Source organism: Pleurodeles waltl, chromosome 8 (assembly GCF_031143425.1).
Source record: "Pleurodeles waltl isolate 20211129_DDA chromosome 8, aPleWal1.hap1.20221129, whole genome shotgun sequence".
NCBI classification, from domain to species: domain Eukaryota; kingdom Metazoa; phylum Chordata; class Amphibia; order Caudata; family Salamandridae; genus Pleurodeles; species Pleurodeles waltl.
Window position 1 is genome coordinate 78,991,222 of NC_090447.1, and position 72,089 is coordinate 79,063,310.

Consider the following 72,089-nt stretch of genomic DNA (forward strand, 5'->3'; position numbering starts at 1 on the left):
TCCTGTTAGCGGGGTGATACAGCAAGTTGAGTCCAACCAGAAGTGCAAGATTGGCTGCTGCAGCTTGGCGGCAGTCCAGGGTTACCTCTGGTTCTCTTGGCAAAAATCCTTGAAAAAGCCTTAAAGTTGCACCTTTTAGGGTTAGGTAGCAGGAATAAACTCTGACATGTATCTGAGGCCCCTCGACTTTAGGGACACCCCTTGGGGGGGTGGGGGGGTCAGGATTCTCTCCCGGGGAAGCACCAGCAGGGTCCAGGGTAAGTAGAGTCAGAACTGGTCAACTGGGATCTTCAGGAAGGTGGGCTTCTTGAAGCTTTTGTGTCCCTGTAGCTTAATAGGAGGATAGCCAACTATCCCTTTGAGTCCACTCTTCTGCCCTAGGTTCAAGTGGGTGGAGGTCCAACCCTTGGGGATTCCCTCCACAGATTAGAGTAGGTGCAGCCCTCTTTCTGATGTCCCAAGGGGTTCAGAAGGTGCAGTCCTTCTTCTGTCTTCCTCATGGCCAGTAGTGTTCTAAGAGAGTACTGAGAGTGCCACTTTTATACCCAGTGTCTGCCTCTGGATGGCCAAAACTCCTGGCCGCTATCTACCCAATGGTGTAAAAATTCCCAGCGTTGCCATATCCACTTTGGCTGCAGTTCCTGTATATGTTACTGTAGAGTATCCCTAGGGCTCCCTATTTATTTTTTAACATTTCCATTTGTATTTATCCATATTTATTTTTTGGTTATCTTACTGGTATTTATCCATATTTATTTTGTGGTTGAGAATAAATATTCGTAAAATTGTATATTTAGCCATCTATTTAATTGCTAAACACACATTCATACTTTGATACCTTTTGAGTTTTAGCAAATAAGCAGCCCAATATAACAAAGTACTACACCCATAGTCAAATATAAGCATATATCTACACATATATGTTCACAGATGCCTGGATTTAAGGTAATTTCATCTTGTTTTTTAACTCCCTGAGTTGTCTATCTGCACAGCTGTTGACCTGGAATTCACAAAAGACAGTACAGAGAATCGCGCACAAGAAGCACAGTTTTCTGTATTTTCCTGTTTTTAAAAATAAATACAGACACTAGGCACAATGTTGTCTGTCTTTATTTATCTGTAAAAAGCCGTAAAAACGGAAAGCTGGGAGCCTTAACTATTCCACAGTGCCCTTCTCTACCTAAAACCAATTTGGCAGGAACCTTTTCCTTGTACAGAGCTCTGGGCACACCCCTAATGTGTGCCATAGTGAAATTAATTAGCAACTCCCCCTGCAATCCAGTTGGAGAATAGGTTTTCCCCTAACTGGGATTGGTTCCACTCTAGCTACTTGGACAATAGCAGGGGTAGGCCTAGGTGCGGGTTATATCTGCATGTGATGGGGAGGCTCCTTTGAGGCTTGTGCATTTGGTGTGCACATCCCCCAGGCCATCCTTTCAGTAGGAGGTGACACCACCTTCCATCCAAGACCCTTTTTGTTCCCTTTCCTCACAGCAGGCTGGCAGATGATGGTTGGAGATTAACTTTGAAAAAGCAACTAGAGGCTTTATGCAGGAAAACACCAACCTTCTAAAAGTGGCATTTTTAAAATAGTAATATAAAATATGACTTGAACATTAGATTCGATTTTAAATTACACATAATTTGAGTGTTTAAATAATTGGGCTAGCTATTCCCAAACTGATGCTATGTATTACATACAAGGTGTTATAGTGGAAACAAGTTGTTTTCTGTGGGAGTGCTAGACTTGTCGTAGTGAAAAACGACTTCAGAGATTTTTCACTGCAGGGACCAGTAAAACCTAAGTGCACATGTCCTACTTTTTAAATGCCATGCACCATGCCCTATGGGCATTTAGGGCCTACCTCTGGTGTGCCTTATAAGGATTAGCAGGCAGGTTTATGCCTGGAAAAAGGTTCACTTTGCCAAGTTGAATTTGCAATTTTAAAACTACACACTCAGGCTGCAGGGACAAGCCTGAGGACAAGCCTTACAGTGTCATTTTAGTGGTGGCTCAATAGGTGCTGCGGGCCACTAGTGCCTTTTAACATACAGGCCCTGGATACACTGAGTACCATATTCTAGGGACCTATAGGTAAGTTAGAATTTGTAACCAGTTTGACAAGTATTTAGGGATAAGAGCACATGCACTGGGGCTTGGTTAGCATGGTCCCAGTGTACAGACTCCAAACATTAACAGCATCAGTTGAAAACAAAATGGGAGAAATCCTGCAAAAGGAGCGTTTTCTTATACTCACAAGTAGAAGAGTGTTCACTGCCAGTGAGAAGCTGCATCTTTCTCCATTGTCTGTGGTATTTGTGGAATCTTGACACAATTACGAACAGGTCAGACCAGTCTGAAATGGTCATGGTGGATTTGCAACTTGGTCCTAGATGCGGGTGAGCGGAAGACCTCCTTTTTTAGGCAGCAGCTAGCAACCAAGATAGAGGGGGCAGGAGGAGGGTTACTATACCAGGTGAAGCCTACTCTCCTCAGAGGGAAGGGATAGCATTTCCCTCCTCCCACCCAAGCTGTGAGCATCAGTATGTTGTTGTTCTTATGAGCTGTGTGAAGTTTCCGAAAAGCAATTTCCTAGCTCCTAGCCTCAGGGATATAATTGCTGGAACAGGACATGCTGGGTTTAGGTATGCGATGAATGGAATATTTATGAAACATATTTTTCTGTAAAAGGATTTAGGGATCTAGCTACATCATCAGCATATTGTGTGCAGCTGATGAAGTATATTTGCTAAAATTCTGTTTAAAATGTTTACAATAAACAGCCTCGTTAATCGATGTTCTATCCGTTGGAAACCCTGGTGGATGATAGTGCACTTTAGAAATACACATAACATAACAAAACGTCAAGGGATCAGACTGCTTCAATTTCATTCAATATGTCAACTTTCTGTTGGTATACAACATTTCTTGTTGGGTAAAGTCAGTGACAACGAAACACTCATGTGATGGGTCGCATATTCTCAATTTCATGCATTAATCATAGATCTCAATTAGGGACTGCAAGGGGTAGCAGCTGCTTTACCAGTCTTGCTTACAGCCCTTGATGCCCCTTGTTTCAGGGCTCATGAAGATAGCAGAAGGACAAACATTAACCTGTGCGCTTGGAGATTCTTCTCCTTACTCATCAACAGACTGTCAAAGGCAAGCAGGAGACTTTTGAAAGGCAGCAGGTGAGACAAGGAGCAGAATTTCTCAAGTCAGTCCTGTCTCCATCCCCCCACACTTGCTATGTCCTGAGATACACCCTCTTCTTCAAGAAGGTCCATTTAGACTATCTAAGGCTCTTTCATAATCTCCAGCTTGTGCCATGCCATACCATGAACAATCCAAAATGGATCTCACTGGTAACAGCATACTAAACTCTCGCAAATGATATGGGGTTCTGCTTCATAGACCATACGGGTACACACACTTGATATTCATTGAGGGAAGTCTGTGCAGCACCTGCTGATGACAAGCAAGTGGAACGTATTAGAGCAGCCCAGTAGGCATCGCACACATATCAATAAACAGGTAAAAAGATCTGTTAGTCCACATATCACTAAAAACACACTAAGTTGCTACCACCACCCAACGTATATGTCCAGGGACACAGATGGCAATCTGGTGCTCAGACAAGGGTATACATTTGGCTCCCCTCCATGACCTCAGAGCCAGGCCTTGGACCTCAATATCAATTGCAGTGCACACAAGCAATTTTGTGTGAGCTGAGGCCAAATAAAGTCAGGCCACCAGATTCACTTCTGGTTGGGGCAGTCTAGGTAGCGGTACATGTCCCTTCCCATGCAGCGGGATCTTCCTTTCAGAGCAGGTTCATAGTCAGTGATGCACAAGGTGCCTTAGTGTGCCACCTAGACTTGGTCTATTCTACTGTATATAGCTGAACAAATTTTGGGGAGTCCCACAAGAAGTTAAATTCTATATTGTTTGGAGTATTTAAAGTAGCCGTATGGTGACTGGGTCCAATGTTTCCTAATCCTCTGTGCAGAAAAAAAATGCAGTTGATGGGCATCTGTTCCTGAGGGGCATTGACAAGGGCATTGGTACTTCTTATGGTGCTGTAGAATTCCCCCTCAAACCTTTAGGGTCTGGAGCCTTCAAAGCCCTGCTGTCAGAAAATGTGTTGTTAATTTGGATAGGAGTTGCTCACCAACTTAATAAACTCATCCTGGTTAGGTCTCAACAAGCTCTACTCTGCCCCTGGAAGCAGTGACACAAGCAGCAGGCAATTCTCCAGAAACAGTTATGGTAAGTTCATGCAGTACCAACAATTTTGAAAGCCAAGTAATCCACAAAATAATACTAACAAACCAGTTTAGAAAACTAGAGAAATAAATGGTTAAACAAATGCAAAGGGATCTACAAATTGTAAATTGTCAATGCAAAGGTGGGAGTTTAGTTCAATCGTAATAGCACAGATCTTGTTTACAGGAAGCGGGTTGCATCAGTTAAAGTTTTTACTTTGGAACTTTGTTAGGCTTTTGGAGCTCGAAGTCTTCCAGTGGGGCCTGGTCCAAAGCTAAAGCTGGTGAGGGTCTACAAGTGATATAGCTCATCATTGACCTCTCACAGAAACCATTGGTTTTGGTGCCAAAAGTTCAGAGTGGAGCAAAGCTCATTTTTGTAGCCGACGAGGCTGCTTCTATGCTAGGATGTAGTTCTGTCTCACCCTTGTTCAAGGTTTTACCCTAAACTGGAGCCTCTTTTTTCAAATGTCAAAATCCGTCAGTGACACAAGGTTGGACACTGGAGTTGGGTGGAGGTCTAAGAGGCCGGATACCTTTACTAGGAAGTCCCACTCTAAAAGTTTTCAGCCAGGCGGCAAAAACAGGGTGACCAGATTTTCAAAACCAAATCTGGGACGACCACAAATGCAGAGCAGGATTTAATCGAGGCACTGACCTCGGATGCCGAAGGACTACAATGCAGCACCCATTTCAAAAGAAGGTCCACAGTGTTATATCTCACAAACACTACATCTAAGAAAGACTAAACGGACCAGCATTTCATAGGTTCTGCAGTTTGTTCCATTTTATTAAAAATTGGAAAGCCAAGGAAAGAGAACAAGGTCTCACGTTGTATACACTCTGCCCCAGGTGCCCCCCAGTCAGTTAGTTCTCTTTACACTTTGGGATTTGTTGTACTGTATTTATTATCATAAATCAAGCCTACAAGTTCCAGAGGTCAATTTCCAGAAGAAAAACTCAATGTATTTCTGTTAGAGGGAGCAGAAAATTATGAAGAGATGTCCATTTTGCCTCAGGAGGGAATTACACTGTACGGGGAAGCAAAAAGGACACATTTGAGTATTTTGTTTCTAACTTGCATGTAACAAATTGTGCAAATCTCTGTTAGGTGACACCTGTCAGAAGAAAACACTTCTGCCCACAGGCTGCGATGAGTCCCTGGGGCCCAGGCTTTAGATGATGGGCTCCTTTGGCACTGATTCACACCTTGTTAAAGCCTTCGGTGCTGTGTGAATGAGACAATACAGCACAGCAATCAACTCCTTGAAGAAAGAAACTTCTGTCCATGGTGTAATAGGAATCCAGTGCAAACGTTATCTTGAAACAACATTTCATTTTATGTGCATGTTTACCCAAACCTCTCCCAAAAACAGGAACATAATTTTAAATGTATAAGAAGTGCTGGGACACTCTTGGAAAAACCAGCCCTGCAGGGCAAAACTGGGGACATTTGGTCACCATAGGCAAAATGTTATGAGCAAGGCAAATCTGTTTCTTTGCCCGTCCAGTGTGTGCCATCATTGGGGAAGCCTCAGTCCCTTTTCCTGGTCCTTTGGTGCCATAAAAAGTGTCCCACTTTTCTCCCAACTACTGAGAATGTAGCCAGATAAATTGTGATCCCTGTGTAAACACTTGTTTTTGTAAGCACTTGTCATTATCAGGTGCAATAAAGATTGCACCCTTCATTCAATTTCAACAGGTCAAATCTGCCAGAATTTACCAGGACATGTGGATTTTTGTGTGCTAAATTTCTAAATCTGGCATGTAATTCCCCAAAAACTGCGAATAAGCAATAACTATTTCATCTGATAAATTCTGAACACCTCAGTGTTGGATTTGTATCATATTCAATGATTATCTTATTCAACGGGTTAATCAGGCCTTAAGACTTTTGTCATGTTTTGTCACACCGGCTCACACTGGCTTATTCTCTCTCCACTTATACTTCTTCCTATGGACACTTATTTTGCTTACCAGATACTGTGAAACAGGGGTCTCCAGCCTTCTTCAAAAACATGTGCCTCCAACCTTCTTTGAAAAAACAGGGGGTCTCCAACCTTCTTTGACAAAACATGGATCTCCAACCTTTTTGAAAAAACAGGGGTCTCCAACCTTCTTTGAAAAAACAGGGGTCTCCAACCTTCTTTGTGAAAAGTATAAACAAAATGTGAAATATCAGAATTTCCCTAAATCTCAGATCACTATCCATAGTATTTGCTAACTCTCACACCTTGCCCAAACTTTCTCTGGGTTCTCAACTTTGCTAAATTATTAGCTAAACAATTTGACCAATTTCCAGTCTGAGTTTACTATCCAGCAAACGATTGGTTTATAGTCATTTAGTAAAAGCAAAATGTTTAAGCGTTTCTCTTCCGGGCTCTGTTCATTGTCACAAATTGTATGAGTGCCCTTTAAAACTAGGCCTTCTTTTACTAAATCCAAGCGTCATTACCTTTGAAATTCCTCTTTGCGCTATAATCTGATTCTTTGATGAATAATCTCCAATGCTTTCATCAGCCACCATTCATGATGGTTATCACTATACAATGTCAACAAGTCTCTCAGGAGTGCTCTCCTAATCTGTTGAGTGTACCCATTCTTGCCCTGGTTTGCGTGAGTTATAAATATGCAATTTGTACTCACCTGGTTAACATTGTTGTCCTTTTGTTTTTTAGGTTTCCTCTAAATATAGGTTTTCCTTTTGTTTTTTCAGGTTTCCTCTATGCATGGATGTCGATTGCACGAGGCAAATCCTTGGCCACCATCAGTCTGCTGCTTCGATTGCTCTTCAGTTAGGATGGAATGGAAGACGACATCTTCTTCTGTTGAAAGACTATTGGCCACGCAAGGAGTGGTAGGAAGGGTGTGTCTTACAGAACTTTAGTTCACAAAATGAAGGGCAAGATTTTGTAATCTTGCCAATAGAATATCTGAGTATTAGTAACCTACTAGTAGTATTAGTAAACAATTTCTTATTTGAACATGCATCTCACTTATGATGCGTTTCTGGGTGGTACCCCTATATTGCGTTTTCAAAACTAAATATGCGCCTTAAAATTATGAGCCTTTTCCTTTGATACTAATTCCTGGTGGCTAGCTCTTTTCTAAGTTTCACAAATACCTTTCCGGAGCCAAACATTATAAACTTGATACTGCTGATCATTGCACTAAACACTGTTGCTACGCCTTGACCTTATGTGCTCAATCATGAGTTGCACTCCACTACGTTTTTTGGCCATACAACTTCCAATGTATGCATGTGCTATGAGTGGCCATGACACATCTTCCTTGGCTTGCTGGGTCTTCTGGGAGTCAGGAGTCCTTCTTCTTTCTATGTCTCTGTAGAGGACAAGATAAGGCCAAGAACCTGACCCCCTAGAGGGCTGTTCAGATCCCTGTGTTCCAGTAGAAGTCCTTGGGCCTTCCTGCTTCTATCAGGCACAGCTTTCTTTCCTCCATATGTCTTCTTCCCGGGTGCAGGAACATTTACAGTAGGTGGAGAGGTGGTGCCAGCCTTATCCTGTGCACTAGACTGTGATTGGAGAATTATCTACACCCAATCTTGACTGCTTTACCCACCTCCATTTCCAGCACTTCCTCTCTCAGTTTACTGCAAACCTTGAACCAAGATTAGCCTCACCATCCTCTACCTGGAGGAGCTTGGGTCTTTCATGCCACCACTCCACTGTGGGGATCAGGTTTCCTCCACTCTCTCATGGCCAGACTCATTTTTCCTCATGCTAGGCATGGGGCCGGAAAGTCTATGGTCACCCAAAGAATGAATAGTAGCAGTTCCTGACAGTTTTATTTGACACTTCCATGTCACAAGAAGAACTGTAAAATCTGCCATTTTTGTTCTGCTAACTGTTCCTGTCCCCTTCCAGATGGCTCATCCTTGCCAATTGACCAGCCAACACCAGTGCTTTCCTGTGAACAGAGGTCAAGCCTTTTAGGAGCAGGGATGTTAGCAAGCCTGTCAAAGATGTGTATTGTGCCATTTATTAAGTGGTTTTCCCTCAGGCAGTACAAAATACATTTTCTTAAAGTTATACATATCTATTTTGATCACAGAATTTGACTTTTCAAGCTAAACGAAAAATATATTTTAATCATCGCTCTAGCATGTACCCAGACAGAGATATGAAGTACTGATTGTATTCATAATTCAAATTCAGCTTTACCTATATGGTGAAAACAGAGTTTGAGTAATTGATCACTGTGAAAGCATACTATTGCTAATGTGTACCGTACCACATTTTAGATATTAAATTCACATCTTTAGATATCAATCTGTATTGGTGACATGGCTAATGTATACAATAGGTTTTTGTTTTTCTACATGGCAGTCACTTTTCCCTTTTACCTGTCACAAAGGTGCTTTTAAACTACAGCCCAGCCAGAGCACAATGTTGTTCTTTGAAGCCATATATTTCTGTGCTCTATGTGGATAGTGTAAATACATACTGCAGTCCATACATGACATTTCACTCACATGGGACTAGTGCAGATTTCGTGTGAATGTACAATGGCTTTACTGGAAAATTTTACTAGTCCAATTGAGCACAAGAAATATTATAGCACAATCTTAGGCATAGCGTACCAAGGCTGTGGCACTGGACAGCACTGTCACAGAGCACAAAGCCATAATACCAAAAAATAGAGTCCAGAAATAGACAAAATGTCTGGGATGACCAAGTAGAAAGGCAAATTTCCTACACCTTCTTTTCCGTCGGTCTGTGAAATTTATTTGAAATTAGACTAACTTCATTGCCCACAGACATGTCAACTCCTTGTGTTTTTCTATATTTCTGTTTTTACACTTTTCGATTTGTGTACTGATGTGCAGTCCTAGAATTTCTAAAATTAGGTCCAAAAAACACCCAAACACCCATATATTAATGGAGCTTTGTGGCAGAAATCTCTACATATAGACAAATATTTTTCTTCTGGTGGAAACAGCAAAAATGTAACCCTCTCTGCACAACAACGATTTTTCTGCTGTTTGAAATTCTGCAGGTTGAGGGTTAGGCTTTACGACATATTTTTATGATTCTCAAACATTTAGGAGGATTCACCTACATAATTTTGTAAACCCAAATATGAAGTAATTATCTACTACTCATAGCATAAACCAGTCACGTGTAAAACTACTATTTGTTTCGTGAATTGGCTCCGTCATACATAAATGGTCCCACTTCATTAAGAAGGTAATGTCTAAGCCAGTAGGTCTTGCTATTATATAACTGAAAGTGCTTTTTCAATTAGTCACAAGTTTGTGTGTGGTAGAGTGGACAGTTGAGTGAATAGATAAAGGTGAGAGTGTGCTAATTATAAGCTGGTGAGAGAATGGATGTGCTCATGAATGAGTATCAAAGTACTGAGTTAATTAGTGGGTGAGTGGGAATGAGCAAGTGAACTGATAAGTGACTGTGTAATGCATGGGTGCATAAAAAGATGGGTGAATGCAGACATGTTAGGCCAGTCCGGCAGACTGAACCCTCAAACAACATCAGTGATGATATAAGAATGGAAAAATTACAAACATTATGTTAGTTCAAGTATTACACCGGTACTGGTGTAGTGTGTCATATTTCATTATATTTAACTGCATGGCATTGCTATGTTTTGTACTATATTGATTTACATAGTATTGTTGCATTGCATATTATTTTTAACTAAATAGTATTGCAGTGAAAAAATATTGGTCCATTGTGAAGTACTTTGCATTGTATAGTTCTGGGTTGTGAAGTATAGGTGCATAGAATTGTATAGTATTTTGTATTGTCATATAGCATTGCATTGGTTAGTACGGGTATATGGAACTGCATTGTATAATATATTTTCATTGTATAGGGTTGTTGAATTGTTTCATGGTACAGTATTGTTGCATTGTGTAATACGTTTGGTTGCATAGTCACTCTACACTGCATTTTATCACTAAAGTACCAGAGTACATTAGGACCAGGTTGATGAAGGTGTTTTTAAGATTGAATCTTGCAAAATCTGAAACCTTGTCTGTGTCCAGCAAGACTAATCAATAGGATAGTACCCGGTGGCCTAGAACCTTGAGGCCTGCATCAAAGCTGGCAAAGTTAGCTGCGAGCCCGAGTCTTCTCCTAAGTTTTGATCATTTTATGGATCCTGTCACAAATTGCATCTGCGACCAAATCATGTTTTTTCCATTTGTGAATCTTAAGGACTATTTTCCTATGTCTCATTCTCCCATAGAGTTGCCGTGACCATCACTTTCATTCAGTCTCGGATAGACTACGGCAACTTGGTCTACCTAGGCCTCCCAATAAAACCTGCACAGTCTGCAGATATTCAAAATGTTTGCACTGTGGTCAAACTCAAGCTCATGTCTCTAACTAACTCAGGTAACTCCACAGGATTCCATTAGCCTAAAAAATGTGCTTAAAATATGCATGTGTCATCCAAAGGCTATGGAATGGGCTCCACATTTGTTGCTGGCAAGCGTGTCAAGTACAAAATATGTCTCTCCCTGAGATCTTGTATCTTACTTAAATGTGTCTCGCCTTAAGCTGTGACAATGGGGTGGACACTTCTGTGCCCAGGGTGTCTGACCATGGAAGTCTCTACAGGCATTCTTTCAGAATGAACCTAACCTGCTCAGATTTAAACACCAACTAAAAGGTTGCCTAATGATGATCTGTTCTACTCACCTTTATTAAACTGGATTTGAAGATCCTTTAGCTAGGGTTTGTCTATGGTTCCAAGAGATTCTATATACAAGTGTTAGTGCGCTTGATGAAAAAACAATGCAAAATAAATACTTAGATAAATACATAAATAATTAATTAAATAAATAAAAGCTCCAACTAACATTGGCAGCAAGGGATGGAAGCAAGCAAGAAATTTTGGAGACAGCTGGTGGCAGAGGTATCACTGATGTAGCAAAAACCGGGAGCTGGAGAATGGCGGACCCCGGGGGAAGCCAGACACAGTCTCTTCTTCCCCTGGGGGATTTGCGGGGCTCAACGGAAGAAGACAGGATTGGGGGGAAGGGGATGGGGGAGGAAAAGGGCTGGGGGACTAGGCATATAAGGGGTCAGAATGGGAAGTGACTCCCTTTCTGACTCCTCGACGGACTTTGGGCAGCTGCAGAGCTCTGTTGAGCAGCTCTGCAGTCTTTGCGGCTGTGATTTAAATTACTTTGGAATTTGTGTGCATGCCGCGCACAGGACCGCGGGCTGGTTAAGCGTGTGTGTGCAGGACTGGTCGTCTCGCGGCAAGCCATAGGGCACGTGGCTGTAGCCGCGTGCCAAATGTATCAATAAAATGTTTGGGGACTCATAGGATGCGCTGAGTGCGCGCTGGAAAGAAGGGGAGGTCACCCAAAAAGGGGGACATGACACAAGGTGATCCTGGGGAGGTGGTGAGGGAGGCCCTGAGTGTTCTGGGGGAGGTACAGAGAAGGGCAGTGGAGGAGTCAGAAGCCCTCTGGGAGTGTTTGTGCAGGGACATAAAAGGGGGGGATCAGGCAAGGCCAGCAAAGAAAGCAAAAGGGGGTCTGGACTGTGAGGGGCTCAGTGATGAGGCTGACAGTTCTGGGACACGGTACAGTGGGTGTGGGTCCCAAGCACGGGCCCTGAGAAAAGCTACAGCCGGGGTCGGACACACGGCAGGAGGCCGGTACTGCGACAGAGGTGTTTGGCTGGAGCAGCCAAGTGGGCAGAACCACGAAGCCAGCAGGTGAGGCTGGCAGGACACGGAGCTTACCGGCACAGTCTGTAACGGCTCCAGGGCACAGGTCCGAAAAACCCAGTGGGTCCTCGGCTGCCTTCCTTATGTCGAAGGAATGACCGCACAATACTCGGGTCGAACGGCGTCCTATCCTGGACGGGGCACAGTTTGAGTCAAATTCCTTAAAGAGGTCTGTAGACTGTCAAATGGAGGTGGATCGGGGGGATGATGTGTTGGAATTAGACTTTGACGATGTGGAGGATGAATGAGAGTATGGCGAGGTGCGCGAGGAAGTGCAGGCTACTTCGAGAGAAGTGGGTTGAAAAAGGGGTGCCAAATTAACAGGAGATGGAGTTGGTGTATTGCAGGAGTCAGGTGCGGACAATGGCGGCACCACCGGCAAGATTCAGGAGACCCAAGCAGGCAAAGGCGGGCAGCAGAAGAAGGTTGTTGGCAAGCCCAGAGGTAAGAAAGATTGGTGGACGGTGTGGGATCCGCAGCTGGGGAATGTTGTTGACCGGCCATGCAAATCAGTTGGAGTGGGAGAGGATGTGGTGAACAAGACAAGAGCATTAACCAAAGGATGAAAATGACAGCACAGCGGGTGCTGATGCGGGGATTCAGACGGATTCTTCCAAGGTAAGCTAGGTGGACACAGAAGAAGTGAAAGATGGGAGCGGACACAAACTGAGGTTGCCATATATGGGGTTAGCGATGCCATTGGGCTCGCATCTATCGGAGAAGTACAAGTGCAGAATATGGAAACACAAGTATGTAGATGTTTTCAAGCTATTACATAGATACATACAGGCTAAAGAGGGGTCCAAGGAATAGGAATGGTAATTGGTACGGCAGCAGTGTGTCCCCATTACAACGTAGAACTGGACATCAGCATTTTTTATTTATGCCAGTGTGTACTGAAGTAAATAGCCTGACAGGGCAATAGCGCTGTTTAAATATATGGATATTATACAGAAAGCCCAAATGCATTTTGGGAGCTTTGCCTGGTTAAGCTATGGTGAGGAATTCAGGGCCTGGGTTAGCCTGAACCCAGAGAAGCCCTGGGGCGATGTGGATGCAGAGTTATGAATGCAGTGGATGTCTTCTACACAGTCCACGGCATCGACTCACACAGCGAGTGGGCTGTCCGCCTTTTCAGCCTGGTCCCTCCCAACAAGGGGTGGTATGGGGGTCCGGAACATTCCTACAGAAAATAACTCAGGGGCATGCTGGAACTTCAAGAAGGGTTTCTGCAACAGAAGCCTTTGCAGGTTTAAACATGAATGTTCCAAATGTGGGGGTCGACATGCGATCACGCAGTTGTTCACACTGACAAGCCCATCCGAGCAGTGGAGGGTAGGCAGGGCCAGAGGACAGCAGGGCCCTGTTGGTCCAAAAGGCGTATACTCCAGTTAGACTTGATGCATTGTTGCCTTGGTTGAGACGCTACCCAGAGAGGGAGATGTCTTTGAAGTTGGAATGGGGTTTAAAGGAGGGTTTCATTGTAGGCTACCAAGGACAGAGAGGGCAGAGGTGGGCTAACAATTTGCAGTCAGCCAAATATTTGTCCGGGGTAGTTGAAACAAAACTGGAGAAGGAGGTTGGGGAAGGCAGGATCGCTGGCCCATTCTATGATTGGCCCTTAACAGACTTGATAATCTCTCCCTTAGGTGTGGTTCCCAAAAAACAACAGGGGGAGTACAGGTTGATCCACCTTCTATCTTGGCCCGAAGGGGCCTCTGTCAACGATTTCATAGCCACAGAAGATACCAAGGTGGCTTATGCATCAGTGGACAATGCGGTCCGACTGGTGAGGTTGTGCGGGGAGGGTGCAAGGCTGGCAAAATGTGACACCAAGTCAGCTTTTTGCTTGTTACCAATTTACCTAGAGGACTTCCTCTTGCTGGGAATGCAGTTTGAGGTGCCATTTATGTTGACAGGGTCTTGCCAATGGGCTGCACAATCTCTTGCGCTCTCTTCAAAGCATTCAGCTCCTTTCTGCAGTGGGCATTCACCAGAGGCAATGGTCACAAGGAGGTCACACACTATGTGGATGACTTTTTGTTCGATGGGAGAGCGGAGACGGAGGACTGTCTGAGGCCCTGAAGCACTTTAAAGCCATGGCGGAGGAATTCGGCGCACTTTTGGCACCTGAGAAAACGAAGGCCCATATTTATACTTTTTGACACAAACCTGCGCTAACACAGGTTTGCGTCAAACATTTTACTGCCGGCTAGCACGATTCTTGGTCGGTGGCCGGGCGCCATATTTATGGAATCGCGCTAGCCGGCGCAAAGGGTGGGCTAATATCATGGAAAATTACGTTAGCCGGGTAGGGGTGGCGGTATGGGAGATGGGTGTTTAGCACTAAAAAAATGACGTTAGGCAGGTTAGAGTGAGGAAAAAAATGGCTCTAACCAGCCTAGCGTCATTTTCTGATGCAAAACCATCCATACCACATGACTCCTGTCTTAGAAAAGACAGAAGTCATGCCCACCACTCCAGTGGCCAGCACAGGGGACCAGGGGACCAGGGTCCCCGTGGGCATGGCCATTGCACCCAGTGCCATGTAGGTGGGCCCATTTCAGGGTCCCCAATGACACTTTAAAAAAAGAATACTTACCTATACTTACCTGGGATGGGGTCCCCCATCCTCTGCTGTCCCTCTGGTGTGGGTGGGGGTGTCCCTGGGGCCTGGAGAGGGCACCTGTGGGCTTATTCCATGGTGTTCAACCATGGAAATAGGCCCACAGGTCCCCTAACGCCTGCCCAGACCCAGGCGTTAAATAATGGTGCAAAGCAAGCTTTGCACCATTATTTGACCCCTCCTCCCCCGGTGCCTGATTTTAGCACGGGGAATAAATATGGCGCTAAGGCCATAGAGTCATTTTTTGCACAGGAACATCTACCTTGCAACTCATTATCGCAAGGTAGGTGTCAACGTCAAAAAAATTACGTTAACTCCATAAATTTGGCGCTAGACGGGTCTAGCGCCAAAGTATAAATATAGAGTTAGTTTTGCACCGAATTTGCGTAAAAAATTCGGCGCAAAACAAGTATAATTATGCTCCTGAGGGCCCTAGTGAAGTGTCGACATTCTTGGGTATCAAACTGGATATGGTCAATATGATAGTGCGGTTACCGGAGAGGAAAGCAAAAAAGCCTTTTCTGCAGGATGCAAGAGGTAGTGGGGGAGACACGCTTGGAACTCAGAACAGTACAGAAATTGTTGGGCCTGCTGAATTTTGCCTGCAGAGTGGTGAGGGGGGCGGACCTTTTGTAGATGTCTGGGCATTGCAATGTCTGGAGCTACCCTACCGATCATAGAGTCAGGCGGTCAGGGCTGATTTGATTATGTGGCACTCTTTCTTTGATGACTTCAACGGTGTGTCTATGTGGTTCCAGGAGGCCAGAATGGTTTGGCAAGTGCAAATGTTTTTGGATGTTGCGGGTGTGTATGGATTTGGATTTTTTTGGGGTGGGAGGTGGTGTGCGGAGGGTTGTCTCCTGCACTGGATTCAACAGGGGGGAAGCATAGCCCTTTTGGAGTTTTTTCCCTTGCTGGTGGCCCTGGCTGTTTGGAGTGGCGAGTAGGCGAACAGAACAGTGCAGTTTCACATGGATAACAGGGCTGTGGTGGAGCTGGTGAATCGGCAGAGGGCGAGAGAAGTGAGGGTGTTGAGGTTGTTGTGCCGTTTCATGTTGACTAGCTTGAGACAAAACATTGTTTTTACAGCCAAACACGTGCCAGGAGTGAACAATGCGATTGCTGATTAGTTGTCTTGTTCACAGTGGCACCGATTTTGCTGCCTGGCACCGGGAGCAGAGGCCAAGAAGACCTGATGTAGGAAGAATAGGAATACATCACATACAAACAAACATAAGTTCCCAAATCCCAATACAAACATTTCAAGCTAGATATAGTTGTAAACCAATGTAAGTAGTGAAAGGCTTAATACATGACATGTTAAAAAAGACAGACTGTGGGTTCAATAGAAAAGGCAGGTCATATTTGGGACAAACAAACACTTATTACTTAGGAAACTTATACACATGCTGCATTGTTAAGTTAGCTGTGCTGAAACACACAAGAGGCCCAAGCCACAGTAGAATGAGAGTTTTTCTTTAAAGCTGCACCAACTGTTACTTTCAAAATGTTCACTTAGCACGGACAGGGTGGAACAAAAGGGTATCTTGCCTTAGTGCAAGGATCCTAAAAACCACAAGTCATTCATATCGTGGTAAGGGGAACTGTGTAAGGGTCAGATAAGTATTTGCAAGGTAGGGCTACCATGAGCAGCACGCAACATATAGGGGGTCATTACAACATTGGCGGTATAAGGCGCTTACCGCCGTGCAGAAGACCGCCAATACACTGCCGCGTCCGCGGTAGACCGCCACAGCTATTATGACACACATCACGGAATCCGCCGAAATTCAGACACCCACACAACACCGCCACACCAAAGGTCAGCGATAAACTGGCGAAAACAAATCCTCCACCTCCACGCCAACAGAAACACGCCCATGCTATTACGACCCACGAATCCACGCGGTGGTCTTTCAACGGCGGTATTCCATTGGCGGTACACACCGCCGCGCTCAAAATACACACACATATACAAAACACCGCCACATTGGACAATTCAAAATACACACACCTGATACACATACACACACCACTCCCACACACCCAACACAATATAAAATACACACCCACATCACACACAAACCCCTACAACCAGAAATTCTGAGTGAAGGCCAGAGAGACAGCACAGCTATTGACAACCCCATCACACAGAGGCACACAACACCATCACCCACACAACATCCACGCACAAAACACCACATACCACTACACTCACCACACTCATCAACACATACACCACCCCACACATCACACATAACACCCCATGTCACGCCAAAGACACCCCCGCTTCTCCGAGGAGGAGCTCAGGGTCATGGTGGAGGAAATCGTATGGGTAGAGCCACAGCTATTTGGCTCACAGGTACAGCACACATCAATAGCCAGGAAGATGGAGTTATGGTGCAGAATAGTGGACAGGGTCAATGGCGTGGGACAGCACCCAAGAAATAGGGAGGACATCAGGAAGAGGTGGAACGACCCACGGGGGAAGGTGCGTTCAACGGTCTCCAGGCACAACATCGCGGTGCAGCGGACTGGCGGCGGACCCCCACCTCCTCCCCCACAACTAACAACATGGGAGGAGCAAGTCCTGACTATCTTGCATCCTGAGGGCCTCGGAGGAGTCGGTGGAGGATGGGACACTGGTAAGTCAAATCTTAACTATCACATCCCCCACCCTACCTGCATGCTATCACACACCCCCACCCTCACACCCTCCCCTATCACCCCAAATCCTCACTAATCTACCCATGACACCAAGCACCCATCCCAACACCAAGCCCTGCATGACACAACTAAGCATGGGCACCCCTCACTAAAGCATGCCCTCTGCGCATACCCAGAACACCCCCCCCAACCATCACCACGCAAGCCCCCACACAGGAATGCCTGCACTGGGGATCACGCACACCCAACCATTGCACACCATTACACACACAGATGCAATAATCATGTTCTTATACCCCTGCAGGAACCCGAAGGAACGTCACCACACCAGAGAATCCAGACAACACCACTCCACCCCCAGAAGAGGCCCACAGTGACGACAGCAGCTCTGCCCCACTGGATCCTGATGACCAGCCCGGACCATCGTGGGCCTCAGGACAGTTGGTTCCCCTTGCCCAGCCACAGCCCAACACCGAGCTGCCACCCTCTGGTAACACCAGCACAGCACCCACCCAGCGGGCCCAAACCTCCCTACCCAGGACAGGTCAATCAGCGGTGTGTCCACCGCTACAGGGCACCCAGGCTAACCCACCACCCCAACAACAACAGGGACCTGGGGGCAGTGGTAGTGGGCACACAGTCCAGGGGACGGAGGCACAGGAACACCGGGGAACTGGGAGGGCTGCTGTGCGACAGAGGGAGGACAGGCCAAGGGAACCAACTCTCCACGAGGCCCTATCCTCCATCTTGGGAGCATACCACCACTCCCAGGAGTCGATGGCGACGGTCCTGGACAAGTTGCAGGAGACACTGCGCCTGCAGGACGAACTGTATTTGGGGTTCAGGGAGGAGCTCAGGACCATCAGCCCCGCCCTGGGCACCATCGTAGGGGTGCTGACGGACATTCAAAAGACCTTGAGGGACACCGTGGCACTCCAAGGGGCCCCTGACACTAGCCAGGACGACGAACTGCCCACCACCTCCGCCGGCGCTAGTGGACAGGACGCCCCGCCACAGGACCACCACACCAGCACCCCATCCCCTGCAGACGGACAACTACCACGCAAGCGGTCCCTGAGATCCAGGAACAGGACAGAGCAAGATGGCAAGACCCCCGCCAGGAAATAAGACCACCCTGATTGTCCCCCCACTGTCCCACTTTGTCACCCTGTCCAGATTGGAACTGCCCCAGCTCCACTTCCAATGCCCAGATGGGCAGTGCACCTGTGAGACGAATAGACTGGACTCTGCCATGGACATTCCTCCACCATCACCCATCCCCATTTTACAACCTTCCTTGATTTTCTTAGCACTTAAATAAACACCCTTGAAAGCCAAAAAAATCTTGAGTCAGTCTATGATTTGGAACTTTGTATTATCAATTACAGTGTCATAATGGGTTACTAATATGGCCATGTAACATGTCTATGATCATGGAATTGCCCCCTCTATGCCATCCTGGCATTGTTGGTACAATTCCATGATCCCAGTGGTCTGTAGCACAGACCCTGGTACTGCCAGACTGCCCTTCCTGGGGTTTCTCTGCAGCTGCTGCTGCTGCCAACCCCTCAGACAGGCAGCTGCCCTCCTGGGGTCCAGCCAGGCCTGGCCCAGGATGGCAGAACAAAGAACTTCCTCTGAGAGAGGGTGTGACACCCTCTCCCTTTGGAAAATGGTGTGAAGGCAGGGGAGGAGTAGCCTCCCCCAGCCTCTGGAAATGCTTTGTTGGGCACAGATGTGCCCAATTCTGCATAAGCCAGTCTACACCGGTTCAGGGACCCCTTAGCCCCTGCTCTGGCGCGAAACTGGACAAAGGAAAGGGGAGTGACCACTCCCCTGACCTGCACCTCCCCTGGGAGGTGTCCAGAGCTCCTCCAGTGTGCTCCAGACCTCTGCCATCTTGGAAACAGAGGTGCTGCTGGCACACTGGACTGCTCTGAGTGGCCAGTGCCACCAGGTGACGTCAGAGACTCCTTGTGATAGGCTCCTTCAGGTGTTAGTAGCCTTTCCTCTCTCCTAGGTAGCCAAACCCTCTTTTCTGGCTATTTAGGGTCTCTGTCTCTGGGGAAACTTTAGATAACGAATGCATGAGCTCAGCCGAGTTCCTCTGCATCTCCCTCTTCACCTTCTGATAAGGAATCGACCGCTGACCGCGCTGGAAGCCTGCAAACCTGCAACATAGTAGCAAAGACGACTACTGCAACTCTGTAACGCTGATCCTGCCGCCTTCTCGACTGTTTTCCTGCTTGTGCATGCTGTGGGGGTAGTCTGCCTCCTCTCTGCACCAGAAGCTCCGAAGAAATCTCCCGTGGGTCGACGGAATCTTCCCCCTGCAACCGCAGGCACCAAAAAGCTGCATCTCCGGTCCCTTGGGTCTCCTCTCAGCACGACGAGCGAGGTCCCTCGAATCCAGCAACACCGTCCAAGTGACCCCCACAGTCCAGTGACTCTTCAGCCCAAGTTTGGTGGAGGTAAGTCCTTGCCTCACCTCGCTGGGCTGCATTGCTGGGAACCGCGACTTTGCAAGCTTCTCCGGCCCCTGTGCACTTCCGGCGGAAATCCTGTGTGCACAGCCAAGCCTGGGTCCACGGCACTCTAACCTGCATTGCACGACTTTCTAAGTTGGTCTCCGGCGACGTGGGACTCCTTTGTGCAACTTCGGCGAGCACCGTTTCACGCATCCTCGTAGTGCCTGTTTCTGGCACTTCTCCGGGTGCTACCTGCTTCAGTGAGGGCTCTTTGTCTTGCTCGACGTCCCCTCTCTCTGCAGGTCCAATTTGCGACCTTCTGGTCCCTCCTGGGCCCCAGCAGCGTCCAAAAACGCCAAACGCACGATTTGCGTGTAGCAAGGCTTGTTGGCGTCCATCCGGCGGGAAAACACTTCTGCACGACTCTCCAAGGCGTGGGGGATCCATCCTCCAAAGGGGAAGTCTCTAGCCCTTGTCGTTCCTGCAGTATTCACAGTTCTTCAGCCTAGTAAGAGCTTCTTTGCACCAACCGCTGGCATTTCTTGGGCATCTGCCCATCTCCGAGCTGCTTGTGACTTTTGGACTTGGTCCCCTTGTTCCACAGGTACCTTCAGACAGGAATCCATCGTTGTTGCATTGCTGATTTGTGTTTTCCTTGCATTCTCCCTCTAACACGACTATTTTGTCCTTAGGGGAACTTTGGTGCACTTTGCACTCACTTTTCAGGGTCTTGGGGAGGGTTATTTTTCTAACTCTCACTATTTTCTAATAGTCCCAGCGACCCTCTACAAGGTCACATAGGTTTGGGGTCCATTCGTGGTTCGCATTCCACTTCTAGAGTATATGGTTTGTGTTGCCCCTATCCCTATGTTTCCCCATTGCATCCTATTGTAACTATACATTGTTTGCACTGTTTTCTAAGACTATACTGCATATTTTTGCTATTGTGTATATATATCTTGTGTATATTTCCTATCCTCTCACTGAGGGTACACTCTAAGATACTTTGGCATATTGTCATAAAAATCAAGTACCTTTATTTTTAGTATAACTGTGTATTGTGTTTTCTTATGATATTGTGCATATGACACTAAGTGGTACTGTAGTAGCTTCACACGTCTCCTAGTTCAGCCTGAGCTGCTTTGCTAAGCTACCATTATCTATCAGCCTAAGCTGCTAGACACCCTATACACTAATAAGGGATAACTGGGCCTGGTGCAAGGTGCAAGTACCCCTTGGTACTCACTACAAGCCAGTCCAGCCTCCTACAGTTACCCATTGTAAGGCTAACATACCAATGTCACACATCACAAGCCCTTGAAGGATGCAAGCAGTTGACAAGTAGGTTACCACACTTGTGAAACTGAAATGGAAGGGTACACCTCAATTAACAAATAGTGAGTGAAATGTAGGTACAGGATAGAGGTAGACGTGTGAAAGTTAATGTAATGTTAAACCAGAAAATGTTTTCACCTGTGTGTCACTGGAAATATTGCTGTATGACTGACTCCCTGTTGTCGTTTTCTTCATCCTCACCTTCATCCTCATCACTGTCCACTGGCTCCACAGGCTCCACAGCTGCCACAACACCGTCATCTGGATCATTCTCCTGCAGAAAAGGCACCTGGCGTCGCAATGCCAAATTATAGAGCATGGAGCAGGCGATGATGATGTCGCACACCTTCTTTGGTGAGTAGAATAGGAATCCACCTGTCATATGGAGGTACCTGAACCTGGCCTTAAGAAGGCCGAAGGTGCGTTCGATTACCCTCCTAGTCCGCCCATGGGCATCATTGTACCGTTCCTCTGCCCTGGTCCTGGGATTCCTCACTGGGGTCAATAGCCAGGAAAGGTTGGGGTAACCAGAGTCCCCCAATAGCCATACACGGTGCCTCTGGAGTTGACCCATCATATCAGGGATGCTGCTATTCCGCAGGATGTAGGCGTCATGCACAGAGCCAGGGAACATTGCATTTACCTGCGAGATGTACTGGTCTGCCAAACAGACCATCTGGACATTCATGGAATGATAACTCTTCCGGTTTCTGTACACCTGTTCACTCCTGCGGGGGGGACCAGAGCTACATGGGTCCCATCAATGGCACCTATGACGTTGGGGATATGTCCAAGGGCATAGAAGTCACCTTTCACTGTAGGCAAATCCTCCACCTCAGGGAAAATGATGTATCTCCTTACGTGTTTCAGCAGGGCAGACAACACTCTGGACAGCACGTTGGAAAACATAGGCTGGGACATCCCTGATGCCATGGCCACTGTTGTCTGAAATGAGCCACTTGCAAGGAAATAGAGCCCTGACAGCACCTGCACGTCAGGGGGGATTCCAGTCGGATGGCGGATTGGTGACATCAGGTCTGGCTCCAACTGGGTACATAGTTCCTGGATTGTGGCACTGTCAAACCGGTAGGTGACGATGATATGTCTTTCTTCCATTATCAACAGGTCCACCAGCGGTCGGTACACCGGAGGATTCCGCCATCTTCTCATATGTCCCAGCTGACGGTGCCTAAGAAGGACAAAAGCGAAGAACCAGTCACTATTCCTCCAGGTATGTACCCACAGTTACACACAAGACTACACCAGACAAAATAGCCTTCCTGTATGTGTGTTGAGTATAGGCCTAGCTATGCGTGACGCAGTAGTAAATGAAGCCATGTGGGCCCCTGAAATGGCGGCTACCTGACCTCTAAACTGGGACAATGGGATTGTGGGGTAACTGCGCTGGCGTTGCACACCGTCGCGGTAGGCGGTCGTAGACCGCGGCGCAATGCTGCATTGGTTAACATTGGACCCTATGGGTCCCAGGAGCCAATGAACAGGTGCGCCGGCGGTGATGATGCGCACCGCCGCGGACGTCACCGCCGCGGACGTCACCGCCATTTTCTATCTGTTCACTCACTAGATACCTGACCTTCGACAGGAGAGTACCTACACTGCTAGTGCTGCTGTGACCTCGGTCTGGAAGCGACGATGGCTGCTGCGTCTGGGGAAAGGGCCCCTGCCTTCACTGCACAGGAGTTGGAGAAACTTGTGGATGGGGTCCTCCCCCAGTACACGCTACTCTACGGTCCTCCAGACCAACAGGTTAGCACACAGGGAGCACGTTGTATGGGCTAGGCCTGGGTGGAGAGGGCTGGGTGGAAGAGGGAAGGGGGCAGAGTACATAGAACAGTTATGCCGTAAGAGATGGGAGGACATTCGCCGCTGCAGCAATAAGACGGCGGAGGTTCAGCTGGGGATGGCCTCCCAACGTGGAAGGGGTGCCCGTCGCACCATGACCCCCCTGATGTTCCGGATCCTGGTGGTGGCCTACCCAGAGTTGGATGGGCGCTTGAGGACATCACAGCAGACACAAGGGGGTGAGTACAACCTCATTCAGCGGACTTTGCGTGCAGTGGAGGGGTCTGGATGGGGGAGGTGGGCTGTGGGTGTCCCTAGGCCAGGGCGAGTTAGGTAGGTAAGGCCCCTCCGTAATGTAGGCCATGTGGCACTCAACCCCACCTCAGCGGAGTGCCAAGTTGAGGTATAGTTGTCCCTGTGGCATCCATGTGCGCAGATTCCCACCATTGCCATGTAGGCCATGTCCCAGAAATTGCATGTGCAGAGGTCAGGAGCACGGCGTAATGCAGGGGTATGCTGCGTCTGTTTTGTCCGCCAACGGTAGCGGCATGCCATGCACTAAAACTCTCTTTGTTCTGTCTCCCCCCCTTTTCCTGCTCTCCCTGTCCTTTTGTACATCAGCATCATCAGGCGGAGGTACAGTGGCACCGGAGCACCAGGGAGCTGCATCCCACATGGCCATGGAGGGCCACACCACAGACTCTGAATGCACCAGTGGGACGGAGGGCGAGGGGAGCTTTACGTCGGCCACCGGATCACCAACCAGCGACACAGACTCGTCCGCCAATGGGAGCTCCCCTGTGGTGGCGGCACCACCTGTGCGCCCCACTTCTACAGGTACAGCCGCCACCCCCCCACCAGTACCGCCCTCCCAGCAGCCCCTCAGCGTTCGCCCCGTGCCCGCTCACCCAGGAGGGTGGGCATCACCTTCGCCCCAGGCACCTCAGGCCCTGCCCCAGTCACCCCTGCTGCCCTCAGTGAGGAGGCCATTGACCTCCTCAGGTCAATCACTGTTGGGCAGTCTACCATTGTGAATGCCATCCACGGTGTAGAAAGGGAGTTGCAACACGGTAATGCATTCCTGGAGGGCATTCATTCTGGTCAGGCTGTCCTTCAGCGAACCCTGCAATCTCTGGCCTCAGCACTGATGGCAGCCATTGTCCCTGTGTCTAGCCTCCCCCCTCCAACTTCCTCCACCCAGACCCAATCTCCTGTACCCCAGCCCATCCCAAGCACACCTACAGACCAGCATGCACACAAGTCAACACACACAAGTAGCTCAAGCAAACATAGGCACCACACACACCACAGGCACTCACGCAAGCCTCACCCACATACAGACACAGCAACATCCACTGTCTCCACTGTGTCCCCCTCCTCCTCTTCTCCCTCCTCCCTACCAGTCTCGTCTACACACACACCTGCATGCACCACATCTACAGGCACTAGGACTCGCACCAGGACACCCAGCACCACAAGCCGCTCACCTGCACTCACCACCTCCACTGCCATTTACACGTCCCCTGTGTCCTCTCCCAATGTGTCTGTGACGCCCCCTCCCAAAGTACACAAACGCCGGCAACATCCATCCACCTCACAACAGCCTCCAGTACCTGCACCCAAAACACCTAAAGTGACACCTCCTACAACCACCTCCTTTTCCTCCACTCCCATACCCCCTCCAGCTACCCATCCCAGTGTTCGTCAGAAACTGTCCCTCTGTCAAATTGACCTTTTTGCCCCCACCCCGCCCCCTCCAATTCATCAGTCCCGTCGTAGCGCCTCAGCCAAAAAGCCGCCAGTACCAGTGGTGCGTGCTCCAGGTTTTTGGAGTGCACCGGCCACCAGGGCAGGCAGTAGGACCCGGAGCAAAGGCACTGGCAGACCACCCCCTGTAAAGGCTCTGAAAATGGAGAGTGGACGACGGGACCGTCTTAAGACTCCTGGTGGGACAACAAGTGACGGGATCGAAGGCGATTGGTGAGTCAGCTGTAACTCCAACAAAGGTGGGGAAGGTCCAGAGGAAGTCTGCCCAGCCTGTTGTTAGTGTCACAGCGGAGAAGTGCGCCATCATATCCGGCAGTCCAGACACAACCGAAAGCACTGTTGTCACTGGCCCAGAGACCACCGCCAGAGTCACAGCCCAGGAGGGCCCAAGTATCGTCACTGGTCAGGAGACCACCACCGGAGACACAGCCCAGGAGGGCACAAGTATCGTCACTGGTCCAGGGACCACCGCCAGAGTCACAGCCCAGGAGGGAACAAGTATCGTCACTGGTCAGGAGACCACCGCCGGAGTCATTGCCCAGGAGGGCACAAGTATCGTCACTGGTCCAGAGACCACCGCCAGAGTCACAGCCCAGGAGGGCACAAGTATCGTCACTGGTCCAGAGACCACCGCCAGAGTCACAGCCCAGGAGGGCCCAAGTATCGTCACTTGTCAGGAGACCACCGCCGGAGTCATTGCCCAGGAGGGCACAAGTATCATCACTGGTCAGGAGACCACCGCAGGAGTCATTGCTCAGGAGGGCACAAGTATCGTCACTGGTCAGGAGACCACCGCCGGAGTCACAGCCCATGAGGGGCCAGGATGCCACAGCCCCGCTGGGCAATGATGAAACGTCATGCCACACACCAATGCCCAGTGTAGAGATCATAATGCTACACACCAATGTCCGTATCAGAACCGCCATGTCAAAGCACCGCTGAACAGTCCTGAAACGCCATGTCAAAGCACTGCTGAACAGGGCAAAGACCGCCATGTCAAAGCACCGCTGAACAGTCCTGAAATGCCATGTCAAAGCACCGCTGAACAGGGCAAAGACCGCCATGTCAAAACACCGCTAAACAGTCCTGAAATGCCATGTCAAAGCACCGCTGAACAGGGCAAAGACCGCCATGTCAAGGCACCGCTGAACAGTCTTGAAACGCCATGTCAAAGCACCGCTGAACAGGGCAAAGACCGCCATTGCAAAGCACCGCTGAACAGTCCTGAAACGGCATGTCAAAGCACCGCTGAACAGGGCAAAGACCGCCATGGCAAAGCACCGCTGAACATTCCTGAAACGCCATGGCAAAGCACCGCTGAACAGGGCAAAGACCGCCATGTCAAAACACCGCTGAACAGTCCTGAAACGCCATGTCAAAGCACCGCTGAACAGGGCAAAGACCGCCATGTCAAAGCACCACTGAACAGTCCTGAAACGCCATGTCAAAGCACCGCTGAACAGGGCAAAGACCGCCATGTCAAAGCACCGCTGAACATTCCTGAAACGCCATGTCAAAGCATTGCTGAACAGTCCTGAAACGCCATGTCAAAGCACCGCTGAACAGTCCTGAAACGCCATGTCAAAGCACCGCTGAACAGGGCAAAGACCGCCATGGCAAAGCACCGCTGAACAGTCCTGAAACGCCATGGCAAAGCACCGCTGAACAGGGCAAAGACCGGCATGTCAAAGCACCGCTGAACAGTCCTGAAACGGCATGTCAAAGCACCGCTGAACAGTCCTGAAACGCCATGGCAAAGCACCGCTAAAAAAACAGGGCAAAGACCGCCATGGCAAAGCACAGCTGAACAGTCCTGAAACGCCATGGCAAAGCACCGCTGAACAGGGCAAAGATCGCCATGGCAAAGCACCGCTGAACAGGGCAAAGACCGCCATGGCAAAGCACCGCTGAACAGGGCAAAGGCCGCCATGGCAAAGCACCGCTGAACAGGGCAAAGACCGCCATGTCAAAGCACCGCTGAACAGGGCAAAAACCGCCATGGCAAAGCACCGCTGAACAGGGCATGCACCGTGTAGGAATGAATGGACCGCCACATCAGGCATCCTTATCCCATGTGCAGCTGGGACAGTGACAGGACAGGTACTTTCACGTGGAGACTCATCCAGTCTGGGCACCAGTCCCCCTCCAGAACCAGTGGAGACCTGCATCTACTTGAGAGACTGTGGCTTTGCACTCCCCAGGATGGCACAGTGGGCAAACCACCCACTGTAGTGACTTGAGAGACTGTGGCTTTGCACTCCCCAGGATGACACAGTGGGCAAACCACCCACTGTAGTGACTTGAGAGACTGTGGCTTTGCACTCCCCAGGATGGCACAGTGGGCAAACCACCCACTGTATAGACTTGAGAGACTGTGGCTTTGCACTCCCCAGGATGGCACAGTGGGAAAACCACCCACTGTAGTGACTTGAGAGACTGTGGCTTTGCACTCCCAGGATACATCAATGGGCATGGAGCCCCGTCGTGGATCTGGCTTTGCATTCATCTGGCTGAGGTGCCCCCCTTCCCTTCCCCCTGAGGTGCCTGTAGTGTTTCTATCTGATGCCCCGGCAGTGTTCTCTCCGATTTTGGTCAGGTATCTATTGTGGGCCTCGCCCATGCTTTTTTGGACTGTTGGTGCACGGACATTGTTGTGTACATATCTGCACTACTTCTCGGATTGTATGTGTAAATAAGAGTGATTTTGAGATATGTATATCTGTATATTTTTGTATGACATGTATATTGGCACATTACAATGTTTGCCCGAATTTCGCATTGTCTTTGCATTCTTCCGGGGGGATTGTGGGTTGTTACTGTGATTTTTGTGACTGCATTGGTTTGTATGTTGTGATATGCGAGGGTGGGGGTGGGGGTGTTTGGTGGGTGTCCCCCTAACTTTTGCCTCCCCCTCCCCCGTGTCGTAGGTGCAGTACTCACCGGTATCTTCTGCGCCTACGTAGCTGTTGGTCGTAAAGGAGCAGAAAAACAAGGGCAGGTATGATTTGTAATTCGGGCTCCATGGAGTCCTCCTTCCTCGTGGGATGTGTTCAGGTGAGCGTTTTCCCATAGCAAAATCTGTTTCCGCCGTGTTTTTATCCGCAGTGCATCCGCCCTGGAAAAGGTGGCGGATTGGCGGGTTGTAATAGTGTGGGCGGTACATTGTCTCCCGCCTGTCTGTTGGCGGTAACCGCCGCACTGCTTGTCTGTACCGCCGTGGCGGGCGGTGTGTTAAAGTGGCTTTCTTTGTTGGCGGTTTCTGCCAGGGTCATGATTCCCTTTTTTTGTCCGCCAGCCTGTTTGCGGTATTACCGCACCTTTATCACCGTCCGCCAGGGTTGTAATGACCCCCATAATCTCTTGTTGTGCAGAAAGATAGATATGGTGAATGACGTCAGTGTAACTTACCCACCCATGAGGTCAACAAGTGCACGTGCTTCTTTCCAGAGGCACCTCATTATCTTATCTGTACTGCTTGTAGTTGCTTACGTCAATGGTGAACTCTTGACCACAGTTTTGTGTGGTTTTTACAGTGTAAATGCTACTGGTGTTTGACCCAGAACTTTGAACTTCAGTCATGGCCTCTATGTGAGACTGCCTGTTGTTCCCAGCTGAAAATCGATTAAACTTACATTATTTTGTCAAAATGATTTGTTTTATTTTATTAACAGATTTCCCTCTAACATATTGGCGAGCCAGCCAGGAGCTCTACTTTGATCTCACCAACTGCTGGACTGGGGGCCCTGCCTGTCTCCACAAGGTGATTTGTGCACATTTTAAAGAGGTAAGGGAGATGCCTACATTTAAGTAAAAATCTCTGATTTCGTGGGGACAGATGGGACTCAGGTGATGGTAGTGAGGTGGACAAAGTACGAGGTCTGTTCCTTTTATTTTATAAAGACATTTACAATTTTGACAGTGTAATGTATGTAATTTTTGTGTTTGCATGCAAGATTGTATATGTATTGAGATGATATTAAGGGATCCCGGTGGTAAGTCCGGAAGATACAGGGAGCTTGACTAAGTAAGTCAAAAGTGGTCAGGAGTAGTGTTGGGCTTGGGGGCTGAGCAATCAGTGTATGTTTTAAAGAACACTCATGTCAACCTAACCCAGATCTTAAGTCTGGAAGTCACCATTTTTTAGTTGAAAATAGTGAAAAGTTGTCCCCTCTATGAATCCGGAGGGAAGTGACCAGTAGTATTTTGTTTGCCCAAGTGTGAAATTAATAATTACTGTGTATGTATATTAAAATTTACTGTGTCTGTATATGCATGTATAGACAGAAATGTGGCCACATAATAATGTCAATATATAAGTTTGTTATTTAGTGTATAATTTAGGAATAAGTATCAGACCTCCTATTCTTAGGAAGGTTAAGTTATAACAGTATACTCAAAAGTAAAGTAATTGATTGGATTGGGCAGGTCCCAAAAAAGTCAACTAATTAATTCCACATCCTTGAATTAATTATTCATTTTTATAACGGTCAGGCTGTCACCCTCTGCAACAGAACTGACCTTAGTAGATCAGCAATATCAATACCATAGAATAATTTTTTAAGTCAGAGGTTTATGAATGCCTAGGTATTTATAGTATATCACCCCTAGGCCTAAAAACAACCTACATTGACATAAGAGAAATGCCTGTTAGACAATTATAAATAATTATTCAAAAAACTAATACAAGGACATTATCCTCCAAGTTAAAAGTAGTGTAGTAGCCTCATGAACCCCATAACAAATATTGACACTAATAATATCCCCTTTATGAAACTATAGAGCCTCAAGATTGGAGGCAAGATGAATTATCAAATAGTATAGACTGGGACATACACACATATATTGAAGGTATACAAATAGAAGGAGAATTATCAGCTACTATACATACAAATATATTTAACTACCTTTCAGAGAGATGTGAACAGGATTTTCGCATAATTGGAATAAAAGAGTTTACCTTGAAATCTACAAAACCTGTTGCAGTTATCTTTCCAAGAGTAAGGCACTCATTTGAAGGCCTCTAAAAATAAATACATTTTGTTGTCATTTTTTCATGTGTGACACTGGAGCCACTTTGTGGCCAGAAAGTGAATATATTGACTGCAATTTTTCAGTGGAACCATGGGCAACAGTCACGTGAATCCCCTGCAATAATAACAGACTCATATTTAGTATTAGACCTCCTACTGTATGCATTTATTAGGGACCTCCCAGTGTGGAATTTAGGATATGAGTGATTTATAAACATATATATAGATCACAATAACATTATTGTTTGTTGTGTCAGGCAAACAAACCACTTAGGCCACACATAAATGCACCTACCATAGATATCTATATATAAATGAACAAAGTCTTTCAGAGATTAGGGATAAAGATATATATATCTGATGTTCACCTTCACAGCCTAATAATAGTTTATGTGAAGTCTGGAAACACCATAGGAAGTAAATAGAAGTCCATTTAGAGTGTAAAACGTATAGTACAAAAGATTAAGTCCACTGAACAGACATGGGGTCTCCTTTAGAACACATGGTTAAAGTGTTCTCAGGAGACAGGGACAGGATAGGAAAATACTGTAAGGAATGGCACAAAGCAACATTAAAACTTGCACACGCGTGGCCTCACAGAGGGCACATTTGATAATACAATCATTGAACACATGGCCACCTTCCTACAGAGTAAATACAAGGGAAATAAACTAGAGAAAAGGAAGATCACACTAGACCTATGGAAGGTCTTTTGTGAAACAAATATGAATGAGTCAAATACAAAGCCTCAAACCCTCCCTTCGGCTCCTCCACCCCCCTATCAAGATGTGCAATTAAGGTTAGGCAGTGCAAAGGTACAGGGCATGTATACGTTGCAACCTGGTGCCCACACTCACTACCCACCTCTTCACATCCCCCTGCTGTGGAATATACAGACCCAGAGTATAGCCCACCATTAGAATCTTTTTCTAAACATAGAGAATATGTTCACCCATCTCCATGTCCTCAAATGACCAGTACACCACGGGAAATGTCAGGTGGGGACAGTACTAAATACATAGGGACAGTATTTGCCACATTTACACTTCATTTAGAGGACGAGATGTCCCCCACTAGGAAGAATGAAGGTATATCTAATGAGGGATCAAGAGGGGTACAGAGAATGGAGGGGGCTAGAAAAAAGGAAGGTGTTTTGAAAAAACCGAGTACCAATATTAAAAATGAGACAAGAACGTTAGCTTTCACACCTGAAAGGTCCTCCCACAGTGTGCTGGAGGTTCATGCACTCAGGAGCAGAAGAGAATAGTGTAGGCAAGTGGGTCACAGAGCAGAAAGATGGACGGGTAGACCAAAGAGCGACTTGGGAAAAGGAGGAAGGGCCCTCACTAGGCCACAAATAATTGAACAAGAAGGACTAGAGGACACAGTCTCCACACATAGCAGCTTAGGTGAAGAAGATCTGGATTTAGAAAAATCCTACAAAGGATCAGAGGGGGCACTAGATGACATCACTGAACATGTTAAAAGAATGTCCCTTCTTGAGGACCATAAGAAGGAACAGTCACAATATGCATGTGAGGGAGAAGAAAACAATAAGACAGGACAGACTTTACAAAAGAAGCCAAGAGAATTACAGAGATTAGTGTTTGATGGGGCGCATGCACGCCCATATGAGAGAAAGGGAACATTTGATATGGCAGGAAAAATGACACTGAGGAAAGACATGGCACATGCATTCCCTGTATGCCCTGGCAATAATTTGACGCCCAATTAAATAGTAGCTCAGTATGAAAATAGTTGGTATAATGTTGTCCCTTTTACTAACAACCTAGCAGGTTGGACAGAAGGATTGGCATCACAGATGACACCATGGCCGCAAGAGGGTTCCTTTGAACCCTGAGACATGGCTAATGCAGAAATGTGCATTTTTTAGGGCACAGGGGATCCTTACTGGGATTATCCCTATATGCAGAAAAGTTTAAGGGTATGGCAGAGATATGCTTGTAAGTATGACTCTCGTCACCCTACTGGCAATAGGACTACAGTCCTGTCACAACTGCCCTTGATATTCAAGGGCCCAGGGGCGCCTCAATATATACCATGGGCCCAGATGGACAAAGAAAATCTTAAAAAACAGTTGCCACAACTTGCTGAGGGTGCTGGGAAATGGATAGCAGCTCTGGAGAAACATACTGCAGGGATTACTCTTGCAATAGGGGACATTAAGAGTTTACTAAGTTCCCTTATACGAGATGAGACAGACACACTGTTTACAAAGGCAGGAGTAGAGGATGTGACATTGACTAACCCAAAATGTGATGGGGCACCCTTTAATAGAGTAAGGGGAATTGTTTGGAAACGACTGAGGAAAATGTATCCAGACAGGCCAGACATTGGGTCCCTTATGGCACAAACAATGCAGCCAAATGAGGACCCAGCCCAATTCCTTAGCAGAATGAAGGGAAAATGGACACAGGAAGTGGGGGAGAGTTGGGATGTAACTGGACAGAATGCAATACTATTTTTCAATATAGTGAAAAAGCGTCTGCCAGCTGAAGTGCAGGATAAATTAGATAATATAGTTGCCTTAGAGGCCAAACCATGGGCAGAGATACAAGCACACATAATACATTTTTGTAAGAAGAGACAAGAAAAGGAAAAGAGCGAGAAAGATAACATAGAGAAAGCAGCAGCTAAATTGGTCCAGCAGAAACTAGCCAAGAAAACAGAGGAAGGAATTGCCACTGTAATGGCCAGGTGATGATGGCTGTCCTCACCCAAAAGTATCCTTTAAGCCACAAACTAATTGCATATTTTAGTGGCCTACTTGATTCTGTCATGAAAAGTCATTACCCTTGTGAACAAGCACTAGCCACAGCAGCCTTTGCAGTAGAAAAAAGTGCTCCCATTGTCATGGGTGCACCCTTGACCCTGTATGCTGAACATGCTGTGTTTGCAATAATTCAGAAAGCTAAAACAACACTAACAACACAGAGAGTTTCAGCCTACAAGATAATATTATCACTAACATCCTTGAAGGTGGTTAAATGCCACACAGTCAATCCTGCTACCTTCTTTGCACACCCCATTTCAGACACTGATGATTATGCCCATGATTGGGCCACATATACTCCAGATGAGTGTAGCCAAGCAACAGAAGACCCCATTCCAGGTAGTGTTGTATATTTTGTGGATGGATCTTCCACAATAGATCAGGACATAGGGGTAAGACATACAGGTGCTGCAGTGGTCAGAGCAATGCAGTACAACTCTTCAGACACACTGCAGATAACTGAACAGATAACTTTGCCATCTCAATATTCAGCCCAGGCTGTTGAATTAGTAGCTTTAGTGGCAGCCCTCAAACAAGGGGAAGGAGAAATAATAACAGTATACTCTGATTCAGCCTATGTCACTACAACAGTGCATTCCAGCATTATGTGGTGGAATAGACGGGGATTTCTCAAATCTGATGGAAGCCCTGTCATGCACCGCCCCCTTTTAGAGGACTTGATACAAGCTTTAACACTGCCACATGCAGTTGCAGTAGTGAAATGTGCAGCCCACACTAATGCTCAGGATTTTGTGTCCCGTGGAAATGCCCTGGCTGATTGGGCAGCCAAAGATGCAGCAACACGCCCTCTTAGTGACACACATACCACAGTTTTGTTAGCTAGTGAAACATTGACACCTTCAGACCCTTTGAATGCATCCAGACATTACACAGAGACAGCTCATCTGCATATAAGAGAGATAAAAGAAAATGCACCAGAGCATGAGAAACAGTTGTGCGAAGCTAGAGGATGCACACAGACAGGAACATATTTAATATACAGACAAATGTCAACAGGGAAGCCTGTCATGCCCCAAGCATTGCTACTGATAGCTTTAAACCAGCTACATCTTCCTTCACATACTGCTAGAGACAATATGTCCCTCCAAATATGCCAGGATTGGTTTGTCCCTAACTTACATGGGATGATTACAATGTACATACTCACCTGCACAGTGTGCCAGCAGTATTCACCAAGTCCCACCTCTAAGGTAATAGCTTCCACAATACCTCACCCACAAGGTCCCTTTAAGGAACTGCACATTGACTAAATTGATATGATTGACAGATGCAATCATTATTGCTATCTCATAGTTGTAGTCTGCCCATTCTCCAGGTGGATTGAAGCAGGACCTTGTGTTCACCGTAATGCCAAGTCTGTTAGCCATCTTTGCTTTGAGAAATACCCCAGGATCAGAGCACCATTTGACTCCTCATCAAATAGTGACAGGTAGAACAATGAGCACATTTGTGCCACCAACCAGACATAAATTGGAGAATGAGAGTGCACCTGAAGTTGTGCAAACTGAAATGAATGAGTACATGTCTGAGCTAACCAAAGTTGCAAAGTTATTTTCTAAACAGGTTACACGTGCAGCCAAGAAGCGCGCCAACGCATCTCCAGTAAAGGATCAACAAACACCATTACCTTTGGGAACTTTAGCAATTTTGAAAGACAATGGAAGAACTGCAAATTTAATGGAACCTTCCCAGTGCTATCCATCGCTTTGGACACCGAGCAGGAAAAAGAGGGGGGAGAACAGGAGAAGCAACTGGAGTAAAGCCTCCCTCTAAAGCTTCAATCTTAGACAATTCTTGTTTTAAGTTATGTATTTTATGTTTGTTTTTCCTCCTCGTTGCACTCATATTGCTGCTTTTAGCCCTTGGATATTTAATTTATTTTTTTGATCCTATATCAATTATTACACGCATGCGTAGTACTTTTGATAATGATACTGACCATCACCCTCTCCATATTGCTTTGTTTGACAATGTGTGGTACCAGCTCAAGCACAGTATAGGCACATCCACATCCAACACCAGTTGTTTTGTATGCTCTCTCATCCCCCATGCTGCTGGAGTAGATAAATTGCATCTCCCTAAAGAGGTATCCTCAAACATTACACATTGTCTTCTGCACCTATTTTTATGCAGAATGAGAGCACAGCTACAGCCAACTCACGTTAGTCCTGTTACTGCACGAGCTAAACCCCTGCCCCCTGATTGCACAGGCAGGCCAGTTCTTAGTATCACAGGATCAGTATTTGCCCATGATAAATGATACCGAGACACAAGGTCCACTAAGCTTTAATAAGATAATAGGCCAATGTCAGGAAATATGGGATGCGAACATACAGAGATATACAAGGACAGAGACTACCATACACCCTAGAATAGCAATGAAATTAACACAGTTTTCTCTTTGTTTCAGAGGGAAAGGGACAGTGAAGGTGGGGAGTAACCTCAACTGCAACATCACCACCTACAACGCTGATATGCAGGGCGGCACCTCCAGCCTGATGGATCACTACTGGATGTGTGGGGCCCGGCTCCACATGCAACTACCCCCGAACTGGAATGGCCTCTGCTCCCTAGTGACTTTGCACACCCCCTCCCTGGTGATACCAGGTGTGGACATCTCTCAGTTACATGACCATCCCATGACCCGTCCAACAACCTTGCTTCACCATTACCGGACAAAAAGAGCTGCTGAACATTTTGGTACTACAGTGTGGAAAGACGTTCCACAGGAACACAGACTATTTAATGATGCCCAAATCTTTTTTGGTAGCATCCAACCATTTATTCATGCGAAAGCAACTGCACGCTGGCTGCAGATCATGCGCTTTGAATGGATGAAGACCATAAATGCAACCGAAGATGGGTTCAACGCTATCAAGAAAGAACTCCGAGCCCTTAGGCTGATGTTAATGCAACACAGATATGTATTTGATTTAATGACGGCCATGGAAGGAGGGGTGTATAAGAAGATTGGATCTTTATGTGCCGGCCAATGATGCGGACAATGGGACATTAACTCAGGCCATTCAGACATTGCATGATCTACAAAAGAAAATAATCGTTGAGGGTGGTGCCCCTGATGGGTGGTTCGAGGGCTGGATCGAATGGGTGCCGTCCTGGATGTTGGGGTTGTTCAAGGCCTCGTTGCCTTTGATTGTGTTGTTGCTTTTGATGTGTCTTATTTTTCAAGTAATAATAGCATGTTGCAAAAGGATGACAGCTAAATTGGGAGGGACAGAGTAGTGGGTATGTGGTGATTCCCCTAGTTTCATTGGTAGATGGGAAGGTAGGAAAAGTAGTTGAATAATCAACTAGAGGGGGGAATGATGTAGGAAAAATAGGAATACATCACATACAAACAAACATAAGTTCCCAAATCCCAATACAAACATTTTAAGCTAGAGATAATTGTAAACCAATGTAAGTAGTGAAAGGCTTAATACATGACATGTTAAAAAAGACAGACTGTGGGTTCAATAGAAAAGGCAGGTCATATTTAGGACAACCAAACACGTATTACTTAGGAAACTTATACCCATGCTGCATTGTTAAGTTAGCTGTGCTGAAATACACAAGAAGCCCAAGCCACAGTAGAATGAGAGTTTTTCTTTAAAGCTGCACCAACTGTTACTTTCAGAATGTTCACTTAGCACGAACAGGGTGGAACAATAGGGTGTATCTTGCCTTAGTGCAAGGATCCTAAAAACCACAAGTCATTCATACCGTGGTAAGGGAAACTGTGTAAGGGTCAGATAAGTATTTGCAAGGCAGGGCTACCATGAGCAGCACGCAACACATAGGGGGTCATTCTGACTTTGGCGGGTGACGGAGGCCGCCCGCCAAAGTCCCGCCGTCAGAATACCTCTGCGCGGTCACAAGACCGCTGCGGTAATTCTGAGTTTCCCGCTGGGCTGGCGGGCGACCGCCAGAAGGCCGCCCGCCAGCCCAGAGGGAAACCCCCTTCCATGAGGATGCCGGCTCCGAATGGAGCCGGCGGAGTGGAAGGGGTGCGACGGGTGCAGTTGCAGTTGCACCCGTCACGATTTTCAGTGTCTGCTTGGCAGACACTGAAAATCTTGGTGGGGCCCTGTTAGGGGGCCCCACGACACCCGTTACTGCCAGCCAGGTTCTGGCGGTCAAAACCGCCAGAACCAGGCTGGCGGTAAGGGGGTCGGAATCCCCATGGCGGCGCTGACTGCAGCGCCGCCATGGAGGATTCCCTAGGGCTTCCCGTTTCTGACCGCGGCTGTACCGCCGCGGTCAGAATGCCCATGGATGCACCGCCAGCCTGTTGGCGGTGCATCCGCGGTCCCCGGCCCTGGCGGTAGTCAACCGCCAGGGTCGGAATGACCCCCATAATCTCTTGTTGTGCAGATAGATATGGTGAATGACGTCAGTGTAACTTACCCACCCATGAGGTCAACAAGTGCACGTGCTTCTTTCCAGAGGCACCTCATTATCTTTTTTTTTTTTTTTTTTTTTTTTAAACTTTTCTTTTATTGTTAATAACACAATATGATACAGAGTCAGTGGGATCAGGGTCCCGTCAATCGAGAGTAGTTGCACATCAGTGATATTAGGAAACCAAAGAAGAAGAGAAAACGCATAAGGCACAAACAAGGTAGCAATCGTAATATAAAAACCTGAGGTAGAGTTCACTTCAACATGTTTTAGGCTATGTGGGGGGGGTTTAAAGAGGATAAAGATATAAGGGTAAAGGGTAGGTTGTACCTGTTCAGACGAGAGGACCGGGGAGTGCTATCTTGGGAAGCGAGGGATGTCGCTGCGCGGATAATGGGTGTTGCAGCTCATGTCAACTCTGTGGTCAGTTTCGGTTGAGATCAGGTGACTATCAGACGACATAGGAAGAGGATCTACCATGGAGATCTGTTTGGAGCGTTGCTGGAAGGCGACGTTCGGACTCTAGTGGGTATGTAGAAAGAGACGTGGGGATAAGGGGCAAGGGGGAGAGAGAAAGAGAAAGAGAGAGAGGATAGAAAGAAAGAAAGAGGGAAAAAGGAAGGAAGAAGAAGAAACAGTAGGAAAAGGGAGGGGGAGAAGGGGTAGAAGAGAAAAGAAGGGGAAGAGGGGAAGAGGAGAAAAGAAGAGAAAAGAGAAGAAAGAGAAGGGGAGATAAGGAGGGGTAGAGGGGGGAGAATACAGAGGGAGGGGGAGGTACGGGAGCGAGGGGGAGAAGGGGGAATAGACGCATGTGGGGGAGGGGAGGGAAAGGGAAGGGAGAAGGGAACAATGGTGGTTCCGGGTAGGGCACTATTGCCCCCTTGTTAGGAAGGGAGCCCATACCTGTAGGAATATTTGAGCTTGGTCTTGTAAGTTATAGATGATCCGTTCATGCATAGCAGTGCGGATCATGGCTGTAATCCATTCCTCCGGGCTTGGGGGGTCTCTGACCGCCAATGTCTGAGTATGCAAATTTTTGCAGCAGCTAACGCTGTGTGCAACAGTCTCTTGTGTGGTCTAGGGAGGTCTGGTAGGGAGGTCGTATCTTGCAGAAGTATGAGGGCGGGAGGAAGTGGTGACGGAAGTGACATTACTTCAGCCAGAGTGGAGCTCACCGCATCCCAGAGTGGTCGTACTGTTGTACAGTTTACTAAGATATGTATCAGGTCACAGGATTTTTCTGGACATCGCCAGCAGTTCGCATGCGTGAGGAGTCCGATCCTATGCAGTTTCGCTGGTGACCAGTGCCATTCATGTAAGATTTTGAAGAGGCAGAATTTCAAGCGTGCTTCCCGGGTGCCTCTGTCTAGTGTCTCTAGGGTAGCTTCTCAATCATCTGGGTCTAGATCCTGCTGCAGCCTGGTTTGCCACCGTAGACGTAGTTTGTCCATTAGCGGTTGGGAGTAAAGCCGTCGAATAATTAGATCATAGAGACCCGACATTACTCCCTTGTATTGTCCCCATTGCTGCAGGTAAGCCACTATCGGTGAGGGGAGGGATCCCCGCAGTGGAGGTGTATTCCTTTGGGAGAGACAATGCTTAAGTTGCATGTATCTCCATTCCTGGTTCGGGTGTAGGCCGAACTCCTCCCGTAACTTGGGGAAGGGTTTGAGCACATCGTTCTCCAGGACCTGTGAGAGGATGAGGATGCCTGCCTTTTTCCATTGCGGCCAATGGAGTACCTCGCCACCTATGCGTAGGCCACTGTTGTGCCACAGGGGCGCTTGGGCATGTATGAGGGGGTGGACCCCAAACAGTCGGTGGGCCCTTTGCCAGGATGCCCTGGTCGCGGCCAGGATAGGATTCACTGAGTTAGTGGCTGGGAGGTCTGCACGGTTGGGACCACCGAGTCCTTTGTTCGCAGTCAGGAGTCGTTTTTTCACTGCTATCCACAAGGGGGGCTCTGGTATTTTCGATAGTGTATTGGATAGCTGAGACATTTGGAGGGCTAAAGAGTAGTGTTCCACCGATGGGAGTCCCATTCCCCCGTTTATGCGGCGGGCCAAAAGCTTGGCTGGTGATAGCCGTGGTCGCATTGTGCCCCACACGAATGATCTAATTAGTGCATCAATGCCTCTTAGTGTGGAGAGGGGCACTTGTAAGGGCAGGAGACCTAGGATATAGGTAAAGCGGGGTACCGTCACCATTCTAACCGCCTGTACTCTGCCCCACATGGAGAGGCCTAACTGGGACCATTTCGCAAAGTCCAGTTTCGCCCGCGTGATGAGAGGGTCAATGTTGTCCGCCACCATGTGTGCCAGTCCAGGGTTAACAAGCACTCCTAGGTATTTAAGATGTTTTGGCATCCACCGGAATGGGTAGCCTAGGAGTGCCGCTTTTGTGGTTACTCGCGATAGCGGAAGTGCCTCGCTTTTGTCCCAATTAATACGGTATCCCGATAGGGCTGCGAAGTCCTCGATTACCTCTAATAGGGCCGGTATGGATCTTTCCAAGTCCGTGAGTGTTAAGAGGATATCGTCAGCGTAGAGGTATATCTTGGAGGTGCCTTCGGGTAGTGGTAGGCCGGTTATGGAGGGAGAGGACCGGATAGCTGCCACCAAGGGCTCCATTGCCAAAAGGAACAGGAGAGGTGAAAGGGGACACCCCTGCCGTGTACCCCTTCGGATAGGGAAAGGGTCTGAGAGGAAGCCTCCGCAGTTGACTCTGGCCGCGGGTTGATCAAAGAGCAGTCGTACAATGGAGATAAATTTGTTGCCTAGACCAAATCTCTCTAAGGCTGCAAATAAGTAGGGCCATTCTATGCGGTCGAACGCTTTTTCGGCGTCTAAGGACAGGGCCAGCGCCGACTCCGGGGAGTCTCTGGCCGCCCATAAGGTATGGCACAGGGTTCGTAGGTAGTTCCTAGACGTGCGGCCCGGTACAAACCCCACCTGTGTATAGTGTATTAAGGACGGGATTACTTTACGTAATCTGTTTGCCAGGACGCTTGCTAGAATTTTGATGTCCCCGTTTAGTAGAGAGATGGGTCGGTAGCTGCTGCATAATAAAGGATCTCTCCCAGGCTTCGGTATGACAGCTATTGTGGCATTATTAGATATGGCCCCTAATGTCTGTGTTTCGCAGGCTTCATTGAGGGCTTCGCATAAGATATCAATCGCCCCTGCCCCTACCCATTTATAAAATTCTGCAGGGTATCCGTCCTCTCCGGGTGATTTGTGGTACGGGAGGTCAGAGATGACTTTATCTATCTCCTGTCTGCTTATTTCCCCTTCTAGTAGGCTACGGCCCTTGTCTGTTAGGGAGGGGAGGTCTAGCTTCTTTAAGAAGGTTGTAGCTTGCGCTAGGTTGGTCGTGGTTTCCGGCGTGTAAAGGTGTTTATAGAATTGGGCAAATTCGTTTGCGATGGCCTGCGGGTGGGTCAGTATGTCCCCGGAGGGAAAGCGAATGGCTGGGATGGCTAGAGCGGCTGCTCTTTGACGGAGTTGGGCTGCAAGCAGTCGTCCCGCCTTCTCACCCTGTTCGTAGTGTCTCCCTTGGAGTCTCTGTAATGCGAATTCGGCCTGGGTGGTGTATAGCTCATTAAGGGCCATTTGGGCTTTCTCTAGACTTCGACGGCCTGGAAGGGAGGGGTGTGCTGTATATTGTCTGGTTAGTCGGCGTATGTCGAGTTCCAGAGCCGCTTGTTGCTCTTTTCTGTCTTTGTTCGCTATCGCCGCATCCCGCATGAGCTGTCCCCGTAACAAGGCTTTGGCTGCGGCCCACATAGTTCGACTTGAATCAACCGTACCGAGGTTGTCTTGGGCGAAAGTGGTCGCATGATCCTGTAGCTGCAGCTTACCCTGGGGGGATCGATATCGATGGATCGCTAATCTCCAGGGTTTTCGGCCTGGGGATACCAGGCCTAATCGGATGGTTATAAGGACTGGCGAGTGGTCTGAAAGGCCTCTCTCCAGTATGTCGTCCCCCAAGGTGTGGGCCACAAGATTGTGGGAAAGGAGAAAGTAATCGATCTGTGATTGGGTACCGTGCACCGGCGAGAGAAAGGTAAATTCTCTGTCTGTTGGGTGAGTCAGCCTCCAGTGGTCAACCAAACCATTATCCGCGAGTATATCAGACTGGATGGCCCTGTCTGCATTGTTACTCGTGTCTAGAGGCCCCGTCCTGTCCAATGCTGCATCCCTTGCTAGGTTCCAGTCTCCTCCTATAACATAACGGGATGCCCCTATCTCGGTTAGAAGTCGATTGAGCTGGAGGAAGAAGAGGCGTTTGGGACCTGTTGGTGCATAGACTGATCCCACACACAGTGTTGAGTCCCCGATTTTCAGTTTGGTAAATATGTATCGACCCTCGGGGTCTATCCACGATTTGACGACTGTGAAAGGGAGGGTTTTGCGTAAGAGGATCGCCACCCCGCTTTTTCTTGAGACATTCTCCGTATCGGGTGAGGGTGGGGTGCAGCTAAACAGGACGGTTCCCACCCAGTCACGTCGTAGTCTATCAGATTCAAGACTGTTTAGGTGTGTCTCTTGTAATAAGGCGATGTCTGCCTGCTTAGAGTTAAGGTAGAATAGGACTTTCTTCCGTTTGATAAAGTGGGTAAGACCGTTTACGTTCCACGATATCACCCTGAGGGGAACTACCGGTGCTCCCATCTGGTTGGGCATCCTCGTTTCCTGTGTTCGCCCACCCGGGGGTATGAGCTCGGGGGAGTGGGGTGGACTCTGTGAACTGAAGAGGATGTCAGGGAGGGGGAAGAGGGGGGGAAGGGTGGTGGGCGCGTCGGGTACGAAGAGGAGTTGAAAAGAGAATAAAAAGGAGACAGTGGATGAAGGAAGAAATAAAGAAAAAGAGGGTAAAGAAGGGAGACCGGGATACAAGTCCCGAAGTACACGAACTTTAACCGGCGGGTCTAAAACCTAGGCCGATTGAGCTTCGACGCCCGGCCAGCGGGCCCCGTGCCGGGGGGGGGGGCAGGGGGACGGCGCCCATGAGGCGCCCCAGGCCTCCGCGTGGATGCCTCCAATTATGTCCGGGGGATGTAGTATGTGTTTGTGAACAGAGGATGGGGGGGAGGAGGGGAGGTCGCATGTTGGCCGCGTCCCTGTGTGTGGGGGGGGAATGGGAGAAGCGCGAGGGAAGGACAGGGGCAGATATTGTTGTTACTAAGGTAGCTTCCCCTTGGTTATTCTGAGGGGTTGCGGCATGTATATGCTCTGGGACTTGGCATCTGTGGTCTATTCTGCTTTGCACCAGCGCCCATCATTATGTCACTATTGCGTTTGTTAGTAGACCGGGGTCTAGAGCTCAAAACCCAGTTCAGAATCATTTTGCCCCAACCCTGCCAGGGCAAGCCAGTAATATGCGAGGGTATTGCGCCAGTTCCCATATTTTCCAGAGGACGTTGTAGATCCTGATTCTAGATGGGAGAAGTGATGTGGGATATGGTAAGTGTTACCCGGCATGAAGGGGGGGGGGACGTTGAGAAACAAATGTAATCGGGAGCCAACAAAAACTATCACACAATCCGAACAGTCTAAGCAGTCCGAGGCGGTTAAAGCCTTCTGGGGGGGGGGCGGTTCTCCGTGGTACAATGTCTGAAGAGTATACATTAAAATAGAGTACTCATCATTTCTCTGTGTCAGGACTCTTTCATCAAAGTTCCTATGTTTCCTGCAGCGTTTCTATGACAGTCTGTGGTTGCAGATATCGAGGGCTTGTAGGAAAACTGTGTCCATGTTGGTTTCAGATAGTAGGCACCTAGGGTTTCAAAGGGGATCGGGACTTGTCTCTGTCCGGCAGCTGTGTGTGCATCACCACCGCCTGTAGAACTTGGCCCCTGTAATCAAAACCTTTTGTTAATCTCTCCAGGTCTCTGCCCCTGGTTTGGGGGTCTGTAGTAGGTCTTCCGTCGGTGTCCAGAGCAATTTCCGATTGGCCCATTCCCCTAGTTTGGTTCTGTGTGTCTTGGGGGGATAGGGTTGTTGATTCCATGGGTTGTGTCGGATCATGCAACCCCTCTAGGAATGACTTCAGGTCCTCTGGGTCATAGAAGGTTCGTGACTCTCCGTTCTTAGTTATCCACATCCTGGCTGGCTCGAAGAGGCTGAATTTAACGTCCAGATGGCGAAGGCGAGGGCGGAGGGAAAGAAAGGCTCTTCTACGATCTGCTGTTTCTTTGGAGAAGTCTGCTGAAAGGCGGATTTCGAGGGTACCGAGCCGGAGTGGACCTTGCCTTCGGGATAGCTGTAACAGTTGGCGGACCTGCCCGTGCCGGAGGAAGCAGGCTATGATTGGACGAGGACGATCTTTTCCGTTTTGTCTCTTGAGACCAAGTCTATGCGCTCTTTGAATTTCCAGAGGGGGGTCAAATGTTATGTCGGCTAGTTTGGGAAGCGTGTCTCGCAGGTAAGAGAGGATATCTGTACCCTCAATGCCTTCCGGAAATCCAAGGAAGCGGACGTTGTTTCTGCGGCTTCGGTCCTCAAGGTCGGTTAACTTGCTGCGAAGGTACAAGAGTTCCTGATCTCTGTCAGTCTGTAAAACCACTTGACTTTCCACAGCCGCTACTCGATGGTCCAGTCCGGAGATTTGTGACTGGAAGCCTGCTATTTCCAAGCGCATGGATCTCGTTTCCGCTGTTAATGCTGACATGGCAGTGTCCATACCTTCCAGTTTGCGGCCTACTGCCGATATCTCCTGCAGTATACGATCCATTGATGCTCCTTGAGTGTTGTCTGACATGGTGTCGTGTGAGGGGGGTGGAGAGTCTGCGGTAGCAGGATGTTTCTGTTGGCGCAGGGCTTCAGAGAAGAGTAGTTGGCGAGCGGATTTGCACGGTACTTTACCCGCCGTCTTGCCTCTGGGCATTGCGGGTTTCTCCCTGCAGGTGGGGATCCAAGGGGGTGCCTGTCCGTGCCTCAGTGACTTTTCCTCCTCTTTCGGCTCGTTGTTATATTCCTCTCTCTCTCTCCTCACTCGCGGCCCCTCTCTCACTCATCTACCACCCTCATCTCCGTACATCTCTCATCCTTTCTGACTCACCGGCTCGGCCTTCACCTCTCCATCCTCTCCGGCGCCTCTGTCTTTCCTCAGGGGGGGCCTTCTCTGGAGCAGGTAAGGCTGGGGGGGGTGGGTATAGCCGTCCGTTGAGCTCCGCTGGTGGTGAGGCCTCTTGTCGCCGGTCCTGTTACCCCCGGCAGAAGGGGAAAGGGTGGAGAGGCACCGGGAGGCGCGTCGTCAGCCTCGTTGTTGTTCCGGGCCGTGAGGTTGGTCGGCTCCGTTCTCCCCCTTCGGCAGCGATCGATCGGCGATCGGGAGGGAGAGAGGGGGCAGGCGGCGTCCCGGCCGGTTGCCGGCTCCGGGAGCCGCAGATGTGCCGCTGTCAAGGCGCAGGTAGGGACGGAGGGCGCGCTCCCCCACTTCGGGCTTCAGCGAGGGACGCGTCTCTCCGTGTCGGGGTGTTTCCTTACTTGAGGCCGTGGTTTAGAGGCCTGCCGTAGGCCTCAAGCCTGCTCCCCTCGTTCCGCCCGGCGACTCCGGGGAGGGCGCTCCCCCCGCGTCACAGATGTCGGCCGTTCGTCGTCCCCAGCTCCTATGTCGGCCCCCGCTGCGCTCGGGGGTCCCTCGGAGCGCCTCCAGCGCCGCCGCCACCGCCGCATGGCCCGCCGCCGTGCGGAGCTCGGCTCTCAGGCGGCCATCATGGATCGCGGCCAGACCACGCCCCCGGCACCTCATTATCTTATCTGTACTGCTTGTAGTTGCTTACGTCAATGGTGAACTCTTGACCACAGTTTTTTGTGGTTTTTACAGTATAAATGCTACTGGTGTTTGAACCAGAACTTTGAACTTCAGTCATGGCCTCTATGTGAGACTGCCTGTTGTTCCCAGCTGAAAATCGATTAAACTTACATTATTTTGTCAAAATGATTTGTTTTATTTTATTAACAGATTTCCCTCTAACAGACCCCGGTCCCTATGGAAGTCTGGGAGTGGGGAGCATGAGAGTACTTAGGCTGGTGGAGTTGTCCTTAGCAGATTTGACCAAGAAGAGTTATCAGCTGGCACGGAGGGATTTTAAGGTGTTTTGTGGGAAGGCAGACAAACCCATTAGGCAGGAACAACGTGACAGGGAAGGATGGGTGTTCCCTTTTGTTCTGTCGCTCATGGACAAGGGGTTGTCGCATACCACGGTTGCAGGAAAATTGGCAGGGTTGTCATTATATGGCAAGTTGTTTTGGGGTTTTGACCCAGCAGGCAGTGAAATGTTGACAAGGATAGTCAAAGGTTGGTCAAGGAAGAGAGGCGCCAAGGAGAGAGAGAGGGGAGCGATCACGTTTCAGCGATTGGGGGAGATACTGGCTGTATTGCATGGATGTTGCCAAGATGCTTTTGAATTGGCACTATTTTGTTTGTGTTTGATACAGATGTTCTTTCGGGCATTCAGGGTGTCCGAGTTGCTGGGGGTGGGCCACGGTGAAGGAGTATGATGGGGACATATGTCTTGAGTCAGGGAGACTGGGTATTTGGTTGAACAAATCGAAAACAGACCATGCCGGGAGGGGGAGGTGGATCTGGCTGCTGGAAGGAGGGGATAAGTCCATCTGCACGGTCAGAGTGGCGGAAGTTTCAGGTGTGGCAGTAAAGAGGCAGGAGACAATCTTTTAGCATTCTGACGGGGTCAAAGTGACAGCTTTTCAACTGTTGTCAGTTTTACATAGGGCCCTAGGACAACTAGGGTGAGATCCTGCTAATTTTAGGACACACTCCTTTAGAATAGGTGCAACGACGTCAGCTGCGCATTTGGGTTGGGGGGTTCCGCGGATTCGGGCCATTTGGAAATGGAAGAGGTATTTACGCAAGTGAATGGGGGGTGTTAAGTGGGGGTATAGGGTGGTCATGAAGTGGGGGTGAGTATGAGTTTTGGGGGTCATCTGATGACAGATGGCTAACATCTTTTTCTTCGCTAGGATGCATGGGAGGCCCATGGAATCAGGAAGTGGTCACTTGGATAGTGGGCCATTCGTTCATCCACTGGGCGGCCAAATTTGCAGAAAGGCAGAACTATGTACGGAAGCTTGGACTGCGGAGCAGCTGGCATGAAGTGCTCTGGTGGGGGAAAAGGGGATGTGTTGGGGGGGGTCTGCTGTCGTTCCTGGTTCCTGGCCACCATGGTGCCAAAATAGGGTTGCCCGGACTTATCGGTGGTCCATTTGGGTGAGAATGACTTGCTGCAAATGTCTGGTTTGACACTACTGCAGCACATGCAGAGGGACTTGGATATTTTGAAACCCAAGCTGGCTGGGACAAGCTTGGCATGGATGGAATTTGTGCTGCATAGGAACTGGAGGGAGCAATGAAACATGCTGCTATTGATAAAGCAAGGCAGAAACTCAACAGGGCAATGAGGGTTTTTTTGCTCGGGGAAAGGCATTGCAGTCGTGAGACATGGGGACGTCAAGGAAGAAGATATGGGTCTTTTTGGTGCTGACAGGGTGCATTTGTCTGTATTGGGTTATTCCTACTATATGTACAAATTAATCTTTATTTCGGCCAATTTGGCCATAAAAGATGTACACAAAAAACACACATGTAAACATGTAGAACCATCAAGGAAAAGTAAACAGGGAACACATCAGATAAAAGACCATACAATTAAAAATAAAAACTTAAAATTAGATAGGAGCCTGCAACTTTAAAATACGGGTACGAATATGCCAGACATTGGTAAGAAATTTGGCTAGTGCAAACACAATTGGACCTGAAACATCAGTTTTTAAAATTCTGTACACCGGAAGGAACTCCCTAAAACCAAGGTTTCTAATAAGTGGTAGGAGCCAATATTTCCTGGCGGCCTTGTAAGTTGGACAAAACAAGACCACATGCAGATCGCTTTCCTCTGCTCCCACACATGTCGGACATAGCTTGGTAGATGGCAGTGTTGACCAGGAGCAGGTGTAAGATCGCAGAGGCAATGTGCCATATCTCCATTGGAGAAATAGCTTCCTGGCCAGCACAGGAGACATAGCATCCAGAACCCTCTCCAGGCGGTATGAGTCCTTGCTTTGCGCGAATACAGATGTTAATGACCCCTCATTCTTGCAGTCTAGGGCCATAACTAATTTCTGCTCGTGGTAAGCACTGACCAAAGCTCTTCGTGGGATCCTTAGTGAGGCGTTAGCTGGATCCGACCACAGGTCAGGGAGGCCCAGTCCCATACAGGACTTTTTTATATATTTTATCCACGGGATCTGTAGAGCTTTAGGGTGGGTTAAAAACTCCCTCAGTTCCGCCCTATAAGAAGATAGTTCTTCGGTGCTCCATAGCCTTCGCCAGAAGACTATGGGTCTGAGACCTAATTCATCTGCTATTGGTCTCAGACCCAGATCCATCCTCAGGGGGAGGAGCGGAGTACTGGACGGGAGTGCTACTATCTGTCTAATGAAGTTGTTCTCAGTTATAGACAAACTGCAGGAAGCTGTGTGACCCCACAGTTCCGCCCCGTACATCAGAGCTCCTCTTGCCTGTGCCTTATATATCTGGATAAGCGGCCCCAGCGGTCGATATGTGGAGCTTCTCATCAACCGAGCAATGCCGCCAGTGGTCTGCACTAATTTAAGATTAACCCTAGTCTGGTGAGTTCCCCAAGACATGGTTTCATTCAACGTTACACCTAGATATTCAAAGGTGGAGACTCTCTCTAAACGTGAAGCTCCCAGTAAGGGGTTCGGGCGTGATCTTGGGGTTGGGTTCATAACCATAAACTTGGTTTTGTTAGCATTGATTTCTAACCCCCTATCTGTGCAAAAAGCCACAAAAGAATCAAGGATCCTCTGTATCCCCATAGGGGTTTTGGACAGCAGCAGGGTGTCATCTGCAAACATGATTGCAGGCACCCTGCTGCCATTCAATTTTGGGGCATCAGTGTATTCAGTTCCATTGAGATGGGCGATTACCCCGTTGACGAAGAGGCAGAACAGGGTCGGTGCCAATACACAGCCCTGTCTAACCCCCCTGTCAACGGGGAATCTGTCCGTTAATTCCCCGTGTTTCCCGCACCTGACCCGGGCATAGTTATTATGGTGCAATCTCTTTAAAATTATCAAGATGTCTGGGGGGACCCCCATCTCAGCCAGAACACTCCAGAGTTTCCCTCTGGGCACGAGGTCGAACGCAGCCCTCAGGTCCACAAATATAGTGTATAAACTACCCCCTTCCAATATTGCTGCCCTCCAATAGATAAGGTTCATTCCTACTATATGATTGAGTTGAGGGAGCTGGTGGAGAAACTATGGAATGAGAGTGTGTGGTGCGGACGTAGTCTTTGTGCATAAATGTGTTGCAGCAGTGTCATAGGACACGGAGAAAGGGGGGACCAAAAAACACCATATAGGGTTTTTCTGGGGGGAGGTATTTGGAGGGGTGGAGAGTCAGATGTGGGCAGGTCTACCCCTCAGGGGGAGGAAGGATGAAAGACAGGTGATTCAAATTTGGGTAGGATGCCTGGAGTACGAGAAAGAGATGGCGTTTGAAGTTCGTTCAGTGAAAGAAGTGACAAAGACGTACGGAATGGGGTGACTTGAGTGAAACAAAGGCAAAGAAAGCATAAAGCCTTATTGGAAAGGAGTTGTGGGGAGGTAAAAAAGGGTACAATTTTGAGATGTTAATGCTAAAAGTGTTGCTGTTGCATGTTATAGTAATGATCCAATCCTGTCCTAATAAATGGCCTTTTGTACAAAGACTGGAGTCTGGATTGTGAGTGCCTCGCAATGGCTGGCCCTGGGGGAAGCTAGAGACAGTCTAGTCTTTCCCCGGGGGAATCATGGGGCTCAGCAGAAGAGGAGAGGATTGGGGAAAAGTGGGTCAGGGAGGAAAGGGGCTGGGGGACCAGACATATAAGAGGTTGGAAAGAAAAGCGATGCCCTTTCCGACTCTTCGACGGACCTTTGGCGGCTGCAGAGCTCTGTTGAGCCACCCACCCACCCTTCAGCTTGCTGGAAGTGTGGGAGATGGGAGGTTTGCCATGATAGGACAGGTTGCACAGTGCTGGGCATCACCTGGAGGGGTGGAGAGTCAGATGTGGGCAGGTCCACCCCTCGGGGGAGAAAGGATGAAAGACAGGTGATTGAAGATTTGGGTAGGATGCCTGGAGTACGAGGTGAAAGAAGTGACAAAGATGTATGGAATGTGGTGAATTGAGTGGAACAAGGGCAAAGAAAGCATAAAGCCTCATGGGAGAGGAGTTGGTGGGGGTCAAAAAAGGTACAAATTTGAGATGTTAATGTTAAAAGTGTTGTTGTTGCATGTTATAGTAATGATGCAATCCTGTCCTAATAAATGGCTTTCTGCACAAAGACTGGAGTGTGGATTGTGAATGCCTCTCGAAGTAGAGCTGAGCAGGAACCACACAGGCTCAGAATGAGACAAAGCCACAGCGAGTTGTTTCTGACCCTTCCCCACGCAGGTGAATCAAACCAAACAGTAGTGTTAAATCACTGAAGTGTGAGTACAGTAGTAAATGGCAGGTCCAACCCCAGAGTCACTCCACAAAAGGCAACCAAAATGCAATACTAAACAGGACAATACATTTTTGAAAACTATTTGATGCTTAAAAGGTTTAAGCGCTTACATTTCATTGAAAGTGGAAGGTGATTGTATTTTTCTGCTGAAGATTGCGGGCATGAGTGTACTGTGTAAAGTACTATGGGGTTACTGCTACTGTACAAAGGATTGTAAGTGTGCCATAGAGCGCTTTAAACAAGGAGAGATAGATCTGTGGCCCTGTAGAATGCAAGATGGCGGCACTCTGCTTCCGGGTTTCTGACCTCAAGTCAACATCACAGTGCAGAGGTCACCTCACATGATGGAATTCACTCACAACCCAATAAGGCTTTGTTAGCTGCAGTTTATGGTGAACCAAAGCACCATGTTACTCTGGTCGCACCCCAGGGCTTCTGGGGTTGGGAGGTGGATCTGTGCCCTGGCAGTGGTTGCCATTGTGGGAAGATATAGGGACCAAAAATTCTATTTTGGAGATGAATTATTTTCTTTTTCAGTCACCATTGTAAACTTCAATATGTAACTATCTGCAAAGTGCCTTGGGGTGATCCAAAATGTTAAAGGCACTTCAAGCAAGCAATGGCTGAGGAGGCTGGGACCCAAAGCCCACTCACTATGAATGTGTTCATGACATAAGGACTTGGCTGTCTCAAACCTTAAGGCCAGAATTCATATTTAGATCTGCTCGAAGAGACCTTTAGCTCCCAAGGCGTCTATGTCATAAACAATATATTTCATGAATGTGTATAAAATGACATTTTCTTCTGGCGCCCTTTGGTATATGCATATATCAATCATGATGTTGATCCTTTCAATATTGCACTATTTTCTATAGGTGACTAACTCATTACAAAATTGAAAGACGCTGCCTTGTTTGCTGCTGTGTGTGGACAGGAGGTCTGCAGAAGGGGACTTGTGGTCCCAGAAATCAGTGCTTGCCCTGAGAGGAGGATCCCGACTCCATCTTGCTTATAGAGCCGAGAACCTCCCTGCAGCGCGCGGGAAGACCAGGCCAAAAACTGTCCCGTGCTCGCCCGTCATTGTTCGAAAGAGGCTGACCTGGGCCACCCCCCTTGGATCTGTTATCAAGCAGTAAGTTGTTTGAACTGGAGTGTTCTAGTGCCACGAGGCATAGTGCTTTCGAGCTCTTGCATCTATTGTTTTTATCTTTATTCTTCGTTTTAATTTTGCTAACTACTCCTGAGTGAATGCACAAACTAAAAGGAGCAGCTGGGGCAATTCTGCCCTCCCAAATGCGTTCCCGCGCTACAATAGACAGGTCACTGGTTTGTGCAGTCGATGTTATTCCAAAAGAGATCCCGCTTGCGGAACAAAGACTTTCCTGACTCCTGAAGAGCTGAGTGGTTTTTCCACTTTTGAACCTCAATCCTCCATAGAGATCTGTGGTAACGTTGAGAGTGAGGCAGGTGCCCGGGCCAGCACCATTATGCATGGAGATCCTGTTGGAGGAGTGTGTGGCCCTGAAAATATCTCTTCAGAAGGACCGTGCGAGGATGGGGGGCTCTAATGGATCAAGTAATGATGCACATTTATCTACACATTCCCCTGCATACGTGCCAGCACCAAAGCTCAGGAAAGGTGTGCCCAAAACCAAGCGGATCCATCCTAAAAATGATCAATCCTTATAAACGAAAGTCATTCCCAGCACCCAAGAACCATTCACCGCCCCTGTTGGACAGTATTTGTGGGAGGCTAAGTGAACTTATGGACCTCAAACTATGTCACTAAGGGCCAGATGTAGCAAGCCGTTTGCATGTCGCAAACTGCAAAAATCGCAGTTTGCGCCATGCAAACGGCCTCACGCGATGCTCATTCCCAAATTGCGAGTCGGTACCGACTCGCAATTTGGGAATGCGACTCGCAAATAGGAAGGGGTGTTCCCTTCCTATTTGCGACTCGCATCGCAATTCAGAGTTGCTTTGTGAGCGCGAATGCGATCGCAAACCAACTAGCAGTTACCACCAGTGTCACACTGGTGGTAACTTATTTGCGAAAGGGAAGGGGTCCCCATGGGACCCCTTCCCCTTTGTGAATGTCGACAAAAATATTTTTTTCAGAGCAGGCAGTGGTCCTATGGACCACTGCCAACTCTGAAAAAAACGAAACCAAATGGTTTCGGTATTTTTTTCATTTTGCAACTTGTTTTCCTTTAAGGAAAACGGGCTGCAAAATGAAAAAAAAAAAAAACTGCTTTATTTAAAAAGCGGTCACAGACATGGAGGTCTGCTGTCTCCAGCAGGCCACCATCCCTGTGAGTGCAGGGACTCGCTATGGGGTCGCAAAATGCGACCCACCTCATGAATATTGATGAGGTGGGTCTTTGCGACCCCATAGCGAGTCGCAGAAGGTGTCTGAGACACCATTCTGCATCCGATTTTGCGACTTGCAAATTGCGAGTCGCTCAGACTTTGCAATTTGCAAGTCACAAAATCGGATTTTGCTACATCTGGCCCTATGTCCCTTCCAGGAGCATCTGTCAGCTGTAAAGGACAATCTGAGTACCTTCAGTAAAAAAGCTGAGGGTTGGACACCGGTTCCTACTAAGGAGCCTCCCAGTGATCAGTGTAGAGCTTCACAACATCCAACCTCTTCTGGAGCTAGCACTGGGCCTGATGCCGGGGGCCGCAGGGAAGGCATTACGGATGTACACAACCTAAGGGAACCCCCAATTTTTGCTCATGGACAGGAGGCAATGCATGTTAGGCCCTTGGCCAAGGTCGGTGGCCCAGTATCCGCAGCGGGCCTCAATTTTCTCCCAGTCCTCTCCCAGTGATAAACCTACCCCTGCCTCCTGCCCATATGTGCTTGTCTTAGCAATTGTCCCATGCTTGTCTTCTGGGTCTATTGAGCCAACTCCAGTCTTGAAAAGCAAGGTGACCCACTGGATTTATAATAATGTTGGTTCGTGACGCACCTTGCATGAAGAGATTCTTTTTTTGCGCAGGGTGGGGGCGGATTGGGCCAATACCGCAGGAGTTGCAGGATGACTGTAATATTGTCAATTTTTGAGATCCATCTGTTCTGGGTGATCAAATGTTCCAGGCAAGGATAGGCCAATTCAAATCAGGAGCGGTTAAGGTCCTGCCCTTGGGCTTCTTTTATAGGCACCTTGACCCAGGCCACCCACAGCCTTCCAGAGTCCAACCCCGACAACAACTACAGAGCCAGGCCCTGACTGGGGATAGGTATGCAGCACTTGCCAACCTCGAGGACATCGACAAAGAGAGAGGGAAAATGTTTCTGGTGTGGCCTCAGTCACTCTGACTGTTCCCCACACAGACATCCCCCACTTGGCACTCTTGTTCACACCCTCTTCTTTCACTCCTCTGATTTCTTCCCCATGCGGGGGCACCTTAGGGTCTACAGATATACCATCTGTGTACTCCCTTGTGCCCCCAGGAGCTGTCAGCCCAAAGTTCATTGGATACCTTGGCTTTGATTGACCATCAACTATCACCAAGGACACCCCCGGTCAACTCTCCTTGTCATTTGTAGTGCCAGGCCTACTTGATCTGGGCGTCCCAGCACTACCAAGTTAGTTTCTTGGAATGTTGCCGGTATAGCATCCAGGCTTGTATGTCCCAATTGGGGCATGTTTGGGGACATATTTGACATGAGCATTAGTCCTGTAATTTTGTGCTGGGTTTGTTAACCTCTCTGTGGCTGCCAGTACTTCAAGGAAAGGAAGGCCCTCAGGGAGACCATCAATTTGGTAAAGACCACTTTGTGATACATGCTCATAACCAACGTGTCTCTATCATTTTGAGCTGGTGGGATTTACTACTTGTATAAAGTGTACTGTAGACCAGGGGCAGTAGTGTTGAGATGCAAGCAATTGAATCGATTAGTGGTCACTTGGCATGCCTAAATAATAATACTTTTAAAATAGTGGCAGGTGATGTCAACTGTAAATTTGATTCTCTGTCTGCCCCTGAAAAAAGATCTCATTTGTGATGAGGCTATCGCTTGGGATGTTCCTGGCATTAATCTCTCTCCTATGAATAGGAGGTCTGCTGCTGTATTGCAGCTGAATGCATTCACCCTCAATAATGGTCGACTGGCATGTAATGGGAGAACTAAATCAGACAGAGAGGGGTGACATACGTATCACTGCCAGCAATCCACAAGTCTAATTGACTACATCCTCCTGGACATTAGGTGGTGGCCAGTCCTCCTTGATATGGCAGTAAGTCCAAGGCAGGATGGAGATCATTATTAGGGGTGGGCGGTAAACTCCACCTCACCGGTGGTGTTCACTGAGTTTTTGCCACTGTGCACACCTCTTGGAGTGTGGAGTTCAGCAAAAACCCATCCCACTGTTGAGTAACTGAGTTTACCTGCACAAGTTGATCGGTGCTGGCCTTTTAGCTACGGTGTATGGTGAATCGACACTTAACATCGCAGGAGCTCCCAAACAAATTGTTATTTATTGGTTCATAATTGTGACGTGGAGGTTATTTGAATTAAATGGTGTCACACTGCCTGACCTTTCCAAGGCCACGGTTCTGGACTTGTACTTAACAATTAATAGTACTGGCTTTGATTCACTTACAAAATGTGCCTCTGAAATCGAGACCTGAAATGCAATATTTTTCTCATGGCCCCACCCCAACTCGAAGCAAGGACCAGAGAGCTGGACCAGCGGGACAACTCCAGGAAGGGTGCCTTAAACAAACTGAGCGGTAAGCTCCAACAGCTGCTGCACTGTGGCTGCTGCTGGAACTCCTACTGCGGCATGGAGCACCACAGGGCACTTAATGGGCAGAGCCGGGGCCCACCACCGTCACAGCAACAGGCTCCCAACTCTCACGAGTACCTGCTCCCAGACACAGAGAAACACGGCATTTGTGTGTTGGATGACTTTCTGGGCCCGGTGGCGGGCGAGGGGCATTGTGTGAGAGGTGCTCACACTGTGGGGTGAAGGCTTCTTCCAGGCGGGAGACCAGATTGCCTGGGTGCAGGGCAGTGAGTCCAAATGCAGGGCCATCAGGGGCGTGAGTAGCATTGGCGACCTAATCCCGCACTGTAACGGGTAGCTGGGAAGGTTTATGATCAACGGAAGGACCAAGGTAAGTGCCACCTCTTTAATCAAGGCAAGAAGAGTTGGTTTTATTCTTAAGGGGCATACTCATGTAAAGAAAAGAATGTTTGACATCATGGACGCTCAACTATATTTATATATTATTATATAATATTATATAATATTATTATAATTATTGGTTCAGGCACAACTCTGCAGAATTCTGTAGAGTTTTAATGCAACTCCGCAGAATTCCGCAGAGTAGATCTCCGTTAGTTCTGCCTACCCCTAATCATAATGCCCTGGGCTTAACACTGGAAGCCCTGGGGTATTCCCTTCAAAATGCCTCAAACGAGGTGTTAGATCAAAGGCTAGTTCCCAGTAATAATCAGCATAGGCTTAAGTGGAGCGTGGTAGCTGAGTCATCAGAAACCCTGGTGAAAGCGCTAGAGGTTGTGATTGCTGGACTGGATGCTGTGGTAGCCACAAATGTGACAAGTGAATGTTCACATTCATTGACAAACTTGTGCACAATTCACAATTCCATGTTTGATTTCCCCAGGAATTTACTTATGAAAGAATCGAAATGTGCCATGAAAGAAATACGGTAGCCATATGGTACACTAAACCATGCAGGGATGCCAGACGAGTTCTCTTAAGGGCCATTACAGCAGGTTCAAGAGATGCTATTCGGGCAGCGAGGTTGCTTTATAAAGCAACCCTCTTGAAAGCAAAAAGACACTGGGAGTATACCAAATGGGCCATAATGCTGGACACCATCAAAGGTAGAGATTATTATACCTTTTAGGGAATAGTAGCTGGTTGAGACTTAGGAACCGACATGCCACTCGACAGCAATATTGCAGCAGATGCTTGGGTTGAGCATTTTTCCAACCTGTATTCTGGAGATCTAGTCTGGGAACCACCCAAGGAACTCATGGTAGATGCAGCCCAGTATCCATCTCAGGCTCAGCCCATCAAACAGGGAACAAGGGAGGAACACAGTGTTCCCCTTCACGTAGATTCTATTGGGCCCCGCTGAAGTGCTACCTCAGGTCAAGGTTAATGGTGAGGAACCTATGTGGATAGGTGGTAAACCTTTTGATATGGCCTCTGTTGAGTTCCGCATTGAGCCATCACTTCATCAGGCACCCTGTATGACTAGTTCAGAGATTCTTAAAGCCCTGGAATCAATTGCACCTCACAAGGTACCAGGGCTGGATAATGTGCCTGGAGACTTGTTTAACCTGTTTAAGGATGTATGAAGCCCTTACTACATCCTGTTATTTAAGCCCGAAATGGCCGGTCCTTCCATGCCCCTCACTTGGGCTGGGGCAGAGACTATCCCTACCTTCAAGAAGGGCTGTAGGTCTTCATCTTCCACTTATAGGCCAATAAATCTTATTGATAGCGGCATATTCTGGAACAGGCTGACTGAGTGGATGATTGACTCAGATGTCTTAACCTCTTTCCAAGCTGGCTTTAGAGATGGGGTAGGAACGACTGACAAGGTATTTCGCCTGCAGCTGCTATTCTGTAAGTAAGTTTCTTTGAAGGCTGTCAGACTTTATGTTATATTTGTGGATCTTCGATCTGCATTTGACTTAGTCCTTGGAGAGTTGTTATGGAGGGTGTTGCTGGAGGTGGGGTTCCCTCTCTATCTTCTCAAAGTCATTAGATTACACACTAAGAATTATGCTCAGGTTGATGTGGGTCCCACAGTGAGCTAACTGACCAATTCTCCGTTAATTGGGAAGTGAGACAAGAGTGTGTGTTGGCCCCAATCCTATTTCTCCTTTACATTAATGATTTAGAGTCTGAACTAGGCAAATGCGAAAGATGTTCCGTGCCTAGCCAGAGTCAAGATTCTGGCTCTACTGTTTGCAGATGATACCCTTCTACTGTTCAAATCTCCAATGGGCGTACAAAAGCTCTTCAGCTGTTTTGGGGCCTTCTACAGGCAGCAGGGGCTGAAGGTTAACCTTGTTAAGACCAAATAGATGGTACTCAACCCTTGCCAAACTTCACACCTGAGCCTAACTCTTAATGGTGAAAGTCTGGAACGTGTTCGGGTATTTGATTATTTGGTGGTTACTCTTGCAGAACACTTTGATTGGTCATTCCACATCCAGAAGCGCAGACTCAAGCTTGAGCAATGTTGTGGGGGAAATTCGAGGGCCCAGTATAGCCCTTTTTTCCTTCCTATCTCCCCAGCTCTTGAGATCTACAGGTGCCAGGCCCTGGGGGCCGGCTTGCTACGATGGAGCACTGTGGGGCCATCTAACACCAGGGCCCTCGAGCAAGTTGAGCAAGAACCGATTTGTGAGGAGGGTAGTCAAATTCCCCAAAAGCTCTTCATTGTGCCTTCCGCACTTAAGCCCATAGTTAATACTTTTTTAGCGCCGAATTTGCGCCGCTTTTAGACGAAAAAACTGCGCAAACTTACAAAATACAATTGTATTTTGCAAGTTTGCGCCTCTTTTGCGTCAAAAAATGAGGCAAATGTGGCGCTAAAAAAGTATAAATATGGACCTTAGATCATAGTCTAAGACGCATTAATTATGTAATCGGCCTGAAACCATTATTGCACTGGTGGCGGATATGGACAGTCTCTGAACTTAAACCCTTCCATCGGGCCTTAGAGGAAGTAATGGGGCAGGGTGGAGCTGCTTAGATCCCTTGGTTGAGGACCGTTAGGGACCGACTGAGGCAGACTGGGTTTGGGGATCTTTGGTCTGCTCCAGTGGATGCTGTCACAGTCCACAAGCATCGAAGACCCTTTATATTAAATTTAGCACAGTAACCTCACCTATCCGTTCTCTTACGGCTGCATGGAATCATGGCAACCCTGACCCCATTAGAACCTGTCCTTTTTGCCCCCGAGTCGTAGAAACACCAGAACACGTTGTAGTTTTCTGCCCAATCTATCAGAATCAAAGGAAGAAGCGGGTTTTATAGCTTGCCGCATCCTGGGGCTCAGGGACTGTAGGAAAGCGTATAGAATCCCAAGAAGTGACACCAATGTGTCGTCTACTCTGCCTCAAGGTCCCTGATGTCCATGTGGAGGCTTAGGCAGCAGAAGATGATGCCCATTTGATGGATTGATGGTCTTCTTTGCTGTTGCTTGTTTTAAATATTTTAATATTGGCTTTGCACTTAGTTCTTTAGGCAATTTTATTATTCAACTTGTAATCATATGGACTGGTTTGAATCTGCTCATGTGTTGTTGAACAGAATTGATGTTTTATTGTTGAATTGTTTTGATGTATTATGCGCTTTGTATTGCTATTATGAGCCGAAATAAAGACTTTCTCTGAATTGGAAGATCAGTGTGTCATAAATGTGTCTGTGTATGCGTGTAGGTTGCTGCAGTTACTGATGGAGTAGATAAATGCACCATAGCTGCTAAGTGGCTCCATGTCCTGTGTGATGGCATCACACAGTTCTGGCTTCTCAACTAGAACTGCATACATGTTGCATTCTGGAACTTGTAGTTTTTGCCTTTAACATTGCTGGTACCAGCTCAAGAGAAAAACATGCAAAGTGCTATTGGCTAAAAGGCCATTTCTGCCTGAAGGTGCCACCTATGAAATGTGGCTACTTTGCAGCTACCTTGCAGAGTCCTGAGGAATGCAGGGCATGCAAGGGGCGACGAAAAATGCAAAAATATATCAGTTTCAGGGCTCGGAGGAAGTATCGCCAGTGTAACAGAACTTTTCTCATCTGCATATTTCACACATAACAAATTAGGAGCTTAGCTCTACAGATTTTATGAAGTCTTTGTGACTCTGTGTGTCGTTATACAAATTAATTGTGCCGTTGGTTTTCATTCTTCACGCAGTGACATCAGCCCACGCAGACTTCGCCTTGTAAACCTGGCAGTCCAATATCTAATCTGAGACGTCGCCTTCGGTTTCCTAGGGAACTGCTACCTTAGCTCCCAGCCTCTGCGGTGCTCTGACAAGCAGCCAGCCAGAGAGTCCATAAGTGAGTGGGTTGTAGGCAATGGAGAGAAAAAAAAGGGGGGCTGTTTTTAAAAGGTCAACAGGTGGCATAAGTGGCTTTGGAATGATTAAGAAAGCAACATATTTCAAACTGAAATTCTTATTTGCCCACCTGAAAATTGCAGCACAGAAGTAGAAAGGCTGTTGTAAAATGTGAACATCTGTCATATGAAAGAAAATACAGACACCTAAAAAGTTAAAAAAAAAAAAAAAAAAATCATGTTACAACTTTTGGAAAAAACAACAACATTAAGGCAGGCAAACAAAATCTGCTATGGATTGAGAAAAGAAAGTTCTGCTTCCTTTAAAATCGACATGTTCCAATGGTTTAAGCAAATGTCAACCAATTTCCAAAAGTATCTGGTGGAGTGAAAGAGGATAGGGGCATTCAGAAATTGGAACATTTTGTCACTTGTCATTTTGCGCAAAAAGGTATGTGCTTGTGATAGCAGGCGTCACTGTACAATATATCCCTTATTCACTAAGGAACGTTCTCCCATTTGGTGCCCTCATTGGCAGCTTGCAGACATCACAACTAGTGGGGTGTGCTTTAAAATTCGTACTACTCACTTTCTTACTCGATGAGCCGAAGGTCTAGTAGATGAAACTGAAACGACGCAACACATTTTGTGGAAGTGAGAATGCACGTAACACAGCGAGGCACTGTAAACACTTTGGGGGTCATTATGACTTCGGCGGACTGTGTACACCATCTGCTGAGGTCCAGATGGTCAGGTTGCCGCCAGTGCGGCTGCCTTCCTGTGAGCCCCATTACGAGTTCTCCGCTTGGTCAGCGGGCGGAAACTGTGTTTCCACCCACTTGCCCAGCGGGGAATGGCCTTCAACATTGCTCTATTAAGAGCCAGCGGCAATGCTGTAGTGCGTAGGGTGTGTGGGCGCGTCCTACCTTATAGTTGTTTTGATAATTTATTTTATAAGGGGACATGTAAGGGTAACCAACCATCTACCCTCATGAGGTCGAATGAACCTTTGGACTCAGATAGGTGTGAGTGTTTGGCTCTGAACAAAACCGAACTCAACAATAAACAAAACCAAACAATATCATAATTAATCAACATTAGAGTCAGTAATTTAAGCACACTATGACCTGTTTGGCCATGAACCACCACACCAGTTTAGTAAAGTTCAAACATTTAGGCTCATATTGATACTTTTTTAGCTCCGCATTTGCGTCTTTTTTTACGCAAAAGCAGCGTAAACTTACAAAATACAATTATATTTTGTAAGTTTGCGCCGCTTTTGTGTCAAAAAATGACGCAAATGCGGCGCTAAGAAAGTATAAATATGGGCATTATTGTCCTTTAGATTAACAATGCTAAGATCACGTAAATCAACCGCAAAACCACGTTCTAAAGATATATGAATACCACAGGTTGACCGAACCTTCTAAAGAATCCCAGCTTTGACAGAATATGAATTATTAGGCACTCAAGAATCACCATACAGAACAACAGCAATATCAGACACACAGTTGAGACTCAATATATTTAAAACAGATGTATTATTCACAATCAATTATTTTGTGCAGCCAAATTCAGAATGTGACTTCCTATTACCCTAATTAGATTAAGCATGTTGGACTTCATGCAAAAAGAAAAAGAAGACAAAAACGAATTTGGAAAACATCTATCTATGGCGCTAGCAAAAATAGCGGTTGGGTTTCTAGAAGAGAAAACATGAAAACCTGCAAGAAAGACAAATGTGCAATTTTTGTTATACCTCTCCTTAATGGGTTCAGCAGGCAGAAAAGTCTTCTTCAGTGGAACATCTTCTGGTCATCTTCAGTGGACAGTGACATATATGGGAACAGTTTAGTAATATTTGGCCTTAATGCATCTAAACTGTAAGTGCACATAGCACATTATTTCACTAGCAGAAATAAAAGCACATCTCAACACAGCACAGACAGTAACTGCAGCAAGAGATAATCTTGAAACAGTCTGAGCTTGAGCAAGAAAAAAATACGTCTGTACTGACATCACATAAACATTGCTATATTAAAGTCCCAGAAAATAACTAGCTACTCTACCATTGGTCAGACTATGGGGTGGTTGGGACAGAACAAATGAAAACTAAAGAAGGTTTCGTCATGTTGCATTTCTTGTGTTCTTTTTTCCCTCATTGGTTCAGCTTCTTTCACTGCCATCACAAATTTCTGTTTGCAAAAAATAAAATGTCTTAAACTACATAAAACTACTGAAAGCCATTGTTTTCTGTGGAACACTAACAGGAACTAAATAAATTGTAATAAAAGTTACAACACAAGAACATTTCTCTTCCACATTAGATCATCACACAGGATGTGTCAGAAAGAACAGAAAACTTTCCACTGCCATCAATATTTTCTAAGCATCACATTATTTCATTCTGAATTAGCTTAACATAAGCCTTTTCAAAAATGCAGTAAAATGTGCATAGTACAACATGTCATAAAACTCAAACTATTTATTTTCTGACCACACATAATTATTATTTTTAATTGCTTACAGTTAATAAAACATAAAATACATTCAATTAGACAGTGATTAATTTTCATTTTCTAAATATCTGTGTCAATAATCAGGGTAGGTCTCATTTTCATTTCAGCCTTGCACTTTTAAACACACGTTTTTCTTTCAGTTAATCACACAATTTTTATTAGTAATTTTCACACTCTAACAGGTGCAGTAGCACCTGTCACGATGTTCACTGTTTGCAAAGCAGACAGTAAACATTGCAACGGGCTGGCCAGAGGGACCCTGCACTGCTCATACCAACTGCATGGGCAGTGCAGGCCCCTTCCAGGACTCCCTGCACCCCATCTCCACCAGCCTTTACATGGTGGTGCTACCACCATGTATACACTGGCGGAGAGGGGGGTCTGGTGCCCTGGTGGATTAGGACCGCCAGGACTGCCAGGACCGCTAGGACCACCAGTCCCTCCTGTGGAGGAGATCTGGCGTGCTGGCAGTCCACTCGCGGCACAACCACCATGGTCATAATATGGCGGTCAGACCACCATTGCAACCCTGGTGGTCAGAAGTCCGCCAGGGTCGTAATCAGGCCCTTTGTCGGGTGCATGGGATCCCTCACTTCTTTGAGGTTTGTATGGTGCTGGGCAACAGCTCGTGGTCACAGAAGTAGACATCTGCCCTCTTCTGAAGGACAGCCCCAAATCCTCTTATTGCTACTCCATGTGAAGCTCCTCTGAATACCACAAAACTGGTTAGTATGTTACTGCTGACCCCAGCAGGCCTCCATCCCTGTGAGTATAGCCATTCTCAGTGGGTCACAAATTGCAAGCTGCCTCAGTAATATTGATGAGGCAGGTCCCTTGCAACCCTTTTGGGAAATGCAAACAATGTAAAACACACTGTAGTACATTGCAGTTGGCGATTTCCTAATAGTGAATCACAAAAATTTGCTTTTAGGAAATGCTAAACCACTTTTCTCATACATCTGGCCCCAAGGGAACTAATACAAAGACAAACAAACAGATACAATCAAGCAGTGTGGTCAAGTGGAACCCAGAGTTTGATTAATTACTTACATTTTTGTCAAAGTAGCTATTAGATCAGATCTCCTTAGAAATAGTATGGAATGGGATGTTAATGTCTGCGTATGGCGGGTGAGTGATGATGCCAATAGAGCTGGTATGAGATCACAACAAAGGGGTGTTATGTGATGATGCCTACAGAGGTGGTATGTGATCATAGTGTACCTATAGCCCTCACAGAGATGGTGTCTATAGCAGTGTCAAAAGTATCTACAGATGTGGAGTGTGAAATCCCCACAGAGACAGTGAATGGATATAAGAATGTTCAAATCCTCACAGAAAGGGTTTTTGAAGTTAATTATGGCCACGTCCCCACAACGATATTGTGTTATTATGGCGATATTCATGTCTCTGTAGAAACAGGGTGTAGTTTTTGGGATGTTGAAGTTCAGACAGAGATAGTATGTTACAATGATTATGTTCAAGTCCCCACTGAAATAGAGTGTAAAGGCAGTAGTCGAGACTCCATACAGCTAGTGTGAAGATGATGATGTTCATTATGTTATAGTCTGTGATTATAGTAGTGGTCATGTCCCCACAGAGATTGTGTGTGATTGTAGTGATTATCAAGTCCCCACATAGATAGGGTGTGATTATAGTGGTGTTCTAGTCACCACAGCGATAGTGTGTAATGATAATGGTGTTCAAGTCCCCACAGAGATAGTTTGTGAATATAGTGATGTTCAAGTCCCAACATAGATAGTGTTTGATATTAGTGGTGTTCAAGTCCCCACAAAGATAGTGTATGAATACAGTCATGTTTAGATCTCCGTGGAGATCATTTGTGATGTTTATCATGTCCATGTCCCACAGAGATAGTGTGTGTGATGATAGTGATACTTTGGTCCTCAAAGGGAGTGTGTGATGATAGCAATTCTCAAGTCTCCACAGAGATAGTGTGTAATAATAATCATATTCAAGTCCCCACAGAGATAGTATGTGATGATAATCATGTTGAGGTCACTAGAGATGTGTGAGATTATAATGATGCCTACATCCAATCAGAGATGATGTGTCATAATAATCCTGTTCAAGTCCCACAGTGACAGTGTGATTATAGAAATTAGATTAAATTCACAGAGATGGTGTGTGAAGTTAATGTTTTTTCAAGTGCCCATAGAGATAGTGTTTAAGACAATCTCAAATACCCAATGAAATAGTGTAAAAGACGATTTTCAAGTCTCCATTCAGGTACACAGTGAACATAAGAATGTTCATGTCCAAACAGATATTGTGCGTAAAAGTAATCCTGCTCAAGTCCCCACAAGGATAGTGTCTTATTATAGTGATGTTCAATTCCTCCACATATTCTGGGAAAGATCGCTGTTTTCAAGACCACTGAGATAGTGTGTAAAGATAATGTTCAATTTCCTAGATAGGCAATGTGTAAAGATAATGATGTTCGAGCCCAAACAGAAATTGTGTATGATCCTATCCTCACATAGATGGTCTGTTATTATAGTGGTGTTCAAGTCCCCACAGAGATCGTGTTTGATTATAGTGGTGTTGAAGTCGCTACAGAGATAGTGAGATTATAAGAATAATGTAACTTCACAGAGATGGTGTGCGAAGTTAATCTTTTTCAAGTCCCCACAGAGTGTCAGAGTCACCAGATCCTCGGGGTCTGTGCACGTTCCCAACACGTCCACCACTGAACAGCTCCAAGACTCTGATTGATAAATCACAGAGACTGAGAGAGTCCAAGAGAGGAAGAGGGGATTAGGAAGGGAACAGCTGGGAAGGAGACCTGTAGTAAGAAAAAGTTTAGAACACACAATATGAAAATTATATCTCCTGAAATCAATACAAGACTATGACTCTAAGCCTAGTCACTCTGAAAACATGAACAATCCAAGAGTTAAGTTTAAAATGACTAAGTTTCAAGATGGCTGGATACCTGTAGGGGAATCAAGATGAATTAAATTAAAACTTTCTTATTCAAGTACTTTCCTTTACATGAGAATCAGAAAAAACATTCTGACTAAATTTTAAACCAGTCATATAAATCCTGTTTTGAGAATGTATACTAGGACCATACAATATTGCATCTAGAAACTCTGGCCTTTTGTGTACTCTTAAAATGTTTCAACACAAATTGTGCATATTGCAGATATATATATATATATATATAAATATATATATATATATAGTAAACACCATAAACGGATTGTGCACCATGAATAACACAATATGGATTCAGGAAACAAATCACATAACTTGTCAACTCAAATATTACATAATAAATATCTTAGAATAGTAGCATACAATAAACAACATGAATTAAACTCGAGGAGAGAATCGTGCGTCTTGCCAATTCGAGTGTTACCATGTAAAATACCAAGAAATGGTAGCACGCAATGAATATCAAAGTCAAATCATCATTAATCGAATCGCGCGTCTTGCCGATTCGTAAAACACGCTCACAATAAATAACAAGATCAAAGTACAATGAAACGAATTGCGCTTCTTTTGCCGATTCTTAAGCCACCATGTAAAATGTCAAGAAATGGTAGCGTGCAATGAACAACAAAGTTAAATGCTCATGAAACGAGTTGTGCGTCTTGCCAATTCATAAAACATCATGTAAATATCAAGAAATAGTAGAGCGCAATGGACAACAATGTTTAAACACCATAAAACGAATCGCGTGTCTTGCCGATTCTTAAGCCACCATGTAAATGTCAAGGTATGGTAGCGCGCAATGAATAACAAAGTCAAACCTTTATGAAATAAATCGCGTGTCTTGCCTATTTGTAAACTACCATATAAATGTCAAGAAATGGTAGCGCGCAAGTAATCTGTCACTCATTTAAGAATTTAAACCAAGAATATGAAAATTCTAAATAACGGTGTCGGGACAGTCCAACCACCATCTTACCGCCTGGAACAATGATCACCAATGAAGGATTAGGGCAGAAGACTGGAAGATCCAAATAGGCCGCCGGGACAGGAGCTCAGGAAGAAGCTGCTGCTCTGCACCGAGACCTCTGAATAGTGAGCACTGGGAGTTGGGCTGGCTCTCTTTTATAGAGTCTAGGCCCAGCCCAGAACCACGCCCACGCATGTTGCAGGGAAAGTCTCTGGAAGGCCCTGGAAAGGGGCCACACCCTAACGCACTCTGAAAACCTGCAGCAATACATTGCAAAGGAACAGTATTTGTAAACATATTAAAAATACGTTTTCAGGATTGAACTCTGCAATGCAAAAGATTAAACCACAACATATCAGCACAATGCATAAATTACTTTGTTTTGAGAGTGCTGGGTTTTTGCATTTTTGTCGCCAATAGAGCGAGTATTGCTCTGGTGTTGACACAGAGGTAGTGTTTAAGATAATCTCAACTGCCCACTGAAATAGTGTGGAAGACAATTTTCAAGCCTCCACACAGATACAAAGTGAACATAAGAATGTACATGTCTAAACAGATATTGTGTAAAGGTAATTATGCTCAAGTCCACATAAGATAGCATAATATTATAGTGATGTTCAATTCTCCAATACATTTTGGGGAGGATAAATGTGTTCATGACCACTGAGATAATGCGTTAACATAATGTTTATGTTCTCAGACAGGCACTGTGTGAAGATAACAAACGTCCAGTCCAAATAGAGATTGTGTATGGTCATATAAATGCTTTAGTCCCTTGTATAGATAGTATGTGATTATACTGGTGTTCAAGTCCCCACAGAGATGGTGTGTGAATATAATGGTGTTCAAGTCCTCACAGAAATAGTGTGTGATTATAATGATGTTCAAGTCCCCATCAGAGATAGTGTGTGGTTATGGTGGTGTTCAAATCCCCACAGAGATGAACAAGATACTTACCTTAGGTGATACATTATTTGGTAGAGACAGGATCTAGCCGCAAATTCCTTACTTTAGAATCCTACCCTGGTGCAAGACTGGATCAGGAAAGATTTTTCGATAGCATGTCTGTGCGTTGGAAGAGGGTGTTGCACGACTCACTGTCAACGTCGTACACCAGATGTGACATCAACGGAGTCCATATAACCCCCTGGTCGACTCTCCAATGTCAGTTTCTTTTGTGACTATTTTCCGCACTCAAAACGTGGAGCCACATAAACAAACTGCCCATTAAAACAGCATGCTAGAACAAAAGACACCCTTGTCTCAAATTATCACCAAACTTTTAATTCAAGGTGTAGATTTCCATAACAAAATCTCTGAGACCAAAGAGGACTCAGTTCCAGAGGGGAGAGGATGGGAGGGCCATTAAGTAAACTGCAGGTAGATCCTGTCTCTACCAAATAATGCATTACCAAAGGTAAGTAACTTGTTCATCTGATAGAGATATCTAGCTGCAGATTCCTTACTTTAGAATCAGATACCAAAGACATACCATCCCTGGAGGAGGGTCTGAAAATTGATTCCATTGAGAGTATCTAACAAGAATCAAATCAGTCTAGAACAATAAAAATAGACTGTGCATTCATAAGAATATATATGGGTAATCACATACTCTTTAGTAAGAGAACTGTGTAAAGGACCAGAGTAAGAAAAGTTGTTAAAAATTTTGAAATGGAAATAAAATAATTAATTACTGAGACCACTAAAAGTCTCTCATTAGAAGAAAACCAGTTTAGAACAAGGATAAAAAGACCAAACATTTCTACAACATAAAAACTTCGGAAGGAGCCACAGGTAAATAAAGTCCTAAGACATTAAAAATCAATGGAAATAAAATTATCCATGTTAGTATGACCCATCTGTGTCAGAAGCCAACCAAGAAAATGAATACAAAACTATTCGCACCCGTAATGGGATTTGAACCCATGCACGGTCATCCCATAAGAATTGTGGAAAGGACCACAGTAATGAAAGATAAATACAATTAATAGATTTGTAAAACAGTGCTACCCATGACAGATGGACAATTTTGCCAAATGAGCTAATGAAGAGAAATGTATTTGCTCTTATATCCAGACCCGAACTGCATGTGTGACAATCCTGGAACACAGAGCAGCAGGCCCAGCCATTGAGCAATACCTCTTTGTCATATAAAGGTATACTCCAACAAGACCTACTCCACAAACACAGAGAATGCCCATCTCCTGTGGAGAATGCATAAAAATGCTCACTTTAAAAAGAAGTTGAAGACAATAATAGCAACCATTAGCACACAAGCAGCCTTCTCCCTAGGAAAATTAACCAGAGATAATACAAATACCTTTAGGATATCCCTAATATACATACTGACATAGGAGTAAAATAAATAAACGCCTATGCACTTAACAAAAGATATAAAGAAACCGCAGAGTAATTATTCTGACAATACTGACATAATAGAATGCTACCTATAGTGGGTATCATACCGATAAGGAAACCAACAGCCCTCCAAACCATCAGAGTAGTGCAATGTGCTTGAGACACCATCCTCAAGCAATAGTAGTATGAGGTTGAATAAGATAGTAGGCATTGAAAAGACTTGATAGTCTGTCGAAGACCAAGTTTAGTATGTGACCCTGCTATCTGAATAGAGAACTATCTATATAAGATCTAACAAAGGTCTGCTGTGAGCAGGTGTTAAAAGTGCCAAAAAATGATCTTTTAGGTTTCTTTGCACCATTTTTTCAGCACCACTGACAGGGGAACACCCCCTTGCATACAGTATGCCTGGTGAGGCATAATGTGGTGCAAGGGTTTATAAAGTGGAGCAATGCATGCATTGCGCCACTTTGTAAATCTGGTGCAGCGTGTAGGCCATAATATCGCCACATTAGTGTAAAACAAATGGCGCTGATGTGGCAATATTATGGCACATGGGGCTCTTAAATCTGCCCCATGTCTCAATGGAGACACATGATAACATGACATAATGCCAGGAAACTGAAAGAACAATGTTCAATGAACATGTCGAAACTGTACAAATGTCTACACAAAAGGGTAGAATATATACAAAACTGTGATGGCTTAGGAAAGAAAACCTTTAAGACCAAAACAAATAAAGCCTTAACGTCCACATAATGTTACCTTCTGGTTTATAATGAATCAAAGCTTGCAAAAGTAGAAGAACTTTTTACTAGGAAATATCAAAAGTATCAGGAGCAAAAGTAGAACGCACATAAACAAAAAGTGCAGACAAAAGCTACCTTGTGTGAAAGTTCAAGAAGGACTTAGTAGACATACACCTTTAGTGATGTTTAATCCCATCATTAGGATATTATCTACTAATGAATTCTCATAAAAAAAGCATAAGGTCACCAATTACCACACAGAAGAGCAATAAAATCTTTCTCGTAAAAACCATCATCTATAAGAGGATTATCTGAAATACTCTTAAAAGAAATTAAATAATATACTGATACTCCCACAGAGCTGCTAATATCAGATGTTCCCTATAAGGGATACAAAATCTCATGAATGTATTAATATAAATCCCCACTGGGCATACAATAACCAATGCTCCACTGAGAGTAAGGTACATACCATTAAGGTATCAACTCTTGAGCTCAAGCTCTTCTTCAGAGTAAACAAAACAATATCACCTGTATATCAGGTATCATTAAGAATCAAAAAGAAACAAACAGCTAAGAAACCGTCATTCACAAACAAAGTGGGAAGGCACCACTTCTACACTAAGTAATATCAATATTGAAAGTAGCTTTGATACATCGGGCATGAAAACCTCCATAGGTTCCCAGGGTAATATGCAACCCAATAAATCTATCCTTGACAATATAATGAAAAATAATACTTGCCAAAAGCAGGAACACCCCACTGGGTGCCACCATGAGGTGTAACAGGCATAGAACAGAAAAAGCCCTACAGCGCTGCTAAAAAAGGGCTCATCTGTGTGAATAGTTAAAGGCAAATATCCCCCTTACAAGCTAGCACCAGAGGTATTAACTGGGTAAAAGGTAGAGAGGAACCAAGCTAATTTGTTGTTCCACCTCTACTGTCACGAAAACGCCTTAAAGCAGAGTCTGTCTGTGCACCAAATAAATGGACACCATCAAAAGGCATGTCAATCAATGTAGCGTTAACAGCCTCTGAAAATCCAGAGATGCATAAGCATGCACAGTGACGTAGGGCCACTGAAGAGGCCAAGGCCCCACTCACAGTTTGTAGTATCTATACAACAGCAAATGATCAATTTAGCTGCCCGCTGGCCATCTTGGATCACAGGGGCAATATTGTTCTGGACGTCATCTGGAAATGATGGCAAGATGAGTGCCAATGAATCCTACAAGGAATGGGAAAAATATCCAAGAATTTAAGACATATTAATACAGCATAGAGCAGAACTGGTGCAGGAAAAAATATACCTGCCACAAGCGTCAAGACTCCTGGAATCTTTGTCAGACGGGACATGTGGAAGAGATTCAGTATCATGGGTGGCCAAAGCAGCCTGTACCATCAAACCTTGATGAGTAGGATGTCGGAGGAGACAGGGGCAGTCCTGTGCCTGTGAGATACAGCTCAATCTACAGGGACCCCTGTATCAGGCTTAGCCCACACCCTCAACAAAATGTCATGTAGAGCTTCCCTGTAAGGAAGCACTGGCTCAACCCCTGTTTGGCCTTTATGTAGAATGTCAAAAAGAGGATCAGTAGTCAATTCCACGAAGGGAAGTGTCAGATCAAAGACCACAGAAACCTGTCTCAGCATGCCAGCTAAAGAGGAAATTGCCTCTGTAGCATGGCCAGAGGGGGAAAGGATGCCCATGGCTGAGGAAGAGTGCAAGCCACTAGCTGCACCTAGGTCAGCCCGCCAGCCAGCTGTCCTCTGTAGGAGGCTGATCAACATGAGAAATGGAAGGAAGATATCCCAACTCTTCTACAGCATCTCCAAGACCATGTCCCTCAGAAGGACAAATGTGAGGGAACTCCCCAGAATGCAGAGGGAGGATGTCAGGGATAACCGGCATGACTGGCCTTGTGCCCCAACGTCGACCCAAACTGAGAAGATGACTCCTCGATGTCGATTTTGACTACAGATGGGGAGAGAGATGCAACGTCAATCGGCGCTGCCAGTGGAGTTGCCGGAATCATCTGATTGGATACATGTGTCGAAGGGGAAAACCCCAAATGGCTCTGCACCGGCACTGTATGGCTTTGTCAACTGAAACAGAAGGCATAACTGAAGTAGAGGGCAAACCTGCTGGCAGAGACACAGTCAAGGCATCTTGCATTTCCATGGGGCCCACATGTGCTCCATGGGAAGGTGATTTCCCAAAGATATCATGAAGGGAAACATAATACTCCCTCCCTTCCCAGTCGCCCCCCCGGCTTCTGGAAAAGGAGGGAGACGTGGGGTGGAGCCAGACCTCAACTCTTGGTGGGAAGCCAAGTGTGATGAAGTTTGGGGACACCACAATTTTGACTTCTTGCATTGTGACTTACCACGTGAAGTCGATGATGAATGACACCCACAAGAATAACTTCTGGAATGGGCTCACAAACGGACCTTGCCATGAGAAGGAGACTGAGGTTGACGTGAAGCCTGGGAAGGCTCTGACAACCATGCTGCCAGAAGCTTCATATGACACTCCTGCAGTGCCTTTGGACAAAATTGAGAACCGGAGTCACACTTTACGGAGTCATGATGCTCACCCAGGCATCATATACAAATAGTGTGAGGGTCTGTGGCTGACATTTGTCATCCACAGGAGGCACAGGGTTTAAATCCTGAAGACATACACAAAGTAAGCACACTATTCCATCAACGTAAAAATGTCAAAGTAGGCCGAAAACGGCCTGATAACTGTTGCCAGATCTGCATTACAAGTGTGGAAAAGAAGGCACTGAAGTCGGCGAGGGGGCTGTTTAGACCTCGTTGATGTCACATCCGGTGGACAACATTGATACAGAGTCACGCCATGCCCTCCTCCAACACACAGACATACTATGGAAAAAAGTTTCCAGATCCAGTCTTGCACCTGGGGAGGATTCCCAATTAAGGAATCTGCAGGTAGATGCCTCTCTCAGATAGTGTGTGATTATAAGGGTGTTCAAGCCCCCACAGAGATAGTGTGTGATTATAGTCATGTTTAGATCTCTGTAGAGATCATGTTTGATGTCCATCATGTCCATGTCCTATAGGGATGGGGTGTGTGATGATAGTGGTGCCCTGTCTCCAAAGACAGTGTGTGATAATAGCAAAACCCAAGTCCCCACAGATAGTGTGTAATAAAAATCATGTTGAGGTCACTAGAGATCGTGTGTGATGATAGTGATGCCTAGATCCCCACAGAGATGATGTGCTCAAGTCTCCACAGAGATAGTGTGTGATTATGGTCATGTTGAAGTCTTTGTAGAGATCATTTGTGATGTCCATGTTCCCAAAGATAGTGTGATGATAGCAGTACCAAAAGCCCCCCCAGAGGTGGTGTGTGATGATAATCATGTTGAAGTCACTAGAGATTGTGTGGGATTATAGTGATGCCTAGAACCCTAGAGAGATGTGCGATAATAATAATATTCAAGTCCCACAGACATTGTGGGTGATGATAGCCATTTTTAAATCTCTGTTGAGAAGTCATTCATGTCCTATTTAGATAGTATAATGCCAGTCATGTTCATGCCCTCCACAGATAGCTTATGATGTTAGTGATGCCCAGGTCCCCACAGAGAATAGTGTGTGATTATAATCATGTCCAAGTCCCCACAGAGACAGTGTGTGATGATAATCATGTTTAAGTCTCTGTTGAGATGTCATTCATGTCCTACACAGATAGTGTAATGCCAGTCATGTTCATGCCCTCCACAGATAGCTTATGATGTTAGTGATGCCCAGGTCCCCACAGAGAATAGTGCATGATTATAACCATGTCCAAGTCCCCACAGAGACAGTGTGTGATGATAATCATGTTAAACTCACTAGTGATGAGTGTGTGATGACAGTGATGACCTGGTCCTCACAGAGATATTGTGTGGTTTTAGGCATCCTCAAGTCCCTGCAGTGATAATGTGTGAGTATTATAACTGTGTGGAGACAAATATTAGTTTGGCTTGATTTTAGTCCACCACAAGTAATAATGCCACT